Source organism: Phoxinus phoxinus (genome assembly GCF_949152265.1).
Source record: "Phoxinus phoxinus genome assembly, chromosome: 4".
NCBI classification, from domain to species: domain Eukaryota; kingdom Metazoa; phylum Chordata; class Actinopteri; order Cypriniformes; family Leuciscidae; genus Phoxinus; species Phoxinus phoxinus.
In genome coordinates this window covers 13,975,889-14,028,426 of record NC_136879.1, presented here as the reverse complement: position 1 = coordinate 14,028,426, position 52,538 = coordinate 13,975,889, and the positions used below count along the sequence as shown (strand labels likewise).

The following is a 52,538-nucleotide window of genomic DNA, read 5'->3' as shown; positions in this document are numbered from 1 at the left end:
TATGTCCATTGAAAAAGAAGCCGGCGGAGGCAGGGGAGGTACCTGGTTGGATGAAGCCTTTCTCCAGTGCCTCAGAAATACTCCTCCATGGCTTTGGCCTGAGGTTCTAAGAGGGTATATATGCGTCTGTAAGGGGTAGAGGTACTTGGCAAAACGTCAATAGCACATAAACAGGATGTATGTCCCAACTTGTGGCCTTAGACTTGGTGAATGCTTCATGGAGATCAGAATAATAGGAGGGCAGGGCCAGAGTGTTCTCATCACTGGTCAATGCTGTGGTGCTTACTAGAGGGAGACTGGGTTGTACCAGAAGGTTGAGACAGAAATGAAAGTAGGTGGAGCCCCAACAAGAGATATGTCCCTTTCTCCAAGAAATCTCAGGATTGTATAATCTTAACCAGGGCAAAACGAGGACCACCGATTCTTCGGGAGAATGAGTGACTAGGAATTGGATCTTCTCAAAGTGTAGAAGGCCCACTTGCAGACATATGGGTGGAGTGATGTGTTGAATCTTGCCCATGCCCAAAGGTTCTTATTATCATACCCTCTAGTGCCCATTTAACACAAAGAACAAGAGAGCAATTCAGGGAATCAACCCAACTAAAATCTATGAAATTGCCCGCAGCCACTGAATCTAAATTGGCTGATACAGAATGTGTCTCATCATGAACATATAATATAACTGGGACTTCTAACTGGCCTACAAAAACTAGATTAGAAAAATCCAAACTCACCACCGAGTGTCACCCCTTCCTAGGGCACGAATCGGGCAGGCAGCCAGTAGGTGTCCTGATTGTCCACAGTAAAGGCACAGATGCTGCTCAGCCAACATATAGAAGATCGACTGGAAGGTGTCAACATGATCATATTTTCCAACCGGATGGCAAAGTTATTTGCCCTCATCACAACCGGCCAGTTCAGCATGGAGGTTGGGATTCAACCCTTGACAAAATAAAAGCTTTAAAGTGTCATCAAACCACACACTTTGAGCAGCGAGCATGTGGAACAATAAAGCGAAGTCAGCGGCTGAACTCTACTTGTTTCAGGCTCAGCAGAATCTCCCCTGCATCTTTCCCCGCTCTGAATGCTTGAACTTCCCGAATGTGGGAGATTAACCGGGTATACAGCGTCCAGCGATACTACAAAGGAAACTCGAGACTCTTCAGTGAGATAAAGATATGATGTTTTATTAACAAAGTTCGGGAGAAATGCATTATCATTAACCTAATTATCATGGGAAGAGCTCATCCAGTCAACTCAATTAGCATTAGGGGGTATATATACAGAAGACTTACCTCTGTTCTATGACAGTTCCCTTTCGAGGGAACTCTCGCTGCGTTGAGAATCGACACACTGGGGAACGCCCTCAGCGTCACGCGTCTGAAGCCTGTATGGAACTAGTCCAATCTTGATTGGTGTTGCGTCATGACGTCACCCGTGACGGCGATCCGGAAGCTATAAAAGGATGCCGGAACATAACCGCATCAGCTTTCTGTTCTTCAGCAAGCATTCTGTGTGACTGTGTGTCTTATTTGGTGTTGTATTGTACGTTTACTCGTCTATATATATATATTATGGCATCTAAGGAGAAACAATACAGGCAGTGTGCGTACCCTTGCCCGCGCTATTTGAGCAAGGGTGACACACACTCGCTTTGTGTTGTTTGTCTGGGAGTGGAGCATGCACAGGCAGTGCTCGAGGGCGCTGTCTGTGCTAACTGTGATCTAATGCCCCTGAGAATGCTTCGCTCCAGCCTGAACCTGTTCGATAAACATCAACATCAGCCTTGGTTGGGCTTATATGGCGGCAGGTCGGGCTGGTGCATGCCTGCACACAATGGGGCTTCTGCAGCCATACCAGGCCGACCTCCTCAAAGAGGTGGACGACAGCGGGGAGGTCGCCCTCGACGATATCCAAGAGATGCGTCAAGCGGTCGACTTGTCTCTCCGTGTTACCAAGGAGACGGCCCGCGCCATCGGCCGCTCCATGGCAGCTTTGGTAGCTACGGAGAGACATTTGTGGCTGAATCTGTCGGGCATTGGGGACAAGGACAGGGCCTTCCTCGTCGATGCCCTGATTTCGTCTTCTGGCCTCTTCGGCGACGCAGTCAATACTGTCGTCGAGAGGTTTCAGGAGACGAAATGACAGTCAGCCGCATTCAAACAGCTCATCCCCCGCCGTCGTTCTAGATCTCATGGGTCTGCTGCAAGGGGGAAGTCCGCCGCCAGCTCCTCACACCAGCAGCAGAGAGATAGTGTTGCCTCTCGTGCTCCCCCGAAAAAGGCCTGAAGCCAGAGGAAACACTCTCAGCCGAAGTCCTCCCAACCGAAGACAGATCTGAGGATCTGAGGCGAGGAAGGCTTCGGCGACACAAAATTCTCAGGGAGAGAGTCGAGATTCTAGGCACTAGATGCGATATGCATAGTGTTGCTGGCATGAATGCTTGTTAGTTCACCCGGACACGTGCTCATGCTGGATTGCAGCTGCACAGATCTGACGAGCTCCTCCGTCAACATGGTGAGCTTGCGGAGTTGCTAACAGTGACTGACAGCATTTCCACTTGTGCAGTAACATTTTTTTGTAGCTGTTGAACCGCTTCTGTTGAGTTGAGAGGTGAAGTCATTAGGATCCATATGCAGTTTAATGATAACGACAAAAACTTAGTACAGTAAACAGGCAGGGGTTCGGTACACAAAGTTCAGTCCAACTAGGCAAACAAAGTGCAAACCAATAGGCAAAAGAGAAGTTGAAAACAATGGACAAACAAAGTCCAAAACTCGTGGGCAGGGAAATCCGAAGAAATAGACACAAGTTAAACATAGGAGAAAATTACAGAAATATAAGAGCTCAGAATTGCAGGCTAGGCTAACAATACTTTGCAAGTCAAGTCATCTTCATTTATATAACGTTTTTAACAATGTAGATTGTAGATTGTTTCAAAGCTGCTTTACAGAGATAAACGTATAATTTAAGGTAACAGATTGTTTTGGCTTTATAGCGGTTCTTGAATAATGTTATGATCCTGCCTCAAGACTTAAAGACAAGGACTAGATGGCAGAATCATGACAGATACGGCCTGGATCCGGCAGGCTGCGGGAAAACCTCGGGATAAACAAAGACACTAAAATTAGCGTAGATGCCATTCTTCTTATGATGTAACGAGTACATCAGGATTTAAGGGAAGTGTTCCCAGTTCCGGCTGACCTAATCTATGCAGCCTAACATTGAGTTATAGAAGTCTATAATGCATTATGTGAATGCTAGGGCAAAGAGATGTGTCTTTAATCTAGCTTTGCAAAGTATGAGAGAACTTTGCAAAGTATGAGAGAACATGGGGAGCTTATTAGTCAAGGACTAAAAGGAAATAGGTGCGAGTTGAAAATGAGTCCGGTCTATGAGACCTATCATAGGTCAGTTTGTGAGAGTAAAGAGCTAATCCTCTGGGCATGAAGCTCTCTGGTGGCGGTTCTGGGAGAGAGTAGATGCTGTGGGTGTAACAGGCTAAAGTGGACTATTGAAATAATTAGGAACACTTTCTTATTATCATTTTCTCATAAGAATTTTTCATAGATATTTTGCCCTATCTCTGGCAAAAAAACAACAACAACAACTTTGTGATGATTAGTACGCCAGATTTATTATAGACGGCATGTCTTTATGTTTTTTAGATGTTTGTCTGACTGCTGAAGATATATAATGTTACAGCATCTCATAAATTTTGTTAAAACCTTTTTAAAAAATCTTAGGTTTTTAGAGTCAACTGGTTTTAGAGTTGGCTATGAGTTTGATCTTATTGTGGGTTAATATGGTCTTAAGAGGAAAAGTCAGTGAGGAACTGAAGTTTAAGCTTGATTATTATAAAAGGAAACGGGTTTATTTTTTGACATGTAACTGCTGACTTGACTAAAATGGAACTGATGTACTTGGTACTGTAACACTCATTCAGATTTCATCTTTCTGATGTATCTTACTTTCACTTGAAAGTTTGTCACAGTGAGGTTTACCACAGTCATGAAAGTAGGTGGAGCTTATGGTGTGAGAGACACAAAGGGCATCATCAAGAGTTCTGTCACTCTTATCAAAGTTGATACTGATCTTTAGTGTGACTGAAATTGAACGTTTATATGTATGTCACAGACCAAAAGTGAATCTCACAGTAGGTGACATGACTGAGTACAGAAAAGATTCGTAATGAGGAGACTCGATTACTCCACGCGCAAACTTGCAGTGGGTGGAGGTGTTGGAGCAGCTTTCAGAGATGTTCAGTCTTTTCTTCATGCAGGAGGACATTTTGAAGACACCACATGTGAGTTAAGCAAAGACGTTTGTTTGCATCCTTCCAAGAGTGTTACTTTTAATTATTTATCAACTTATTCTTGAGACATGGGACAAAAAAAATCACGTTTATGTACTGTAGCCTACCAAGAACTTATTATGTATTTACTGTTGCTTAAACTTTTGGGGGCAATCACATGCTTTTTCCATAGAAATGTCAAAAGTGTTATAAAATAATACACAGTGCAATCAAAAATATTTATTATAAATATTGACATTAAACATGGATTAAGAATAAACTGAAAAGACAGGCTGTCAAGAGAAAATTATAGTTTATTATGTAATCCTCTACAGATGACTAAATACTAAAAATTGTATATCATACAATTATCATACATTGTATAAAGCAATCACACTCGACATTCAAGATGTTTTCTAAAACCCTGGATTTTTTTATTTTTTATTATTAGTTTTGTTATGTCTATGTATATATGATCCTTGTATTGTGTGTGTGTGTGTGTGTGTGTGTGTGTGTGTGTGTGTGTGTGTGTGTGTGTGTGTGTGTGTGTGTGTGTGTGTGTGTGTGTGTGTGTGTGTGTGTGTGTGTACACTCAGGAGGTCAATGTGTGAGATTTTTATGCAAGTCAAATTTGAGTTTACAGCAGTGGCTTTTAATGGTACGTTTCTATTTCACAGAAAGATTTTTTGTTTTCTTACCCAATGAATTCAAAATAATTTGTGCTCATTGTTTATTGTTATAGGAAACCCAGCAATGTATCTCCCAGCTGTCAAACTAAAGCAAATGGAAGAACGCCTACATGTGAGCGAAATTAACCATTTATCCATTCCTCATCCATCCAAAGTGTAAACTACTCTGTGCCAGTTTGTTGTGAAGACAGATTTAAGATGTGTACATAGTTTAATACAAAACCATTTTCTTTAAGGGTTTTAATCAATTAATCAAAGTACATAGTGAAGAAAAAACAGGAAACAATTGTTCAGCGTCAGTTTCACAGTTCAAAACATCCCTGGATATGCTTTATGGTGCTCAGAGAATCCCTAAACAACGGGCGCAGGACGACTGGTTACACTGAATAATCTAAAATATGATATATTTGTAATTTGTTGAACAGTTCTTTGATCACTACATAATTCCCATATATGCAGTCCTATTTATTAAAGTAGCTAGTTAATAACCTAAACCTACTAACCCTGAACCTACCCCTAAACCCAAACTTAACCAATGTAGTTATCTTATCTTTGTACACTGTAAGTGCATGTACTGTAAAATAAAGTGCAATTGTTTTAATAACTGTACTATTATTCTAAAATGTGACTAATAGCAATAATAAGTAGCAAAGAGCTGGTGTGTCCATTTTTTTTTAAAGATAGTGCAAATGTATTTCAACAAGCTGGAAGTAGCTCTTTTTGTCACAGCACATGGCGTCTGTTTTCAAAGTTGCACTTCACAGATGAAACTCCTCCCCTAAATTTGAAACAAAACAAAAAAAATCCATCTTCAAGACTTTAGATTTCACTGCTGATAAAACATGTTCAACTGTTAACAAGGAACTGTGACAAAGAGTGAACGAAAAGACATATCGTACAAATGAAAGGATGTGGGGTTGGAGAGAAACAATATTTCATAATTTCTTTTGTTTCTCTCTTTCCAAATATCAACAGGGTTACTGCAACATAGTTAAAATGGAAGAGCTTGCGCTGGAAAAGATTTCCTGAACCGGTCAAGTGCAATGATGATGAAAGAGTCCAAAGATGAATTCACAACCAGTGGGAACAGGTGAGAGACAACACTGATACAATCACCATTTTGTTCAATATGCCGTTTTTAAATGTCCTTTTTTTGTGTGTGTGTGTAAAATTATAATTGAAACACCTTTTTTTATTTCTCATAGACAAAATGCTGGCTGGACAGTACCCAACGGGGTCTCGAGGGATCAGACTAAAACCCTGAGTCTGCTGCAAGGTTTACGCTTGTGCCAGGATGCCTGGGCTCCCAAGAGCCCCTGGGACAGTCATGGGGCGCACGCCGCTCTGTGGGGCAGACCTTCTGGGGTGGGTGCCTTCACTTCCTCTTGTGCAATGCTTGCTAAATCAGTCATTCAGCTGTTTAAACACGTAAACCCTAATGTTGTCAATGAAAAAACAAGTAGTTTTAGTGTGACTTGAAATGTAACGCACAATACAATCATTTACATTGCTCAAATTCAATAAAAGCTAGACTTTAATTGTCAATAACTCTTTTTCACCTCTTATTATTAATACAGATCACGGTAATTTTGCCAAGTAAGACATGTTTCTGGATCAAAATGTAGTCATAACCCTATCCCTACCCCTAAACCTAACCCTACCCATAACTTATCAGCAAAATCAGAGGGAAATGATAGTGAATTGCACCGATGTAGAAGCACACAACCCTGGTTATAAGCCTAAACCATTGACTGCTAACTTGTCCCTCAAATCTGATTGGTTGATTGGAATATTGAACAAAGATTTACTTGGTGAAACCATGCATGTTCGCCTATTACGTCTGTTTAATTTAGTTTTAGCCTGTGGATTTCTTGTTGCTGAGCACTGAGACTCAGGGAAATATGTATATTGTATAACACACAGCATTACTGATGCTATTTTTATTTTGGAAAGTCTGTTCCCTTTGCTGAACTTTGGCCCTGTTTAATAAAAGCCATTTCTTTGTCGAAATACTTAGTGGAAGCGTAGTTTTATGCGCACTGTTGGGGAGAAGTTTATTCAATGATTGACTTAGGGCGGTTTATACATGTGCCACAATAAAATTATCTTTAAAAAAATCATCTTATTAAGGTTTACTAACCTAAGCAGCACTATGAGCATAAGTTCTTGTTTTGAATAAACTGTCGTTATGTTGCAGACAATTGCAGAAGTAGAGTTAGATAAGAGTGCAGAAAGCATGAGTGTACTTAAGAAAAGGCAGAGAGAAAGAGAGAGAGTAGAGGACTGATGTCTTAAAGGACCACAGTAGTGTACGGTAAGATCTCTTCTACAATTTATGCAAGTGGTTATTTACAATATGCTGATTCAGAATGGTCAATAATCGAGCATTATGCAATTTTACTTTGTTCATTGCTTTTGCTGGTATCCTCATTCAACATGTAATGATTAAAAATAATACAAGATCTGCATAATATTGCGTTGTGGACCCCAGGAAGATAAGCAACATCTGTGGAAGCTAATGGGGATCCGAATAAAGAAGAACGAATGAATAAAAAGAAAAAATCAACTACAAAAAAATCAAGTATTTCCAGAATATCTCAGGATCCAATGTTGATCTTTTTAGAAGTGTCGGCTAACACTGATAGTCTGTGCCAAGCCGTGAAAGATGCTCCCATAGTCCTGCACACTCTGTATGTCAAAATGATCAAAGATGTCATTTCACTTCCCCTGTGGTCAACTAATTCCTAAGAGGGTTCTTGTTGTTTATATTTTAGGGAGTGAATTTGAATGACATATAACCATAGACTTTAAAAAAAAAGCATATAACCTGTGAATATTGTTAGCTGCATATTCGTCATTGGTTTCGATAAACTAAATAAACTAAATAACTCCAGTAGCTCTCACTGTCATCTATTTTAGGTTTAGTATCAGTTTAGTTTTTTTTTGGCACCCAACTTGTGTGCGCACTGACTTCCTCTTGTGAGAGAGCTTACCCACAAAGTGTGCGTTTCCTTGATGTCAAAGCCGGTTGTGTCACTCATTCGCATGAGTTCTCATAAAGCAATGATACAATATTCTCCAAAAATGTAAATTCTCAATAATCTCACTATAACCCTTTCATTAAACTCGCATTGCAGTGAAATAATCTAAATGTTCCTTTACGCAGAGTTTCCTGGTGGTCCAAGGGTCTTTGTCTCAAGACCAGCTTCTGTGCGTGTCTGTAGCGGACAGCGGCGAGCCGGTCAAAGAGTTCCCCATCATAACCACCGGAACAGGTACTGAACACAGCTTTCATCCTTGATGATGCCAAAGCCCCTTTAAGACGAGTCATTTCACTCGGCGGCCATCTTTGAAACGCCTCCTGGGCGTGCGAGTGCAGCTGCTATCTCTCTTTCAATGGGGAAACATCAAATTCCCCAAAACTGTGCCAAGCTTACGATTAAATTTCATATTTGATATCACCAGTGAAATCTGACAACTACAACGGTGAAGAAATGTTGTTTCTAAACGCTCGAGTCATGTCAGAAAATACATGTTTTCAGGCTGGATCAAGCTAATGCTAATGCGCAGTGCAAGCGCGATACGACTGTTACTATAATAGCCAGAGCTTCTAACGGCTGCAGTGACGCTGTGACTTTACCAATCGGCGATTGACTTTTATTTAAAAGGCAGGACTTATTCCGACATATTTGGCATCGCAGTTTTCCCCATTCAAAACAATACGAGAGACGCGTATTATGTGTTATTACGTAGCATGTGTTATTTAGTCTTTGGTAAAACATGGTTACGGATATTTTCTGTTGATATTCAACAACTTCAAAAAGTATAGCATCATTTATCGTCCACAATTTGTTGCTTTGTTGACCAGTCTGTTCTCACGTAAATACGTCTTTATAGCACGCAGAGTGTTTATCGTGCGATTTATACGCGAAAATTAGTTTTTACGTGCATAGGATACGCAGTTTTCGCGTGCATTTGATACGCACTTCATTGCGTGTAATACACACCACTACTAAACCTACCCTAACCAACCCATGCGTATCCTTAGCACGTAAAAACGAATTTCCGTGTATAAATTACACGATAAACACACTGCGTGCTATAGAGACGCATTTAGTGTGATCGGGTTGTGTTGACAAACAAACACCAGAACGCCTAACGGCAGCCATTTTGTTTTGAGATGTGGAATTCCTTTATAGTTGGAAAGGCGGGACTTATTCCGACATATTGAGCGTTGCACTTTTCCCCATTCAAAGCAATACGAGAGACCTTGTGTTATTCTATAGTCTTTGTTGATACTCGATTAAAAGTCAGATTTCAACATGAATTCTCAACATCAAATTACGTCTCTGAGCTATGCTGTCCACATAGCTGTATACTAGGCTATATAAACTACAGCCCCACTTGTTTGTTTTTTTAATAGATTTTTTTCTTTTTATATATGATTTTAAAAGGGAAACATCTATCAAAGCATAGCTAAGTTTCCTGAGATATGCAAGAGTGACTTTTTTTATGTGTCACGAAAGGAAATGCACAAGCTGTCAGGCGTATGACACGAATGTAAAGCCTGCAGGTTTTCTACGTTTCCTGTTACAAACAGACATGGGAAGTACACTGTGGGAATCCAGTGTGCATGAGAAGTTTGTGCAGTTCAATGAACTCTGTGCTTTCTTCTCCATTTGCGCACGCTGTCCTAGTTGACATCATGAACACTGCAGCCTTTCCATTTCCTCATCACATCCGTGTTCTTTTAAAGCTCAAGACTAGTTTGTCCAGTTTCTCTCATATGACTCACAGCGCAAATCTGACTGAGTCTTTTTTCTTTCACAGCGCTTCAACTGACAACATCACACCTGGCTTTCCCTGATCTCTTTCAGCTGCTGCACTTCTACACACTGAGCAGGTGCGGATGAGTTATTATTATCCCGTTTTGCTTGATAACTGGAGTGTTATCACAGGAAATACTGCATCGCTGTGTTAGATAAAGTATATGAAAATGTCTTATGGGCCAAACACTTGCAGTTAATGCTCTTGAGAGAGAATGAATAATCTCCTTGTTTCCCTTACGCCAAAGATTATAATAAGTGCCAAACCGTATAATTAATGTGTTGTTTTTAACCTTCTTCTTTTTTCCCTCATCCCTCAGGGATGTTTTGCCTGTCTGTTTGTTGGTTCCCTCGTGGGTTTACACCCTTATCAACCTACCAGATCACCTTGTTCCTCTGCTTGGTCCAAGTTAGTACTTGCCCTGTCATTCATCATTTGACGTACTACACTATAATCTGCTGTTGTGTCAGTCAGACTCTCTCCGTTTCAAGGGTTGTGTGTGTTTGACTTTCAGAGACCTGGCTGTGTCCCTCCTCAGATCTGCAGGCTAACAGTATGACTTCAGAAACACAAGGCACAGCAGAAATGCCAGACACCGTCCTGTGCACTATACAGGTGACACCGAGCTTCTGCGTTAGCTCTGCTTTACTTCTCTAATGTTTTCAAGTTCACTTTATTTGTTCAGTATTAAAGGATTAGTTCACCTCAGAATTAAAATGTCCTGATAATTGACTCACCCCTCCCATGTCATCCAATGAAATTAATCGGTTTTCAAACGAGTCATAAGCCGTTTCGTCGTGACGTCAAGATGTAACATTAGCTCGCCCACTTATTGCGCGCGCAGACACCAGGGAAACTTGAAACCCCTCAAACACGGCAGCTGATTCCTGTGGACACTGGACAGCATCATGTCGAGGAGACGCTGTGCTCTACAATGTGACGGTAAAGACATTTTTTTTCACTGCCCAAGGACGAGCATTTGAAGAATCAGTGGTTAAAATTCATATTTATCACAGCAGTATAATCCTAAACTGTTGCTGTGTTCCCTTTATTTTACTGACGACTGCTTCTCAAAGCTCGGGGTCAATGCAGGATTCACAAACCGCTTGCTCTTGAAAGACGGTGCTCAACATACTAAGTTTTGAGTTTTACATTGTGTAGGTCTCCTGCTAACTGGCTAACTCATGTTATCACTGTCTTACTGAAATACTTCTGCTGATCAGCTGTGGGACACTAGAGATCGTCTGTCGTTCTCACTACTTTGAGGAACGATTAAGCATGGAGCAAGATTTGTTTTACCAATGTGTTACATCAGTCATTCATGCTAGAGCTCGGCTAATGTATCTCATGCATGCACTGTTATTGATACAGTTTCCACGTGTTCATCCCAATATATTAGAAACATACTCTGTAAATAAATTAGTACAAGTAAAATAATCGTTCTGTTGATGGACATGCAGTTGTTAATGCTGATGGTGAGGAATTGCAACATCTCATAATGTACCTCAAACTGAGTAGTGTATCACTGAAACGTCCTGCTCGAGTCGTCCTTGCGATGGAGGTTCGGGTTGAATAACTAGTTCTTCTAGTGTTTCATCATCGGACTCACGCTTGGATTGATATGGTCGAATCGACATCATACTGTAGTTCGTTACTGTGTTTGGTTTACGGTGTAGGAAGCCTCAGGACATGCAGAGCTAATGTTGTTATGGCGGCAATGGGATTTTTTGTTTTCGATGTGCGCTGTATGCGGTAAACCAATCACAACAGACTGAGCTCTTCTGGCCAATCAGAGCAGAGAAGCTCGTGGAAAGGAGGGATTTAGAGAGATTGATTCATTTGGCGAGTTGTTTGAGAATCATTGAAAATGTGGTGATGTGCAAATGTATATTATGAAAAAATGAAACAGTTTTTTACCTTTGATGCATGTAAACCTGTAGGAGACTCCAAAACAACATTAGGAAACTTTAAAATATCATAATAGTTTTGTTTTTTTACCTTTATCTTTAAGGTTTTTGAGGAAAATGGATTTTTCTCCATATAGTGACTTCAACGGGTTGAAGGTCAAATTGCAGTTTCAGTGCAGCTTCCCAGCCGAGGAATAAGAGTCTTATCTAGTCAAACCCTCTGTCATTTTCTAAAAAAAAAAAATATATATATATATAGGTCGTGTACAAAGATACTTCCGCTTGTAACCCATGACCTTTTAAGGTGATGACGAAATGTGCGACGCATTGCAGATCTAGTGCAAGATGAGCTTTTGTGGTTAAAAAGTATAAATGTTTTTTTTTTTTTTTTTAATGGCCGATGGTTTCTCTAGATAAGACTCTTATTCCTTGGCTGGGATCGTGTAGAGATCTTTGAAGCTGCACTGAAACTGAAGTTTGGACCTTCAACCCGTTGGTTCCCGTTGAAATCCACTATATGGGGGAAAATCCTGGAATGTTTTCCTCAAAAACCTAATATCTTTTCAACTGAAGAAAGAAAGACATGAATATCTTGGATGACGTGGGGGGGTGAGTCAATTATCAGGAAATTTTCATTCTGAAGTGAACTAATCCTTTAAAAGTGATTCAGAACTGAGAATGCTTTGAAATTACAATTCCAGATTCTAATTTCTGGATTTGAATTGTATGTGAATTGAGGTAATCAGTAACATAAAGCAAACCTACAAAGTTATAGATTGTTTTACGTATTGAACTTATTTGATAAAAAACCTTTGTGACACTCATCTGCTTTCTGTAGAAGTAACATTATTCCAAGCCATAGATAGCATTAGCGACAAGTGACTAACCATAAACTAAGCCCTAGCCCTTAAGAACTACTTGGTCCTTTTTGGTGTTATTACAAAGAGACCTTAAAATAAAGTGAAACTAAAAGTGTAACCACATTTCTAACACTCTTTGCCTAGTTCTCATGAAATGTAACACGTCTCTTTTAGACACTGACAAAACATTATCAAAACTATCATCATTCGTCAAACCAAGACTTATTTTAAGTGCAAAGTCCAAACATCAATTTATGATGCTAGCGGTGCTTAAAGGGAAGAAAACCTGTGCAACTATGAACAGTGCTGCGCAGAAACTGATTACATGTAATCTGACTTAACTTGAAGTAATATGACTCCAAAAATGAAGTACTTGTAATTAGATTATATTGCATTTTAAAATACTCATGATTATGAGTATTTTAAAATGCAATATAATCTAATTACAAGTTAGACTACAGTTACTTTTTTTATTGATTACATGTTATTCTCACAATGACAGTAAATTATTCATAATTAATTGATTCACCCAGCAGGTAAACAAAAAAAATATATATTTTAATATGTGTTGTGTTTTATTTTGATTGTTTTTATTTTTAAACTATTATTTATACTTTTTATGGTTTAATTAATAGCTTTTCATTAAACTCACAAACCTCAGTCTGGAAAACCCTGGTGTAATGTAATATTTAATGCACTTTTCTTTCTCTTTGTATTTTCATATCAAAATGGTATAGGGTTGTAAACGATTAATCGAATCCAAAATAAAAAGTTTGTGTTTACATAATATATGTGTGTGTACTGTGTATAATTATTTTGTATGTATTATGTAAATACACACACATGTATGTATATATTTAAGAAAATGTGTTATTTATATATAAAATAGTTATATTTATATATAATATAAATCATATAAAAATATATATGCAGTATATAAATGCAAATATATACATGCATGTGTGTGTATTTATTATACAAAATAATTATACACAATACACACACATATATTATGTAAACACAAACTTTTAATTTGGATTCGATTAATCGCGATTAACCGTTTACAGCCCTAAAATGATACAAGATTATCCTATTCAAAACAATGCAGTAAACGAGTTAGGCCTAAAGTAATCTAAAAGTAATCAGATTACTTAAATGTTAATTACCTTAAATGTGTAATGTAATAGATTATGCTACTAACTAAAAAATTTGTTGCGTCATTTGTAATCAGTAACTGACTACAGTTTCTAAGTAATCTACCCAGCCAATGCGGTATGGACAAGGAAGTTGAACACAACAAATGTATCCATGGGGATCTATTCTTTTTAATTTGGGATTTAATTGGACCCCACCGATTGATATTGAGGCTGTATTCTCTACGTGATCTTCAAATTATTTCTGTTTGTTGGTAGGTTACAGCCGCCAATGGTGCCCTGTGCTTCATCAATCCCTTGTACCTTCAAGAGCATGGGGATGATTGGCTGGCTCACTCTCCAGCCAGCCCAGTCAATCGTCCAATCGGCTTGAGGCGAGACAGGCGGTTAAGCACCACAAGAGCATGGGAAGGGAGAGGACTCAAACTGAGGTCATCTACACTAGCCGAGGACAACTCTAGCAGTTTGGACCATGACAAAGGTAGTGGTGGACTTTTATATTTTTTCGGTTACATAATTTCAAATATTATTTATATACTATGATAGTATTTTTAATTAGTTTTTTAGTTTTCAATAAAAAATAATAATTTCAGTTTAAAAAGTGTCATTTTTATTATTTTTTATATATATATATTTCAGAATTTTTAAGTTTTTCATCAAATATTTACATTTTATTTGAATTCAGATTAATTTCAAATAACGAAAAAGATTTGTAATAGTTTCAGCTTTAGTAAACAATAATAGCACTGATTTCAAGGAACCGACAAACAATAGCTGCTTTTCCACTCTCGGGCCAAACCATTCTTTTGCTTAAAGGTCCTTGCACACTGAGTCCGAAATTTTCGTATGCGTTTTTTCGCTTTCGTCATTCGGTGGCTCTGAATTGTCAAAACCTCTCTCAAAATGCTTGCACTGAGTCCGAAATTTTTGCACGTAAATATTTTTTTCTGCGTTTTTCGCATCTGTTACAAGCATTTTGAGTCGTGTTTTGACAATTTAGAGCCACCGAATGACGAAATACGAAAAAACCTAAATGAAAATTCAGACTTTCCATTTCGTGCCCAGCTGGTACGGGTATGGTTACATTTTCCCACTGTGGGACGGTTTGTAATCGTGCCGTGCTGAACCAAGCTCAAGAGAAACTATTCCTTACTGTTCGGCCCGATGGTGGAAAAAGTGATGTTTATAATTGCAAAAGGATGTGCTGATAATAAAAGCAGGCTGTCAGAAAGTGTAACATATTGACGTCTTTGTTTCTTCTCAAAGGATCATCGTCACCAGTCTCTCCATCTACCCCGGAAGGAGTTGTGCTTCGAAGGGCGAGTGGCACCAGCAAGGAAGACCCCCTAAAAAGAGCAAGCACAGACTCCCTCCAGAGCCCTCTCCCGCAGTCGCCACACCGCGTGTCCTGGATAGAGGACAAGATATGGCTGAATTCACCACTGCCTTCCTCTCTGCTTCAACCGCCCTGCTTAGAGCTGGACTCGCTGTCGGTCAGCAGCATGGAGGAGGAGTTCGAGCCGGCTTCAAGCCCATCCCTGCCTTCGCCCCGCTTCCAGCTGGCGGATAAGATGAAGAACCGGCTCTCGGCGGTGGGCCAGGCTCTGGGTGGACTCGTGTCTCCTCAGCGCAGACTGAGCAAGCGTGTTCAGGAGATGGCCGAGCGCAGGGCTGGGGCTTTCGCAGAGGCGGTCAGGGGGTTCGTAGAGGACACTCTTGCGGGTGGAGCTGCTCCTGGAGGGACTTGCACCGAGATGCTGCAGGACGTGCGCTCGGCTCTCACTAATCTGAGGGAAATGCTGTTTGATTGTCCAGAGATACAAAGCATCACAGACAGCGTTGGAGACATCCCTGATTTTGAGCTGGGTAAGACCTGTGGATGTGCTGGAGATTACTGTCAGGGTTCATCCATGTTCCCTCTGTGTTGTTTCCCTTCTCGTCAAGTCCAGTCAAGTCAGGCTGTCAAGTCTAGTTTGTCCCATCGGGGTAGTTTTGTTTTATTTTAAAATCATTAAAATCCCATCACTTCTGCATATTGAGTCCTCGCTTAACCCCCCCCAACCTTGACCATAACGAGTTGTAGGCGTGTTATTTAATCAGAATCAATTGATGAAATAACGTTATTTTGTTTTACCTTATAATACCTGAGTTCCTTTTTCAAAATGATTAACGTAGATAACTTTTCAGCTTATCTGTATTGTTTTATCAACAAATACAATTGATTTACAATTGAAGGTGACACTTTATTATGATGGTCCACTTTAGACATTCTACTAACTATTAGTAACTTTGTAACTACATGTCAACTAGCTCTCATTAGAGTAATAGTGGACTGTCTGTTTAATATTATCTGCTAACACTTTATTATGATGATCCTCCAACAGACATTCTGAGTATAAGTAACTTTGCAACCATATGTCAACTAAGGCCCTGTTTACACCTGGTATTTATATGCATTTTGGTCTATCACAAGTGGACAACGCTAAATACAGGCGTAAACATTTTGAGCTTGTCCACTGTCCACCACTTCCAGAGATAGTTGATTCATGTGGTCGATGTGTTCAAATAGCCACAAAAGACCGTATTCTCTCCGCCTACTGACCTAATGACTAAACATTAAAGGCGCTTGCCAGACGGGATTTAAACTTTGTCGGCTGGAGACCCGAGTTTGGTTTGAAGATGAAAAATGTACCAAGAACAATGTTCTCTCACCATTCCTGATTTCTAACACACACTCACAGCTTTCGCCATTGGCCTTGCGGTGAAGGTTTTTCACTGTGGTTTTTCCCTTGTGTTCGGTGTGTTCATGCTGTATGTAAATTGCGCAAGCTTATTTTGTCCATTAGATTGAAAGATCTGGAAGAAAACCCATAGATTTACTGGCCCATAGACTCTCCTCCCTCGAAGAAAGCAGGACAGAAGTGGTTGAAAGTGTACAAAAGAGACGGATTAAAACACCAGGTGTAAACAGGGATGTGTCTCCCTCGTCTACTTGTGATTCGATCGACCAAAAAACATCTTAATACAAGGGCCTTATTCGACTAATCTGCACCTAACGGTCTACTACTCATGACTGTTACTTAGTTGCAAAGTTATTTCTATTTAGTAGAAGGTTTAAAGTGGACCATCGAAACCTAAATTTAATTTCCCCATTCTCCACTATAGGTATGCCTACACAATAAACGAGAGCTTTCTATGGTCACATGACTTACTGTAGCAAAAGTTTTGCTAGAATATTGTTATGATTCTTATTGTTTCGCATCCACATTTATTGACAAATCTGTTTTTCTCTCTGCCTTTAGATGCTATGCTGGAGCTTGCCTTGCATAAAGTGGCTTTAAAACCAGTTTACACTCACCTTTACGTGTGTCTGAAGACAGCGCGCCGGGATGACGGCACGCTGCAGCGTTTAGAGGCTAACAAGAGCACGCTGGAGAACCGCAGCCTGGAGGAGCTGGAGGGAGCAGCCGGAGCCGGAGTGCCGGATTCCAGCATGATGGACAAGATCCAGCATCGATGGACCACAATGCATGAGGCCTACTCACCTAGTAAAAAAGTTGACACCCTGCTCAAAGTCTGCAAGAATATCTACCACAGCATGAATGCTAATGCTAAGCCTGGTGAGTGAACTACTGTAGAGACACAATGCAAATTTTCTGGATTCTCATGGTCATTCCCCTTCCTCTGAAACTGTATGCTCTCTGTTTATATACTCCTCATTCCACATACAGAAATGTGTCCTGTGCCGAAAAAACAAGAATAGTCAGTGTTTGGTAGATTACTTAACATTTTTAGTCAGTTACTAATTCCATATGACATAACACAAATTGTAGTTGTGAACATAATCTATAACATTACTCATTTAGGGCCCTATCACACACCCGTCGCAACGCAGCGCCAGACAGCGCCAACAGAAATAGACTGCGCCATTGACCAACTAAAACCTGGTCTAAAGTCAGTGCGCAGTACTTTTTTGGTATTTAAAAAGCGCGCCTATAAGCGGGTCCACAACGCTTATACTTATTCTCTGCTTATTACACACACAGGGACAGGCAGCAACACACAAACATGCCAAATATTCAAAATTCAGTTTTTCTGCTTGCAAATCCCGTCATGTAAATAGCGCAACTGGCTTTTAAAGGGAATGGTTTTGAATTAGATCATTTAAAACTACACACTTAAATGATTATAAAGATATATTGCTCATGCCTGGGTGAATAGTATTCGCTGAGTTTTATTTATGTTTACAGACGTGCACTAGAAAAAAAGTTCACGGAGACGGAGAGGCAGAAAGCACACCCTGTTTATTTTCTTTATTTTACAAAAGCACAATGTTTTATTTCGATTGTAAGTGGACACATAAAAAAGTAGACATTTAACAGCTTATTTTTTCATATTTCTTAAGTCTGTATGACCAAAAATGACGGAGTATTTTATGTCTATTTTGCTGCTATGTAAAAAAAAAACGAGCAAAACGCGCCGGCGCGTTTGCCGTCCCCAGAGGGTTAAAGGGAATGGGAGATGAGACTCTGATTGGTTTATTGCACGTTACGCCCAAAACACACCCATTCCTCATTAAGAGAATAGGGACAACCCTTTTAGACCATGCGCCGGGAGCGCCGACCATTTGTCCCGCCATTAAACTAGCAAAAGTGGATTTGGACTCGCACTAAATGCAGTTGCGCCGTGCGCATTAGACCATGTGCTTAGATCCTTAAAATAGGGCTCTTAAGGTAATATAATAAGATTACTTTTAGATTACTTTTGACCTAACTTGTTAATCGCATTGTTTTGAATAGGATAATCCTGTACCATTGTTATATGAAAATACAAAGAGAAAGAAATATATTCCATTTGTTACCAACAACATGAAGTATATACAATCCTACATTACGTCAGGGTTTCTCAGACTGGGGTTTGTGAGTTTAATGAAAAGTAATTAAACAATTTAAAAATCAAATAATACACTAAGTAGAAGGGACCTGCTTGTAGTATGGAGAATCAATGAATTGTGAATAATTTACTGCCATTGTGAGAATATCATGTAATCAATAAAAAGTATCTGTAGTTTGATTACAAGTATTTTAAAATGCAATATATAATTGTCACACTTTGGCTGAATGTGATGTAGGCAAGACGCAAAGACGAGTTTATTGACAGAAAGATAACAGCACCAACATGTGACTGAAGGATTCAAACTAAAAGTCTATGAGGGTAAAACTATAAGAATAATCGTGACAATAATCTTATTACAAAATTAAGTACTTAATTTTGTTAATCTGATCACGTAATCGAGATTACAAGTAATCAATTACTACCCGGCACTGTCCACACATGCCTATGGAGCTATGACTGCTGCAAGGCACTTGATACATTTTAATACCTGAGTCATTGCGCTGTAGGAGATTTGAATATGTTGATTGTTTTTTGTCAGGAACGGTTTTCGGGGCAGATGATTTCCTGCCGTGCCTGACGTGGGTGTTGCTGCGCAGTGATTTAGCGATACTACAGGTGGACACCGACTACATGATGGAGCTGCTGGACCCCATGCAACTACAAGGAGAGGGTAGGACACACACACACACACACACACTCACTAACAGTGTTCACACCGCTAGTTTTATGGTTGGTTTCCTGATGAAGGCAAATACTGTAACTCTTTAAAAAGCATCACTCTGTCCAACATGTCAGCTTCTGGCTCAGTCAATGGCTGTTTGTCTGAAGCGGCTCTATATCATCTGCAGAGATCTATCCACATTCATCTCAGTGGCAGGACAATCCCAATCCCGACTAACCTGAAGTGTGTCCTTGAGTGCACTTTATACTTTTTCATTCTTATTTGTCTGTTTGGATTGATGGATTGCACATGCACTGAATCATACCATTGACCGTATGGACTATGCTGTTCCTTTCATATGTTGGACTTCTTGTTTACGCATTTTATTTTTCAATACCTTTTAAATGTTGTCTGTTTGCCGGTCTCATGGCTTCAGATGAGTTGGAATTGATCAAATATTGTGGCTTTGTCATTTTCTGACCACTTTAGTTTACATCCACTTAGTGGCGTAGGTTTGATTTTGAAATTGGTGGGGACGGGGACATCAATATATAAATATATTTTGAGTTTTGATCGAAATTATTGCTAGGGATATATCAGTGTCACTGGATATTGGTAGGGACACGTCCCTACTAAATTCTACGCCCTGAATCACTTTCATTGTAAAGGTGCGGTTACATAGCGAGTTTTTGTGACTGAAACCAGTCATTTTAAAAAGAATCCACATGATCGGGAATTTCATTGTAACAAGTTCTGGGTAAAATACTAAATAATTGTTCAAATTACATGACAAAGTTAGTGTTATTAACGTAATCCATTACATTACACATTTAAGGTTATATTATCTTATCTAATTATCTATGTTACATTTGACCTAACTTAAACAAAATGAAATGCATTCAATATTACATTACATCAGAGTTTCCCAGACTGGGGTTCATGAAGGAGCTGCAGGGGGTTCATGAGTTTAATAAAAAAGCTATTAAATCATTTAAATTATAAAAATGTAAGATTAAAATAAACTATTTTAAAATATAAACAATCAAAATAAAACCCTTACCATACTAAAAAAGATTAAATATTTGATTTGTTTACCTCCATGGCATGAGACCATTAACTAACATAAGAGAACCGTAAACTTAAAATTAAAGTAGTCAATCATTTTAGCCCTTATAACTCATCTTTGATCACCAAAATGTCATATTTAAAAGTTTTTTCCTTGAAAAAAATAAAAATAGTCATGCCTTAAAATAGCTTGAATGTAACTCTACACCCTTGCCTCATTTAGTACACGCGGTAAAAAATCTCATAACGTGAATTCAATTCTAATGATGTGAATATGTATATTTTAATGTGTTTGAGAGACAAAAGCCTTCCAAAAAAACAGCGATTCATGGTTAAATGACTCACTGGGTGATAATTAAAATAATAATGAATGTGTTTGCCAGGAGATGATTCAGTGTTGCAATGTTGCAGTGTTGAGAAAACACTTGTGAAAAGTGAAATTATTTCTGTAAATCCTGTGATCAACTGCTGGCTCTCCGTTTTCAGTGATAGTCACGAGCTTCTGAACGGATATAACCAGTAGGCTTTTTTTATGAATAATTTACTGCCATTGTGAGATGATCATTTAATCCTGTAATCAATGAAAAGTAAATATAGTCTGATTACAAGTATTTTAAAATGCAATATAATCTAGTTACAAGTGCTTAATGGAATTACATAATTGTAACTGATTACAGTACTTAACTGTAATCAGTTACTACCCAACACTGACCGTAACATTGTTGATTTTCAAACAGATTTATATTATGGCAAAGTTGTCCTTATGAATTTAATCTTTGGGGTTCAGTTTAAAGGGGCATTCGATACAACATCATTCTCTGACTAGCAAAAGCACAATGGTAAACTACCATCACATCCGCATGATCATCCTGAGTTTATGTGAATGCCACTGATAGAGAATGGTCTAAACTAGTGGGTCTCGACCTTTGACACCAAGGCCGCACTTATATTCAATATTTGAAGGCGCTCCTGTCTAATTTGTGGAGGCCCCCAGTTGAGAACCATTGATCTAAACAATTAATACTTATTACCTGTACATAGGGCTGTTAAACGATTAATCGCGATTAATCGAATCCAAAATAAACGTCTGTGTTTACATAATATACGTGTGTATTGTGTATTATTTTGTATATATAAATACACACACACACATGCATGTATATATTTAAGAAAAATGTGTTATTTATATATAAAATAGTTCTATTTATATATAATATAAATCATATAAAAATATATATGCAGTATATAAATGCAAATATTTCTCAAATATATACATGCATGTGTGTGTATTTATTATATACAAAATAATACACAATACACACATATATTATGTAAACACAATCTTTTATTTTGGATTCGATTAATCGTGATTAACCGTTTACAGCCCTACCTGTACAACAAAAATGCTCAGTTTTTCTTCCGTCATCAAATCTTTTCCACTTTGTGTATGCCGTGCCAATGTTTACTTCAGTTTTTTGTCATTATCAGAGTTTCTGTCTTCTGGCTCCTCTGTTTCTTCAGCCGGACAGATACGATTTGGTTTTCAATTTTTCACAGTTAAACGATTTTTCACATCATGTCCTTTTAACACGGAAAAATACATTGATAAAGGTGACCAGCAGCATGAATCATTAAAACATGTTTATATAGAAAACGATAAAACTGTGTCTTCATCACAGGACTCTTCACATTCCAGAATGCACCTTCTAGAAAGATAGGGATATGGAAAAACATGAGGATGTTATGATTTTTTCCGATGTATTTGTTGCTTGAAAAGGTTGATGTATTGCATTATAATACTCAAATGAATGGCCGTAAACGGTATTTTGACCCAGGAAGGGTGTAGCAGTTAAAGATAAATGACTCGCTCCTCTTTCTCCATCTTTCCCTCAGGTGGGTACTACCTCACGTCTCTCTACGCTGCCCTTTTTTACATCAGCAGCTTCCAGCCTCGTCTAGCGAAGCGGCAACTCAGTGCAGAGGCACACCAGTCTCTCAGCCAATGGCATCGCAGACGCACACTTCACGGCAACCAATCACGCCACAGCCGAAACCGCAGGACCATCCGGAGGCACGGGCCGCTGGCTGAGGACGGGAACTCTTCAAAGGAGAGCAGTCTGAGCGACCGCTTGCAGGAAGCGCTCCAGGGGTTGGAGGAAGAGTTGGAGGCTGTGAAGGAGGAAGAGGAGGGACGCGCAGGGCGAGAACAAGCACAGGTGCCAGAGACGCTGGACCTCACCTGTCCCGAGAGAACGGATGGAGAAAAGACGACTGGAAATCACAGGATCCTGAATTGATAAGCACGTGGTATCAAAGAACTGGACTTTTCCACCACAGGAACTTTCCTCATGCAGGAACCAGGGACTTTGGGCTGGGACTCCACCGCAGGATCCAGGGTCTAAATGATGTTCTGGGGGACAACGTCCGCCTCAGGAAGTCCCTGCTCGCGAGCTCGTACTTTTTCAACGTTCAGGAACTTTTAGGAGTGGGACTTGGGTGCTGAGCATGCTGATTGGTTGAGTTCATGAGGACATTTAATGAATGACTTCCATTTTAATACCATGTTAGAAGTTTTCCAGTGACACAGAATGCTTTAATTTATTCCAAAGTGTTTCAAATGGAGGCAAACAGCATGAATCAGGTTTACAAGAGGACCGACACACGTCATCTGTTTCGCCCAGATAACAAGGAAATTAAACTAATGACATTCCTCTGTTGAGGGACTGTGTTGAAGTCCTTTGATGGATGGTTAGACATTTCCTCTTCCTGTCTTTCGATGTACCCGTGCAGAATCTGGGCCTGTCCTGGTACCCACACTTGTGGTCTTCTTCACACTTGTCTATTGCATGACGTATTTCCCGTATTTGGCCCAAGTGCTCAAGTGGGTGCAGACCGCAAGTGCACGTATCACTTTTGATAACCGGATGGGACACATTAGTGTTGTTAAAATGCAAGAGCTTTATTTATAAATGATTTTCAATATCTTTTTTGTTTTAAAGAGCCTGTTTAGTCTCTATATAACAAACACCATATATAAAGGTTTTCCTTTATATAAAAGGCTCTCCACCAACACAATTTCCAAACCTTTACATTTTACTATCAAGTTATATGTAATATCTAATTAATTTGACCTACACTGTGATGTTGAGATAAACTCTTAGCTCCGAAGCAGTATTTATTAATGTGATTAATAAATACTGAGCGTTATTAATGCAGAGCGTTATTAATGTGCATCTTGTTGGCATGTTTCAGACGGGACAGTCTTGTTCACTTTCCTGTCACGTATGCGCTCTCAAGTAGCCAACACCACAATTTTGGGTATAGGAACAGGCTCTTAGTATGACGGCCTAGTATGAATTATCTGCCGTCCATTGTGACCACTAGGGGGAACTATTGTACATGTTTCTCCATTAATTTGTTAGACGGTTTCCCATCTGCAGCAAAATCCAGAACTTAAGTGATAAAAAATACAGTTGCACTTTTTGCAGGTAAGACCATCATGTACTTGTCACTCATAAGTTGGATATACAGTATGACCTGTTCTTGCCACAGATCGTTGAAGCCTGAGGTGTTTAAAGGCTAAACATAGCAACAAAGAGCAACTGGCTTTCAAATACACACATTCTGAGTTTGTGATGCTTTGATTGACAGCTGTGTGAGGAGTGTGAGCTTTAATGAAGCCGCAGTTAATGGAGATAAATAGAGAAGTGCCAGTGGCAAAATGCACCCCAGCACTTTCATAGCAATCATTCTCTACATTAAACCAACGGATGGATCATTAACAACCGCCTGGATTTTTCCTTTCTGTCTCACACACACTTTTACACTACTCTTCTGTCACGGGCCCATGTGAATGTATCATTTTCAGCAGCTTGTTCACGACAGTTTTGCTGAGATAGCACTGTGAACAGTGACGTATAATTATAAAGTGGAGCTGCTTGACTGTGCACCATCTTCATAAATACCATGGTTTATGACAATAGTAATAATCCATCACCAGTGTTGTATATATGTGTATATATACAGTATATATTAAGGGGTTGACTTACAATGTAAGATATCATTTTGTAATGATGGATGGATGGATGGATAGATGGATGGTTGGATAGATGGATGAATTAATGTATGGTTGTATGGTTGAATGGAAGGAATGGAAGGTTGAATGGATGGATGGATGGATGGATGGATGGATGATGGATGGATGGATGGATGGATGGATGGATGGATGGATGGATGGATGGATGGATGGATGGATGGATGAATTAATGGATGGTTGGATGGATGAATGGATGGATGGTTGGATAGATAGATGGATGGATGGATGAATTAATGGATGGTTGGATGGATGGATGGTTGGATAGATAGATGGATGGATGGTTGGATGGATGAATGGTTGGATGGATGGATGGATGGATGGATGGATGGATGGTTGGATGGATGGATGGATGGTTGGATGGTTGGTTGGTTGGATGGATGGATGGATGGATGGATGGATGGATGGATGGATGGATGGATGGATGGATGGTTGGTTGGTTGGATGGATGGATGGATGGTTGGAGGAATGGTTGGATGGCTGGTTGGATGGATGAATGGTTGGATGAATGGTTTGATGGATGGATGGATGGATGGATGGATGGATGGATGGTTGGATGGATGGATGGATGGATGGTTGGATTGATGGATGGATGGTTGGATGGATGGATGGATGGATGGTTGGTAGGATGGATGGATGGATGGATGGATGGATGGTTGGGTGAGTGGTTGGATTGATGGATGGATGGTTGGATAGATGGATGGATGGATGGTTGGATGGATAGTTGGATGGATGGATGGATGGATGGATGCATGAATGAATGAATGGACGGGTGGATGGTTGGATAGATGGATGAATGAATGAATGAATGAATGGATGGATGGATGGATTGATGGTTGAATGGATGGTTGGTTGGTTGAATGGAAGGAATGGAAGGTTGGATAGATGGATGGATGGATGGATGGATGGTTGGATGGATAGTTGGATGGATGGATGGATGGATGAATGAATGAATGGACGGATGGATGGTTGGATAGATGGATGAATGAATGGACGGATGGTTGGATAGATGGATGGATGGATGGTTGGATATATGGATGGATGAATTAATGGACGGTTGGATCTGGACAGCTTATTTTAGTCAGCTATCGTTCTTAGTGTGAACAGGCCTTTAGTTTTTCAAATAAATTTCAGGCATAATAACAGATGAAGACAGACAATGTTTCTTATCAAGGGATTTTTCAACTTTGTCTACTTGAAGGACAAAGATTAAAAAATGATAAAACATGTAATTCATGTAATTCAAGTGAAACGCTAATGATTGGATGGTCAAAATTGAAAAGAAATGCAATTGGAGGGACTCGGGTGACCTTCAGGGGTCAGAGAGACAGGCCTCTTCCTGTTGACCCCCGAGTGAACTCTGACCCCTGCTGAGGGCTGAATCTCTCACACAGGGCTTGTGTGGGGGTCGACGTGGAGCCGGGGAACCAGCCATGCATGTCAAACACTTCAGCAGAGATTTGTGAAGACAAGGAAAGTAAAAGCCAACCCACGGGTAGAAACTTTGATTTATTTTTATATTTTGTCTGCAATTAATGTCATTTCCTTGATACCGTTTTTAAAACAAAAGAGATACAAAGTGTCCCCAAAATGGCAACAACAAAAAAAGCAGCAGTGATTTTATTGAATCTGTTCAAATATTGCTTCTCTCAAATTCAAATGTCCTCTTTTTTCAGTCTTTTTTTGTATTTTATGTCAGACAATTAAACAGTTGTATAATTAATTCATATACTTTTTTCAAGAAAGTCTCTTTTCTATGTGGATTTGTGCTCTGGTTTTTAAAAAGTATCTAATTAAATTTGAGTTAAATTGACTTAAAATTACTCTTTAAACTTTTCAAATTGAATGTTTTGTTGATATAGTGATATAAATGGCTAACACCATATCATCATAAAGACATCATCAACAGTCACATCATATGTTTTAATGCAGACAGGAGAGAAATACATGTGTTTTGTGTGATAAAAAATGGATGAAATATTGATGATGATGCGAGTCAGGTCCTTTAGAGCAAACCAAAAACGTGCCTGTCGGGACCTCAGCAGGTTAACATTCACATAAACTTCAAATAACTGAAGAACATATTCACTTCTTTATCCAATCCAGATATTCCAAACACGTGGCACTCGGATTATTGTAACTTTAGCCGTGTTTCTGACACCGATAAATATAAACGAAAACAATTAACATACATTTTTAATTAAATAATGTATAAAAGTGAGACTGACTTGTAAGGAGAAGAACTGAGAGAGACGTGTGTGTCGGCCCTCAGCTAGGAAGACAAAGACTCTTGGCTGACTTTTAACAGGTAAAGCTCACGAAACCTCTCAAGAACGTGTCAAAATCTGTTACTAAAGGGACATGTGCTGGAAAAAATATGAGAAAATATGCTTTTGCATTCAATCTCTCTGTGAGAGAACACATGCATTGACAAATAACTTTCCTCCCATCGCATATTTCCTTCCTTCACCATGCCGTGAGTTTCAACCCCAAATCAAAAGACATAAAATAAGAATTATATGGTTTTTCCCCCAGAATAACTTTATTACACCAATGGGAAACTAATAAGAATCACTATTGGGAGGGGAAATGCAATTATTTGTTCTGAAAATAACGTCACAATGCAAAATTGTATCTTTTCTGTTGATTTTGGGGTGAAACGAGACCTGGTCTTGTTTCATGAGCTTCACCCTTAGATTTTATTAAGCATGATCAGCAGTGATAAGGATTCGGTGCAACAGTTCGTCTCAGAACAGAAGACTATCTCAGGACTCGGGTCCTGACTGAAGATCTCAGGACTCGGGTCCTGACTGAAGATCTCAGGACTCGGGTCCTGACTGAAGATCTCAGGACTCGGGTCATGACTGAAGATCTCACGACTCGGGTCCTGACTGAAGATCTCACGACTCGGGGTCCTGACTGAAGATCTCAGGACTCGGGTCCTGACTGAAGATCTCACGACTCGGGTCCTGAATGAAGATCTCACGACTCGGGTCCTGAATGAAGATCTCACGACTCGGGTCCTGAATGAAGATCTCACGACTCGGGTCCTGACTGAAGATCTCACGTCTCGGGTCCTGACTGAAGATCTCAGGACTCGGGTCCTGACTGAAGATCTCAGGACTCGGGTCCTGACTGAAGATCTCAGGACTCGGGTCCTGACTGAAGATCTCAGGACTCGGGTCCTGACTGAAGATCTCACGACTCGGGTCCTGACTGAAGATCTCACGTCTCGGGTCCTGACTGAAGATCTCACGACTCGGGTCCTGACTGAAGATCTCACGTCTCGGGTCCTGACTGAAGATCTCACAACTCGGGTCCTGACTGAAGATCTCACGACTCGGGTCCTGACTGAAGATCTCACGACTCGGGTCCTGACTGAAGATCTCACGACTCGGGTCCTGACTGAAGATCTCACGACTCGGGTCCTGACTGAAGATCTCACGACTCGGGTCCTGACTGAAGATCTCACGACTCGGGTCCTGACTGGACTGAAGATCTCACGACTCGGGTCATGACTGGACTGAAGATCTCAGGACTCGGGTCCTGACTGAAGATCTCAGGACTCGGGTCCTGACTGAAGATCTCAGGACTCGGGTCCTGACTGAAGATCTCACGACTCGGGTCCTGACTGGACTGAAGATCTCAGGACTCGGGTCCTGACTGGACTGAAGATCTCAGGACTCGGGTCCTGACTGAAGATCTCAGGACTCGGGTCCTGACTGAAGATCTCAGGACTCGGATCCTGACTGAAGATCTCACGACTCGGGTCCTGACTGAAGATCTCACGACTCGGGTCCTGACTGAAGATCTCACGACTCGGGTCCTGACTGAAGATCTCACGACTCGGATCCTGACTGGACTGAAGATCTCACGACTCGGGTCCTGACTGAGGAGGTATATCCTGTGTTTCTCCAGTTGTGCTCCTCGAGAGGGTTTTCGGAGGCAAGGCAAGAAAGGCGATGAAGGCCTTAATGTTCGATGAGGGGAGATTTCAGCTCACTCACCCCTAAGGCCATAGGAAGACATGGGTATACTCAATCAAACGCTGCGATGTGCATTAAAAGCAGTGGTTTGATGTATCGGGTGCAGTGCGTTCAGAGCGTTGTCATGAGGAGAGCGGATGAGGAATGTAACGAGTCTGTCAGGCATTTGAGATGAGCATTGAGTGGAAGTTTTGATACATTAATATGATGCCAGGTCAGTGCATTTAAGACATTCTCAGAGTCATTATGTGTGGACTGAGGTCTGGTGAGAGGCGTCCCAGTTTGGGTTAGTGGGCGTGGATGTCCAGGCCTTGTCCTATCAGGGGTTCGGCGGGGTGGCTGTGTGGGGGTGGGTGGAGCAGCATGGCAGTGTGTGGGCCGGGGTAGGGGTGCAGGGACGGGCCGGCGTGGGGGTATCCCGGCTGGGGCAGGAGGGCCCCGGGGTAATCCATCCCCTGAAGCCCTGACAGTGGAGGAAGAGAGAAAGAGTCAGTCCTGAGAACAGGTACGTCACCCAAGTGTCCAGTATATCGCAATATAAAAATGCATCAATATGTATTGTGTAAAGTTCACCCAAAATTAACATTGCTGTGCGTGAAAAAATTCAAGTTTTCAGAGTTTTAGTGTCAGTACTACATTACACTGCTATATATAATGTTAAATTTAATGTATAATTATGCAATGGGGGGATATTTGTGGGTCCTGATAATGCCAAATGTCTGATGTTACCAGTAATAAGTGGCCTTCATTATTTTAAATATATCTAGTCAGTGAAATAGCGCAAGCATATTCGTCTAAAATAATTCAGTATTTTCAGCTCCAGAATCATGAATATTGTTATTCTGGTGTCTCTGTTGTCCTGCGTTGGGTTTCCAGCACCAAGTCCAAGACTATTCATTTACACACACAATGTAAAACCAAATTTAGCATTTTAATCAACAGTACTTTTTTTTTGTTAAACTTTTACCATATGTCTTGGAGTATCGCAATATCGTATCGTGAGTTCGGTATTGTGAAATGTATCGAATCGTGACACGAGGGTATCGTTACACCCTTACACCCTAGGTTACACCCTAGTCTTACAAAGGAAGTGTTCGCACACAATCAGCCCGTTTAACTGCTTTAGATTATTATGTGTTGAACTGACACAGAATAAGTTGTGGCAGAAAAAAACCTGTCAACACCCCCAAAGCTTCACAATCATAAATCTCATCCTGGGTCGACATTTCATTCAGTAGCATTAGGCACTTTTGATTTATGTGCTTAAGCAATACTTTCCTACGCTTGTTTCTGCTGCTTCTTCACTTGTTTGTGGATCAGAAGATGCTGTATTCTTCCAGAAGATGCATAATAGCGCCCCCTACCGTATAACAGTGAAAACATGGAAAACTTGTCACTAGAGGGGAAAATAAGGGCCCTATCATACAATGCAGCAGCAGGCGCGACGCAAGTATGTTTTGCTAGTTTCAGCCCGACGCAGTTATCATATTCACGTCCTGCGTCACGTTGTTTAGATAGAAAATGCATTTGCGCCCTTTTGTTCGCCCATGGGCTGCTGGTCTGAAAATGATGTGTGTTCAGGCGCATTGTTGTTGCGTTGCTATTTTGAGGAAACTGCATCCAACTGAAAACTGTTCTAAGGTCAGTCTATGGCGCAGTGGCGCAGTTTTTGTTATTTAAAGAGCGCGTTAGTAATATGCGCCTATAGGCGGGTCTACAACGCACAAACACTTTGTCTCGTAGATGGTCTGATCATGCTTTAACCTCGCGCACGAGCAGAGCCGCTTCCTCGCTAGAGAAGCGTTAAATTTTTCCGCTTGCAAATTCCTCCATGTAAATAGCGAATACGCCATGACGCGAGCGCAACTGGCTTTTAAAGGGAATGGGAGATGAAATTCTGATTGGTTTATTGCACGTTACGCCCAAAACACACCCATTACTCATAAAGAGAATAGAGACAACCATTTTAGACCATGCGCCGGGAGCGCCGACCATTTGTCCCGTCGTTAAACCAGCAAAAGTGGATTCGGACACTCACCTGCTGTCCTAAGACCTAAATGAGTCTGAGCATCCAACCCATATCCTCCTAGAGCCGCTCCCTCTGGACTGTATGGGGCACCCTGGCCTAAAACACACACACACACACAAATATGTGTTATTCAGTGCAGAGAGCCACGAATATTCATTTACTATACAGTCAGAATGTAAAACAAGTCATACAGTAGATAACCATTTACGTGTATTTTACCTGAGCGATTTGATTGGTCAATCATTGGCTGGACTATTCTGCGTCTGGCATTTATAAACCTGAGGGCGGACAGCAGGAGCAAACACATGATTAGCACAACAGGAACAAATCGTTTTGATGAATGCAACAATAGCTGACCAAAGAACCACAATTGACCTCATGTAATGTCAAAACAATTAGAATATGTGAATCCATTTTACACTGAAAATGCAGAACAAAAAAAACAACATGTATATTATAAATCAATCACACATTTTAACTTTGAATTACATTGCTCATGATTGTAATATGCCCAGATGAAGCCGGTGATGAGAGCGGTTGATCATTAGTGAAAGAGAGATATAACTAACCAGTTGTTGACCTGCAGTATGGTGAGACCCGTGTCTAGGGAGAGCTGTTTCTTCTGTTCTTCAGATGGGTACGGGTGCTGAGAGAGGACAAAAGGTTTGTAATGCAATTAAGGCTAAGGTTAGGTTAGTGGTGTGACTTTTGTGAGCGCACAAACATAGGCCGCTGCATTGTTACACAGGACTACTTCCTGAAAGTAACACGTAAAGTAATGCGTTCATGTTTTTATTTGCACCATTATTTAGTTAGAATGAATTTTTTTCAAGCGAGTATTGCATACTTGGTAAATGGTACACATTATTATATATTTTTTATATATTTACTGACAAATATATTTGGAACAATGTAGATTACAAGAAATTAAATAATGTAACTTTTTTACTTTAAAATTAATATAAAAATGCATTTATTTATAAACATGCTCCTCAACAATGGTTACATTTGGAGGCTTGATTAAATACACACGCAATATATATATATGTATGTATGTATGTATGTATGTATGTATATTTAGGGCTGTGAACCGATTAATCGCATCCAAAATAAAAGTTTGTGTTTACATAATAAATGTGTGTGTACTGTGTATAACTATTTTGTAAATATAAATACACACACATGCTTGTATATATTTAAGAAAAGTTTGTAATTTATATATAAAATATTTATATATAATATTAATTATATATAAATCTATAAACAGTATATACATGCAAATATTTATTAAATATATACAAGCATGTGTGTGTGTGTGTGTGTTTATATATAAAAATAATTATACACAGTACACACACATTTATTATGTAAACACAAACTTTTATTTTGAATGCGATTAATCGTTTAACAGCCCTAAATATATATATACAAAGAGCTCATAAATTCATATTTCATAGATATTAACTTGAGATGATCAATAAAGTCGTCTATTTTTGTTACACCTTTTCCAAAGCTTTTATCACTTCTTCTTTTTCTAGCTCTCCTTTGTTGTCTTTATCTTTCTTCGAGCTTCATTCTTTGTTTTTCTGCCACCAATTTTAGCACCAAATGCTACTGTTTCTTTCAAGCCTCTTATAAATGTACCATTGCAACCATGCTTTTCATCACAATAAATAAACCTGTATGCAGATCATTTTTCTCTCAACAGAACACAACAAGAAAAGAGTTCATGTATGTTTTTAACTGTCACTGGATTGGTTTTCTATCTTACCGACAGGTGCTGAAAAAGCCATGCTCTCATAATGTTCGTTGCAACTTTGGGAAAGATTCCTCTTTTCTTGTTGTTTCGTCTGTCTCGGTCCGTTTCGTCTTCTTCTCCTGTGCTGGGCGATGCCACACTCCCATCCAATCCATCACCTGCCACCCGACACAGTGAAATACCCCATCAGACGACAACAGGGCGCTAGTCATTGAATTAAACATGCAACAACGTAGCACACTACTGCTGGAAACATTCATTACAGCATTTAGATTATACAATTGACAAAATATTGTAATAGAACAGTATGCAGTGTAAACAGTACTTGATTGTGTGTAAAATGGCTACCGGCATCACTGCAGTTCTCTGCGCTGTGTGAGGTGAGGCCGCAGGAGGCGCTCGGGGTGCCCGAGGGGGTCGACACACACTCGTCTGGGTCCCGCAACCAAGACTGGTTCTAGAACACACACACACACACACACACACACACACACACACACACACACACACACACGCACACACAATAAGAGGAAACAAACAAAGACTTTAGATACAGAAAGACGCTGCACTCATATTAGTATGAATGGGAGAAAGGCAGAATATATCTGGCAGAACAAGCCCTGCCTTCTAAATAAGGAAGTAATAATTTATATAATCGAAATAATTTTTTTATGCTATTTGAGCATAAATACTCACTGCCTCATTTATACCCAGACAGCAACATAGTGTCGGCCCAGAACCGGCCCACATCTGCTACGCATTGAATCCACATGTACCAGATGTGGCCCGGATCTGGGCCGACACTGTGTGTGTGTGTGTGTGTGTGTGTGTGTGTGTGTGTGTGGTGCTGCTGTATGCCACTGGTCCATGATTATGTACATGTATTTGACTGCATCTATAGTATTTATGTCCCTGTAAATCATTTATTTTAAGTGGACTTAAATAAATAGTTAAAATGTGTGTGTGTGTGTGTGTGTGTGTGTGTGTGTGTGTGTGTGTGTGTGTGTGTGTGTGTGTGTGTGTGTGTGTGTGTGTGTGTGTGTGTGTGTGTGTGTGTGTGTGTGTGTGTGTGTGTGTGTGTTTGGATGGGTGTGATGCAGAGCACAAATTCAGACTTGGCTACACGTCACTCTCATAAGAAACCACATTTATGAGAGAGTTATATGTCAGATTTTGTTGCTGATTTGAAATATTTAATAGACCTTATTCAGAGCAGCGCCATGACATATGAAAGCGAGGCAGTGAGGGATAGACTTACTGTGATCTCAATGGCATCCACTGTAAAAACCTATGTAAAGCGTCCAGATCTGTTTTTTTGTCTACTGACATATCTTGGAAAGATATTTTTGCAGTGTTTCGTCAGCAGAACAATCCAAAAAATACCAGTGCAAACCCACTGAAGAGATGCATGTGTGTCCCTCAGAGCTTCGCTTTCATTCCCGTTAACAATCAAAGATGGCGCTGCGGTGAATAAGGTCTACCGTGAGATTTCAGGACTCAGGGTCAAGTAGACAGGACTTGGTCTCGGATGCACAAAACAGAAAATATGGCCGCCGAGTGAACAGACTTTCTTTGAAACCACTAACACCCTGGACTCACTTGTTCTGACAGATTGGTGCAAGAACCAGTGAAATCTTCCATGTCAGATTTGGACCCCCCGTCCCGGTCCTCCAGCACCAAATCAGTGGGCATCTTGCCCTTCAGACAGGTGATGTAGCGATGACAGAAGTTATCACAGAGGTCATGAACCTGGAAGAGAAAACAGACTCGTTGACGTCCATTCATTCTGAAAGATTGATAATGCCTGCTTTTTCATATTCAATAAAATAGAGAGAGAGAGAGAGAGAGAGAGAGAGAGAGAGAGAGAGAGAGAGAGAGAGAGAGAGAGAGAGAGAGAGAGAGAGAGAGAGAGAGAGAGAGAGAGAGAGAGAGAGAGAGAGAGAGAGAGAGAGAGAGAGAGAGAGAGAGAGAGAGAGAGAGAGAGAGAGAGAGAGACTTGGTTTCGAAACATGCAAAGTTGCCACGTTTTAATGGGGAAGCGTGAATGAGATTTTATGAAGGATATCATGAAATAAGGAAATAAAAATGATTAAAAAATAATAAAAAGGGGTTTGAAATGAAAGGAGGTGAGTACATTTTAACAGGATTTTCATTTAAGAAAAATCACACACTCAATGCAATATCTGGAAACTGTAAAAAATACTCAGAAAGCAATTTTCAAAAAGCACATTTCCACATAGTCTAGGCTAAACCAAGACAACATTTGGGCTGTCAGTGAAACTTTAATAGACGTCTACACCATAGCCCAAGAATAGACTGGTCACACACACAGTTCATGTCAAAGAAATGAAAGCAAACACCTTGTAATCACTGTTGACTTTGCTTTCATGATGGATTATCGTACATCTCGCAAGTTATTTGGGCAAAACCGACATGTAACCAAATTCAAAGATGTTTGGCTGGAAGTGTGTTACCCATAGCCGGACTATATCGAGTCTATAGGTAACCTAGACGGGGAAATGACGGCTATTGCTTGTATAATGGGCTTTTCTGACATGGTATCAAAGTAATAGCATGGGGTCATGTGTTACCATAAAACAATTTTTTTACAACTTGTACCATAATAACGTTCTTTAAAGTAATTTATATTACCATCTGTTATCATCAGTACTGATAATATATTACCATAAAGTGTCATATTATTCTGGTCTGATACCATCACTTTATCAGTGTATCAGCATATTGCTCAATTAAGTGTAAGTGTAATCTTTAAAAGCACTCATGGTGTAATACAGGAGAGCAAACACACCTTTTCCAGCTCGAGTAGATGAAACCGCAGAACTTGAATGGCCTGGATCATCTGTGCAGAGATCATGTGGGTAAAAAACTGTTACCGCCTTTGCAAAATTACATGAAGCCATTTATTTTTAAAGCTTATGTATATTATTTTACCAGATTATCCAGTTCTGGATTTGATGAAAAGATGGGTTTCTCTGATCGGATCTACAATAGTGAACAGAAAAAAAATCATTAGGTACCGTGCGTGTGTGTGTGTGTGTGTGTGTGTGTGTGTGTGTGTGTTATGTAATATACAGTTTGTACAGTATTTTAAAAAATCATGAAAACCCAACATGAGTTACTCACTTGTTTGGCAAAGACTGCGATATCATCGTTGAACGAGTCAGAGGAGCAGACGTCGCTGTGATTGGTCATGCCGTGGAGGTGGGCGGAGTTTGACATGGAGGCGGAGTCTCGTGGTGAGCAAGTGGCAAGTTCACACTTTTCAAATACCAGAGCCAGGAGTGGAAACAGAGGATGACTGCAAACCAACACACACACGCGCACACACACACTCCGTGTAAGACAACACTGCAGGGTAAGAGATGCAACACAGCTAATGTTGCCTTGGAATGGTTGATTTATGTGATGAGCACAAATTAATGCCACCACAATGTCATAATCATTCCAGATTTTCTAAAGGTGTGATAGTTTTGATATATCCTTTCTCTCATATTAATGTGGATAGACAACTATAAGTAAACTATTTGTAGATTAACTTCCCCAAAAACTGGCTAAAATTGCTCTAAGGTGAACTCAAAGCATTGTTTGCTTGAGTAGCCCAACACAGCAACACTGGCTCAACCAATCACGTGAGTTTGGGGCCGGACCAATGTTGGTCTGACCAATGGGAGTGTCTGAAAACAGTGATTATTTTTGCAATTCCATTTGGTGCCACTAGTGGTGCGAAAATTACACCTTTCTGACTTTCCAAGGCGCTGTTAAGTTTTTAATTAGACCGCCGTCTAAAAGACCGCCGTCGGTGTATGAATGAGTGAGTGAATGGGTGAATGTGAGGCAATATTGTAAAGCGCTTTGGAGGCCATTGGGTCTGTGAAAGCGCTATATAAATGCAGTCCATTTACCATTTACCATTTAATTGTGAATGAACATTCTAGTTTGTGTTTGAAAAACAGCCTGCCTGAAAATACTCAATTTTGTGGGTTTGTGTGCTGACGAATTTGTATCATTCTCAGATCTCAGTGGTAGCACTTGAACAGTAAAATACATAAATACTTTTTTGTGTTTTTACTGTTATACTGTAGGGGGCGCTATAACACATCTTCTGAAAGAGTAAATAAGCAGAAACAAGCAATATCATATATAAGCAGATGCATGTGTAAAATAATGCGATCATCAACATTAAACAGCACATAAATCAAAACTGCCTAATGTTACTGAATGAAATATGGAGCCAGGACTGAAGCTTTGGAGGTGTTGATGGACTCGATCTCCATCTTTATGAAGCTTACCCACATTCAAGTGTTGATAAAAAAGGCAGCATGAAGCTATAGAATAAAGCGTGTTTAAAAGCAGAGGGTCTGTTCTTTCTTTTGATATATTGCATGTTCAGATATTCATACAAAATGATTTTTCAAAATGATCAAAAATGCCAACTTTGCTTTAAAACGCTGACGGGGAAAGAGTTAATACCTAAAGCACACCTTTACTTATTCATGTTGTTGCCCTTGAACTAAAACACTCTGTATCTTCATCAGAAAATAAAAAAAGAGAAAGAAATGTGTGGTTTGTATTACCCTAAAAATAGGCGTCATGTAAAAATAGAAAAATATTGTGTAATTATTTAAACTTCAAGTGAGCAAAATCACTTGTACGACGGCAAACTGATGAAACCTACGCAGGATTTGAAGGCTTCATACATGTGTGGTGTGAGGAGCCAGATGGTGTGTCTCACCCGTAGATCAGGTCCCGGTGGTGTTTCAGGGAGTCAGGCACCGTGTGGCCGTAGTGATGCGGAGGAAGTGACCTCATGACGTCCCGGTACCCTCCCACAGGCATGCCGTCAGAGCCTGGGTACTGCAGCAACTCCTCATACTAGACACGCGGAGACACGGGACGAGAGCACACTCAGAGATAACACATGGCCTAATTCAGCCGTGTGTGTGTGTGTGTGTGTGTGTGTGTGTGTGTGTGTGTGTGTGTGTGTGTGTGCGTGTGTGTGTGTGTGTGTGTGTGTGTGTGCGTGTGTGTGTGTGTGTGTGCGTGTGTGTGTGTGATAATTGTATCTCCTCCTCAATAAACACTGGATGCGGAGAGGCTTTGATGTGCGATTTTTCAGTGTGCCAAGCAACATTCACCCAGGGACATCAACTCCACAGAAAACTGATTTATAATTAACAGCCTTACATACAAATGCATAAAGTCATCCAGCCTTCATTTTTATACTAATGAGATGATCTTTCTGATTAATGCTGTTGTCAGATATATGATCGGGAAAAACAATACGCGCTGCACAATGGGACAGCGTTCTGAATAATCAATAATCAGAAAACATCTACTATGAAACTATGAAATTAATTTGAAACATTTCCAGTGCTCGCCTATTATTCAGATGGACATTTGTAGGATCATTACTAAATAACGTTACTTAATGTAAGCCATAACCTCTGCAAATTACATTTGAACTAAAACAAAGTGTAGGCCTTTGTTAATAATCAGTAGCATATAAACCAAGCTCATATTCTTATGCTCAACATACCATGGAAATATTTTTAGCGCACTACATTTATCAAAAAAGATGTTGGTTTAACTTAAAAAAGCAAGTTACCTTGTTGCCTTCAAATTTTGAGTTTGTTGTAATTAAAAATTTTAGTTAATACAAGGAAGAAGAATGGTTTAATAAACAGAAACTCAAAATAATATGTTATCCTCACCACATTAGTTATCGAAGTTGATTTGACAAAAGATTAAAAGTTGTGATAACAAATCATGAAAATATTTTTTTACAGTGTACGTTTCATTTGCCTCGATGTTTGAAGTTGCGAACGAGAGCGAGAGAAAGCAATTTTGAGTTTCGCAGTCTTTTAATGAACATGCTGTTATGAAAAATATATATATTTTATACGTGAAACTAATAATTAGTGCATTGGCTGCTACCAACTCTCATCATAAAATGAATGAACCCAAATGAAAGAAAGCTTTTGAGCTAAAATGATAAGTAGGTCTATTATGAAGATGGACAATGTATTATTTGAACTCAAAGTCCCATCAGTCGTCATCACTGCGTTACTACACTCAGTTAAGAAGCAGTTCAACACATGAGGATACGAAGTATTAAATATGATAAACGGTTTATTCTGGAAATCAGTACTAACACTTTATAATAACTTTCATTCTGACAGACATTATAAGTGGCTTTAATACATTCGGTAACACTTTACAATGTTATTCAGTTAACATGAACTAAGAATAAACAATACTTCTGCAGCATTTATTCATCTTAGTTAATAATAATTTCAACATTTACTAATCTAATACGTTATTAAAATCATTGTGTTTGTTAACATTTGTTAATGCACTGTGAACTGACATGAACAGCTGTATTTTTATTAACTAACATTAATAAAGATTAATAGATAATGTAACAAATGTATTGCTCATTGTTAGTTCATGTTAGTTCATATATTAACTAATGAACCTTATTGTAAAGTGTTACCATACATTCATAGATAAAGCTGGATTCTATTGACGGAAATATCACCAAACTTTGATGCATACTGTATTTAAACTGGTCAGTATTAGTGTGAATAATTAAAGTTATTATAGACAATATATAAAGCACTGCAGTTTCAAACCAACTGAATATATAGAAATATAAAAACCACAGTATATAGTTATATATGCTACGGCAATGCTTTTTATAAATGAAAGAGCAATGAATGTGTACTTTACTAAAACTTAAAAACTCAACCGTGATATAGAACAGCAAGTAAAATATATCCAATTTATTTTGTGGAATTGACCAATAAAAATGTCAAATCAACTTCGATAACTAATGTGTGAAGATAACATGTTATTTTGAGTTTCTGTTTATTAAACCATTCTTGTATTAACTAACATTTTTAATTTCAACGAACTCAAAATTTTAAGGCAACAAGGTAACTTGCTTTTTTAAGTTAAACCAAAAAAATTTTTTACAGTGCAGGATCTTAACTAGCATTTGTAAGAAGACACAGAAGCACAAGAATAATTTCCATTTGGCCGCTCACTGTAGCACAAAAGTTGACCTACTTACCCACTTCATCTTCCTCTCCGCGCCTGCGTCTCTACACACATCCTAATACAACTCTACACTCATCCTGACACAACTCTACACTCATCCTGATACAACTCTACACTCGACCTGACACAACTCTACACTCATCCTGATACAACTCTACACACAACCTGACACAACTCTACACTCAACCTGATACAACTCTACACTCATCCTGATACAACTCTACACTCAACCTGACACAACTCTACACTCAACCTGATACAACTCTACACTCATCCTGATACAACTCTACACACAACCTGACACAACTCTACACGCAACCTGATACAACTCTACACTCATCCTGATTCAACTCTACACTCGACCTGACACAACTCTACACTCGACCTGACACAACTCTACACTCGACCTGACACAACTCTACACACATCCTGATACAACTCTACACTCATCCTGATACATCTCTACACTCGACCTGATACATCTCTACACTCAACCTGACACAACTCTACACTCGACCTGACACAACTCTACACTCAACCTGACACAACTCTACACTAAACCTGACACAACTCTACACTAAACCTGACACAACTCTACACTCGACCTAAAACAAAACTCTACACTCGACCTGACACAACTCTACACACATCCTGATACAACTCTACACTCAACCTGACACAACTCTACACTCGACCTGACAACTCTACACTCAACCTGACACAACTCTACACTAAACCTGACACAACTCTACACTCAACCTGATACAACTCTACACTCAACCTGACACAACTCTACACTAAACCTGACACAACTCTACACTCGACCTGACACAACTCTACACTCATCCTGATACAACTCTACACTCAACCTGACACAACTCTACACTCAACCTGATACATCTCTACACTCAACCTGATACAACTCTACACTCAACCTGATACAACTCTACACTCAACCTGACACAACTCTAAACTCGACCTGATACAACTCTACACTCATCCTGATACAACTCTACACTCAACCTGATACAACTCTACACTCATACTGATGCATCTCTACACTCAACCTGATACATCTCTACACTCAACCTGATACAACTCTACACTCAACCTGATACATCTCTACACTCGACCTGATACAACTCTACACTCAACCTGACACAACTCTACACTAAACCTGACACAACTCTACACTCAACCTGACACAACTCTACACTCAACCTGATACAACTCTACACTCAACCTGACACAACTCTACACTAAACCTGACACAACTCTACACTCGACCTGATACAACTCTACACTCAACCTGACACAACTCTACACTCAACCTGACACAACTCTACACTCGACCTGACACAACTCTACATTCAACCTGACACAACTCTACACTCGACCTGATACAACTCTACACTCAACCTGACACAACTCTACACTCAACCTGACACAACTCTACACTCAACCTGACACAACTCTACACTCAACCTGACACAACTCTACACTCAACCTGACACAACTCTACACTCAACCTGATACATCTCTACACTCAACCTGATACAACTCTACACTCGACCTGATACAACTCTACACTCAACCTGATACAACTCTACACTCAACCTGACACATCTCTACACTCAACCTGATACATCTCTACACTCAACCTGATACAACTCTACACTCGACCTGATACAACTCTACACTCAACCTGACACAACTCTACACTCGACCTGATACATCTCTACACTCGACCTGATACAACTCTACACTCAACCTGATACAACTCTACACTCAACCTGACACAACTCTACACTCAACCTGACACAACTCTACACTCGACCTGATACATCTCTACACTCAACCTGATACAACTCTACACTCATCCTGATACAACTCTACACTCAACCTGACACAACTCTACACTCGACCTGATACATCTCTACACTCGACCTGATACAACTCTACACTCAACCTGATACAACTCTACACTCAACCTGACACAACTCTACACTCGACCTGATACATCTCTACACTCGACCTGATACATCTCTACACTCGACCTGACAACTCAATGCTTTCAGTGAGGATAACCTGAGCAATCCTCGTGAACTCAACTGTCTTACAGATAAATGTAGGTCTGGCTACATGAAAATTATTGACAAATATTAAACAATAAATTATTTGTCTTACTATTTGAATGCACATTAACCAATCTATTAAACATTACGTAATATAATAAGGTTTACAACTGAATTAATAATGCAAGTTATTATAAAGAGTCAGACAAAAAGCTAACAATTGCAAAATAAGAAGTAACTTTTTGTATTTTAGACTACATACTGCTTACAACTCGTTATCTTTATTTTATGCGCGTTTATTTGTTATTAACATCCACACTCCAGGATCAAACACTAGCTTTGCATCAAAATAGCAGGAACATGGATGTGTAAAAGCAAGGGAAGAAACAGGACCTACCCTCTTCTCCATGCGATACGGAAGCCGAGCTCACACACTCACTGGCGGAGGACAACACACACCCGAGCGGCACACTCTCTAGAAGAAATAAAGCGGTCAAAAGATGAAACATAAACATACCGATACCATATTCATATTCGGGTGCAAAAGCATTTGAGATTTTGTGGAAAATATTAAATAAATGCAAGCACATAGCCTATGAGAGTAGTGGATTGCTTATTTCACTTAAAAAGTATCCACCAAAATAACAGCGCAAGTGTTGCTGTACTAGAGTGATAAACGCATGATGTTATTATATCCAGAGCAAATGATTACATCCACGTAAATGTTATGGTATTGTAAATTGTGTAATATGAATATGAGGATATGATGAGAAGGCGTAAAGATCCCCCACCTTAAAGAAGACCGTAGCAGCAGAAGCGTGACGCGGGCCGAGTATCCAGCGTTAGCGGCGCGTTTCCGATGATGTCGCGTCCTTCGCGCGCTATCGATGTCCATGAAGCGAGGCGTTGAGCTCGAATGCGTCTCTCCGCGATGAGCGATGGAGCTTTAAACCAGAGAGCGAGAGAGAGAGAGATGGAGAGAGAGAGATGGAGACTGGGAGTTGTTTAGGGGGTCAAAACACAACGGGGTCTCTCACCCCCACCTCCTTATCACACACACGCTCGCGCATCTAGCCTACACACACACACACACACACACACACACACACTCGCGCATTACAAACGCAGAGCCTTTGGTTTTATCTAAAGGACGCTCTGTTCCTCTTTCTCTCTCTCACACACATACACACACACACACACACACACACACACACACACACACACACACACACACACACACACACACACAGCTTACCGAGTTTCATCATCGCTATTCCGGTGTACAATCATTTTGTCTGATTATGAGTAGTCTGGTAGTGTGTGTAGCAGATCTATCTGGGTTGCACTGGATAATTTTACACACATGCGTTATTATTCTCCACTGCACGCGTCACATCATATCACGACACCTCATTCATATACAAAAAAAAATATTTGCAGACTCATGCGGGTTTTAAAATGTATCGAAGCAAATGGCATCTGCAAACAAATGACGGACATTTACTCAGAACTAACTTTATATTTGCATATTTAACAACTGGTGTCAAGGTGATTTTATAGTGGAAGACAGTTCTCATTAAATTCCCAGTTGTAACAAACTAACTTGTACAGGTTATGCTCCACACGTTTGATAACCAGAATGTGTCAAAATAGCCACTAAAAGTCAATGTCTTATAAATAGTGGGTGAATACAGATAGTGTGGGACATAGGCCTACTTGTAGAGTCTTTTTTTTTTTTATTACTAAAAGTCAGCATTGTTTATTTATTTAAACATTGTTGTAGCCTCTTGGATAATGTTTTTAAAACAATAATGATGAATCATTTAAAGTAGAAGTTTTAAGTGTGTAAAAATATAGGGTTGCATACAGTGAAATAAGAATCCGAGGAAGGGGATAATAGGGGTTGATTAAAAAAAAAAAAAAATTCAAAGATTACTTTTACAGACTAAATTAAAAAAAGTAAAACATTTCCAGGTATCTGATTTAACACCAACTTCTTATAGTGAAATATCAGCTTGAAGGTAGCTTGTGCTATCCTTTAAAATCAACGCCACTTGGTTCCACATTTTGTTTTGTGAAATAAGTTTCAAAATAGTTTTGGGAGACACTTCTTTTTTTCTTTTTTTTTTTGCTAGAAAGTAGAAAAGACATGAGACAGACAAACACAATCATGTACCAATCAGCTGATAACACTAACTGCCCATTACCAACTTAACTTACTATAATAAATAACAGCCATGTAATTGTTTTAATTGCAGGGCAAATTACAGCAATATGTTTCTCTTATTTATGGCTGTCTAATAGGGAGACTGGGCTGGCTGTCACAGGGACTAAACTGGTAATATCCACACTTAATAAAACCACACAAATGGTAAAGCGGTTTTCTCAAGACAAGGGTATTTTGCATTAGATTGGTGCAAGTTGTCACGTGTGTTATCTTTAGGCTATATGTGTTTAATTCACTATATTCCAAAACAAATAGTTTTTCTTTAGTCTGATAATAGTTTTATTGCTTGAAAACTAAACGTTTTAACCGCGTGTGAGGGATATTTGAGAGGAAACAATGGGCTTTAAACATGTAGGCATCCAGCATAACAATCCTCCAGATCAACCGGTGACAGGAACACAGTTCCGCGGCGGCCCAAACCTGGTCTTGTGTTGTAAATCACCCTTAAATAACATAATAATTATTCCATGCGTCCCCTAAACTCTCGCCCCGCTGGGCGAGGCGCCGCGGGCGGTCGGGACTTCAATCAGCGCGACGCGGCCGGAGCGACGCGCCGCGTGACACAGCGCGCAGAGGATCTGGAGATCTGCCGCAGGAGGCCGTCGGCCAGCAGAGATGATCAGAGAGAAATGAAGCGTTAACAGCGGAACAACGGGGACCGAGGAGACGCTCAAAGGAGCAACGCCTTTTCAATGAGGACTTTAATCGGAGATTTCCACTTGTAACGCGTTTTCATTTCATGCCACAAAATGCTCTACAACATCTGCTATACTGTCACTTTGTAACTAGTTTAGAACAATAATTAGGTAACACTTTAAAATGAGGTTTCATTAACAACATGAACTAAGAATGAACAATAGGCTACTTCTAGCATTTATTAATCTGTTAATATTAATTTACTAATATATTATTAAATTAAAAGGTTGTTAACATTAGTTAATGTACTGTGAACTGTATTTTTTATCAACAATAACATATTATTACAAATGTATTGCTCATTGTTAGTTAATACATTATGTTAACTAATGAACCTTATTGTAAAGTGTTACCAATAATTAGCTATATTGTTAACTGTGGGAAATAGGCTATTTGTTGAATTAAACTGAATACACAAACACATGTTAAGTAACAATATTGTTGGTTTAACTTACAATTTTAAGGCAACCAGGTAACTTACTTTTTTGAGTTCACTGAAATTAAAAATTTGAGTTAATACAATGCAGATTGGTTTAGTAGAGAATAAAAACTCAAAATATGATGTTATCTGAACAACATTAATTATGTGATTTGACAAAAGATGAATAATTGTGATAAATCATGAACATGTTTTTTTTTGTACAATGTACAACCCTGCTAACGAAACTGAAAACCCCACGCTGCTTTTGACCAACGCCATCACCGAGCTGTTACCGTTAGTTGTGTGTGTGTGTGTGAGTGAAAGCGAGGGCCGGTTGTGTTTCGAGAATAAGCTCATTAGTGTTCTGGTGTGAGGAAGGCTGGTGTGATTGTTTTTGTTTAATGTGGCTGTTTGTCACTTCCTCTCAAAATGTGAATGTTTGTTCTGGGGCATTTGTCACAGTATTTGTCATGTGTGTGTGTGTGTGTGTGTGTGTTTGTGTGTGTCATGTGAAAGGCATTGGGTCAAGGAATCGAGAGCCAAAAACACACCACGGATAAACAACAGCAGGGATTCGTTCGCAACAAATCACTTTCTCATTTACGCGCGTGTAAGATAAAGTTTAATATCATTCCAGCGCTCGCTGATCGCATGGGCCTGTCCTACATTCACAGTTTATATGCTAAAGAACTGACCTCACAAATTACCATCCCAACAACCTCACACAGTCTCTCAGGCCTGACCTTTGACCCCCGGATCAATATCTGCTGCTGTGAGCGGTGTGTATCCCTGAGGGAGTCGTTCTCTGGTGTCCGCTCACCCCGAATCCTCAGGTCAGGATCTCTCTGGCATACACACAACGCTTTGGTGCCGGCTTATGCTTATTATTAGGCTTTTTATGGCACTTCTCGGGTTACACAGAATGTCTACATGCACTTAACGTTTGATTTCAGTCAGACTACAGCGATGATTTGTATTTGTATGTGTCCTGTAAACTTTTTTACTGCAAAGTCGGACTTACAGACCTATATAAAGAGATTGTAGCATCTAGCATGTGTAGATATTAATCAAAATACAATTGGTCTCGGCAGTGCGCATCCCCCGAAATACAGAAGTGATACTCGGCATGCATTTAATCCGTCAAATATTTGTTTATGCATTGTATCATAAACAACAGATGAAGACTGTAGCCTGACACACACACACACACACACTGTAGCTTGATATTTAATGTAAACACACTGACTGTGTCACTATATAGGATGAATGGCTTTTGTTGCAGCATTCCTCACTTTGAATAAAATAATCTGTTAAATTAATTGATTAAAATAGCAATTAATTGCTGCTTTCCTATGAACAATAGACTTTAGACTTTTAGAGTCTAAAGAAAAATAGACTTTTAGAAAAATATACTTTTTTTTTGTAAGGAACACATTTAATTATCTGGCTATAATAGCAAATAAAGTGGACACACCAAAGTGTTGGCTGTTAAAATAATTAACATCACACACACACACACTCTCTCTCTCTCTCTCTCTCTCTCTCTCTCTCTCTCTCACACACACACACACACACACACACACACACTTTTTTAAATTTCAAGCTCAAATTTGGAACACAACTTGATTTTCTTGCAGTTTTAGAGTAAAACTTGATTTTGAACATATATTAAATATAAAAATTTAAAATAGTATTTTTGTGCATTTTTCATAACAATACACGTAAAATGCAGACTTTTTTTAAGTTCTCTTTTTAAAACTTTTTTCTGCAAAGTTTTAAATTTGCAGCGCGTCGTCTTTGAAAAGAGATCAAACTTCAGTCTGAAGCTCTAAAGCATTCAAGATTTACCACAATGGAAATGACATTTTCAGGTCTATGCTCAAAAAGTGAATAAATGGATTATAAATACAGCGTAAATACAATTTAGTATAAAAAAAAAGACCTAAAAATGCAAAATATTAATGAATAAAAAAAAAAAATTGGTGGGTGACATGAATGGCCCTGACATGCAGCAGTATAAAGCAAAACAGAGAGAGAGAGAGAGAGAGAGAGAGAGAGAGAGAGAGAGAGAGAGAGAGAGAGAGAGAGAGAGAGAGAGTGCTCTTTTATGAGCACGTTCCTCTCCAGTTACGGTGTCGTCTGGCCCTGCACCCATAAATATTATTTCACTTTTCGATCTTTCTCATCAGGCCTCTTATCTGTCCCGTATATGAGTTTACCTCCGCCTGAACTTTGTCTTCCTCTAAATGCTCTCCTCCTCCTATAGATGTGTGCACAGTACTGTAAAACTGAATCTGGAGCATTTCTCAACAGAACGAGTCACTATAAATGATTAGTGTTATTGATTGGTGTTTGCTAAGGCAAGCGTAACTATGACTGTTGCTCATATGAATGAACATGAATGATGCCTCAAATTGTGGGGCTTGTTTGACGAGATATGTTTATAGACTTAAACAAATTGGGGAAACCCGTTGCCTCAAAATGATTAAGTAAATAAATAACTTCATGCTTAATAGAAAAAAATTGTGGAAATGTGGAATTGTGAAGTTCGTATAACTTAATTTTTTCAATTAAGCATTAAGTTTATCTACTTAATAATTTTAAGGAAACATGTTTACTTAATTTTTTTAAGTAAGTGAACTGAAGACTTTACAGTAGTGCTATACCGTACTTTGGGATGGGACTTACTGTACAGATTTGCCCTGATGGATGTCAAAACTTGCAAAGCAAAAAGAAATTAGGTACCTAAATTAGGAAATTAGGTAATTAGGTACTTTATTTTGATGGTCCCTTATGAATATTATACTAACTATAAGTAACTTAGCAACTACATGTCAACTTCTTCTAACCCTACAGCCTATGCTGATACTCTAATGAGAGTTATTAGACATGTTGCAACGTTACTTAGTGACGTTATACAGTAAGTAAATGATTTGGAAATTTGAAGCCAAATTACAGAGGGGTAAAAAGGGTGTTAGAACGATAGCAGCTTCATTATTTTATATTTAGGCAGGTTTATTAGTCACATCTGTCGACTTTAACAAGCTTAGCTGCATTGTATGCGAATGGTGACATTTCAAATTTGGGAAAAGGCTCTTTTACTCTTCTGATACTCTAATGAGATATTCTCGAATTAGTTATTAGTCTCAAAATAAAGTGAAACCAAAAGTTATACATTTAAGGATAATGACACATAAATTCTCACATAATATCAGAATGTCACATAATGGTAGGGGAAAATCCCAAAGACGGGACCAGAAAACCACAGATCTCGGGATGGGATCATGATGGGCCAGTAAACAACACTCGAGCATCCGCCCACAATGGGTCAGCCTTCTCCTTGGAAAATGAAAAATGAGTTTAAAAGAGATTCAAAAATGTGTTTATAATGTTCAAGGGTCATTATTTCCCTCTTTCTTCTTCTGAATTTATACAGAAACCGTTTTTCTTTCTTTCTTTCTTTCTTTCTTTCTCTTTCTTTCTTTCTTTCTTTCTTTCTTTCTTTCTTTCTTTCTTTCTTTCTTTCTTTATCTCTCTCTCTCTCCAGAAGCCTAAGTCTGTGTTCCTCTTCATCCTCCACTCCCTCCCTCTCTCCCCCCGATGGTCTTCTTGCAGATGGAGATTAACTCGGAGCCAGAGCGCCATCCGTTTCCCTGACTGTTTGTTATTAAAGAGATGGATGGTGGCTTGCAGTGCCAGCCCGACACAAGCGCAATTACAGCAGGGCCCATGATAGATAGAGGGAGAGAGGGAGGAGATGGAGAGAAGCAGATAGAGAGAGGGGCATCTATCACACGCCTTAATCTACCTGTCACTCCGGGGGAGGGGGGGGGGGGGGAGAGAGAGAGAGAGAGAGAGAGAGAGAGAGAGAGATCTTGCAAATCTTTCTGTCTATCTTTAATTGCAGAAAACATTTTAAAACGATCATAATCTTAACTCTGCGTAAGATTGGACTATGGAGGCTCTAAAGACAAGTGATATTTTGATAGGGTCACTAAATGCAAATAATAAAACACAACTAGGAACATATCAACTCTTAAAATGATGGAATACGCTTTATTATAAGGTGTCCTTATTAGTGTAATTATATACTAAGTCATTATATTGTAAGTCGCTTTGGATAAAGGCGTCTGCTAAATGACTAAATGTAAATGTAAATATACTGAGTTAAATACTGAGTAATATTCATCAACTATGTTTATTTACCTTATAAACGGATTATTAAGGGTTATAAGGGTGTGTTTTAGGGTTCGTTGTTCTGTAATTCTGCATAATTTACTGTTTTTACTGTAGTAAGTACATGTAAGATGTCATGTGTAACAAAGACTCTGTAAAAAAGAAAAGTGTTAAGGAATTGCTTCCCATTTACACTCACAAAATGTGTATAAATGTAATATTTATAGATAATTCCGTGTAAAATCAACCAAATTTTAAGAAACACGCGTTTTAAAGCAGGTGCTAAATCAGGGCTCGGCGTGTAACGCATATCGCATTCAGTTTACCCGCAGATGTTCTGCTCACACCCGAAGAAGGACCCTGCACATGAAGCCGCCTCTCAGCACTACAATGAGTTATTTCACTGCTTATTCTTAAACCGTCAAACACACAAAAAATAATATCAAAATGCCGGTCTTGGCGAGTATTCACGTAAACACAGTCAGTTATGCGTTAACCCTCTGGGGTCGGCAATCACGCCGGCGTGATCTGCTCGCTTTTTTCCTTAAAAGAGATTCAAAATACTCTTTTGGTTTTGATCTTACATTTAAGTGTTTTACATCATTCGATCCAGTTAAGTTTCTATTATTTTTGTGTATACTCACAATAAAAACAAAGTTTCGTGTCTTTCGCCAAATAAAGAAAAATAAACAGTCGAGAAAGAAAGCGCATGTCTAATAGTAATGGATCTGTCTGTTCGGTCTTAAAGTGACAGCAGCCTAATAAACCTGCTGCCAAATTATGAGATGATATGTGACCCTGCATCACAAAACCAGTCACAGTCGCACGGGGATATTTGTGGGAATAGCCAACAATACATTGTATGGGTCAAAATTATCGATTTTCTTTCATGCCAAAAAACATTAGGATATTAAGTAAAGATCATGTTCCATGAAGATATTGTGTAAATTTCCTACCGTAAATATATAAAACATGTATTTTTGTGAGTGAATGCAGCACAATCGTGAACATAAATGAACAACTTTAAAGGAGATTTTCTCAATGTTTCGATTTTTTTGCACCCTCAGATTCCAGATTTTCAAATAGTCGTATCTCTGACAAATATTGTCTTATTTATTCAGCTTTCAGATGATGTATAAATCTCAATTTAAAAAAAAATGACCCACATGACTTGTTTTGTGGTCCAGGGTCACGCATTTAAAAAATCTACAGGGCAGATTTTCACCATGGTATCAATGTCAAAAGTGTGGCCTGTGAAAATGCTAAACGGCTAGTAACTTTGGAAAACCACTAGCCACAGAAAAAATGTAATGTCGAGCCCTGTTGCTAAAGGACTGGAATCGCTCCAATGGATATCAACTTGATATAGTTGACCAGCTTTTAGCAGATTTCCTTGAAGATGAAAGGCACTGGAATACTACACAAGAGAAAAAATGACTTAATTTGTCAAAATGTCATGATACACTCTCAGACAGACACACACACACACACACACACCTGCAGTGAACCCAGAGTAGCATGTAACGTATGTGCATACGCTCGCTGTAATGCGATACCGTTTTTCCTTTCCTGTGTTACAAAAATGTTATGAAAAATCCAAGGTTCTCCCATTTCCTGGCCTCCCTCTCATCAGTCTAGCGGAGTGAAGGATGGGGTGGAGGGATTAATACTCTTCCGCTGGCCAGCGAGATGATGGATGGACAGATGTGGGGAAGGACAGAGGGAGGTAAGAGAGAAGGCCAAGGGAGGAACGCTAAGCCAAGTGCTCGATAAATCTGGAGGAAGGTCTGCTTTGCATCAGACGCTGACAGACTGTTGCAGAGGTGTGATGATGAACGGCTGCGTTACCGCTTGCTGATTGGACAGAACGTCGAGCTTTTGAGGAGAGGAGAGCTGAAACTTTCGCCTTTGTGCGCGGCGTTTGCAAGTATACACAGATGGGTGATAGGATCCAGATCAGTCGGTATACAGTAGAGAGCAGGCGTTTCTGAAGGTCCTGCTGATCTGGGAACAGTTATTATTTGAGGAGGGCTTTAAAATGAGGCTGAAGTGTTTGAAGTTTTCATGCTGACTTTCTGAACGGTTTTAGATTAGTTACCGTACATATTAAAGGTTTTTTGGTGAATCTCTATTCTGAGATCAAAACTTTTTTAATGTTACTAGCTGACTGAAGTCATCAAATGTGAGGCTCGTGTTATTTCAGAGAATCTTTACTGTCTCTAATCAACATATATTTCACTATAATTTTCACAGTAAACCTATATTGTCTAAATCTTTGCATGTTCACTTTATGTCTTTCTTTCTGCAGACGGAAAGAAATTAAGGTTTTTGAGGAAAACAGTGCAGGATTTTTCTCCATATAGTGACTTCAATGGGGTCCAATCGGGTTGAAGGTCCAAATGTCAGTTTCAGTGCAGCTTCAAAGATCTCTACACGATCCCAGCTGAGGAATAAGAGTCTTATCTAGAGAAACCGTATAATATATACAATATAAATATATACTTTTTAACCACAAATGCTCGTCTTGCAGTAGCTCTGCGATGCGCTGCACATTACGTAATCGCATTGGCAAGAAAAACTCCCATCTTATTTTCTCTTTGAACTTCAAAATCGTCCGACATCATTGGTTTACCTTTTTTTTTTTTGTAATGGCGTTTGACTAGTCTTTGCACTTTTGCTTTGTAAACACGGGATCGGTACTTTTGCCTACGTCGCGATTGACCTTTCCAATGTGGTTACGTAAAGCATTGTAGAGCTAGTGCAAGACGAGAATTTGTGTTTAAAAAGTATATATATATTTTTTGGTTTCTCTAGATAAGACTCTTATTCCTCGGCTGGGATCGTGTAGAGATCTTTGAAGCTGCACTGAAACTGAAGTTTGGACCTTCAACCTGTTGGACCCCATTAAAGTCACTATATGGAGAAAAATCCTGGAATGTTTTCCTCAAAAACCTTCATTTCTTTTCGACTGAAGAAAGAAAGACGTGAACATCTTGGATGACGTGGGGAGAGTAAATGATCAGGAAATGTTTCATTCTGAAGTGAACTAATCCTTCAACAACAAAGGCTCTGATGTGCAAATACTTTTGTCGAATGGTGTGCAGAATTCTAGTTTTACAGTTTTTTTTATCGGATAGAAACGATTGTGTGGAGAAGTACATGAAGACAACACCAGTGGCTTGGTCATGTACTTTGTATGGGTGAACCCGCATTGCATGGACGAGTAGAAGGTCCCACAAAAAGAGGACGTCCAAGAACAATGTGGATGTCATCAGAGCTGGCGAGATACGACGCTGAATTGCGTGAGATAGAGACAGTGCGAGAGAAGAAGTTGTTTTTTAATAGTATTAAAGTTTCTGATGGTCCTGCTGACCTGAAAACAGGTTAAAATAATGGGCTAAACCAGTCAAGTAGGGGAAATTTACTGAATACACTTTCATTTTAAGACGTGCTGTTGACAAAGCCAACGTACTATAGTTATCAGACATATATGTTGACTGGACATATATGACGTCAAAGGGTTGACTGGACCCTACGATTTCCTTAAGCCGAGATCAATATTTCTGACCAACTCCTCTCAGAGCTTTAAATCAAGTCAGATTTATTTATGTAGCGCTTTATACAATACAGATTGTTTGAAAGC

The 52,538-nt window shown here is 39.5% G+C and overlaps 2 protein-coding genes across 3 annotated transcripts; one reads left to right on the top strand and one right to left on the bottom strand.

Moving 5' to 3' along the window:
* The first annotated feature begins 4,030 nt into the window (after positions 1-4,030).
* Positions 4,031-24,140, top strand: rinl (Ras and Rab interactor-like). 2 transcript variants are annotated; one of them, XM_079609133.1, is made up of 14 exons: positions 4,231-4,306; positions 4,891-4,952; positions 5,037-5,095; positions 5,959-6,073; positions 6,189-6,348; positions 8,150-8,258; positions 9,814-9,886; positions 10,130-10,218; positions 10,325-10,425; positions 13,990-14,212; positions 14,998-15,597; positions 17,034-17,351; positions 19,166-19,297; positions 22,247-24,133. In XM_079609133.1, exons 4-14 carry the CDS (start codon positions 6,027-6,029, stop codon positions 22,648-22,650), a joined length of 2,256 nt encoding a protein of 751 aa, XP_079465259.1. In that variant the 5' UTR covers positions 4,231-4,306; positions 4,891-4,952; positions 5,037-5,095; positions 5,959-6,026; the 3' UTR covers positions 22,651-24,133. The 2 variants fall into 2 exon arrangements, with proteins under 2 accessions (XP_079465260.1, XP_079465259.1); XM_079609134.1 differs by lacking the exon at positions 4,891-4,952 and having other exon boundaries at positions 4,031-4,306; positions 22,247-24,140.
* A 1,796-nt stretch (positions 24,141-25,936) lies between these two features.
* On the bottom strand, positions 25,937-42,597 carry meis3 (myeloid ecotropic viral integration site 3). Its single transcript, XM_079609172.1, has 13 exons — positions 42,167-42,597; positions 41,773-41,850; positions 36,974-37,113; positions 35,365-35,539; positions 35,173-35,223; positions 35,030-35,080; positions 33,820-33,969; positions 32,569-32,677; positions 32,233-32,378; positions 31,031-31,107; positions 30,681-30,739; positions 30,471-30,557; positions 25,937-28,895 (listed from the first exon to the last, which is right to left on the bottom strand). Exons 2-13 carry the CDS (start codon positions 41,782-41,784, stop codon positions 28,720-28,722), a joined length of 1,233 nt encoding a protein of 410 aa, XP_079465298.1. The 5' UTR covers positions 41,785-41,850; positions 42,167-42,597; the 3' UTR covers positions 25,937-28,719.
* Between the last annotated feature and the right edge of the window lie 9,941 nt (positions 42,598-52,538).

Bases quoted from the DNA above. Each gene is read 5' to 3' on its own strand.
- meis3 (XM_079609172.1), bottom strand. The intron at 30,740-31,030 runs GTTAGTTATATC...GTCCGCCCTCAG, and splicing joins ATACTGCAGGTCAACAACTG to GTTTATAAATGCCAGACGCA. The intron at 30,558-30,680 runs GTAAAATACACG...TGTGTGTTTTAG, and splicing joins TGACCAATCAAATCGCTCAG to GCCAGGGTGCCCCATACAGT.
- rinl (XM_079609134.1), top strand. From the start codon at position 6,027: ATGATGATGAAAGAGTCCAAAGATGAATTCACAACCAGTGGGAACAG. The intron at 10,219-10,324 runs GTTAGTACTTGC...TTTGACTTTCAG, and splicing joins TGTTCCTCTGCTTGGTCCAA to AGACCTGGCTGTGTCCCTCC. The intron at 10,426-13,989 runs GTGACACCGAGC...GTTTGTTGGTAG, and splicing joins CCGTCCTGTGCACTATACAG to GTTACAGCCGCCAATGGTGC.